Genomic DNA, 72,089 nt, shown 5'->3' with positions numbered 1-72,089 from the left:
TCTCTCCCTCCCTCTCTCCCTCCCTATTTTTCTACCTCCTCCCCATTTCTCTCCCTCCCCTCCCTCCCTATTTTTCTACCTCCTCCCCTCCCTCCCTATTTCTCTCCCTCCTCCCCTCCCTCCCTATTTCTCTCCCTCTCTTCCTCCCTATTTCCCTCCCTCTCTTCCTCTCTATTTCTCTCCCTCCCTATTTCTCTCTCTCTCTCCATCTCTATTTCTCTACCTCCCTATTTTTCTCCCTCTCTCACTATTTCTCTACCTCCCTATTTTTCTCCCTCTCTCCCTTCCTATTTCTCTCCCTCCCTCCCTATTTTTCTCCCTCTCTCCCTCCCTATTTCCCTCCCTCCCTATTTCTCTCCCTCTCCATCCCCCCTATTTCCCTCCCTCCCTCCCTATATCCCTCCCTCCCTATTTCTCTCCCTCCCTATTTCTCTCCCTATTTCCCCCCTCCCTATTTCTCTCCCTATTTCCCTCCCTCCCTATTTCTCTCCCTATTTCCCTCCCTCCCTATTTCTCTCCCTCTCTCCCTATTTTTCTCTCTCCCTCTCTCCCTATTTTTCTCCCTCTCTCCCTCCATATTTCTCTCCCTCCCTCCCTATTTCACTCACTCCCTATTTCACTCTCTCCCTCCCTATTCCGCCCCTCCCTATTTCTCTCCCTCTCCCCCTATTTCTCTCCCTCTCTCCATTTCTCTCCCTCTCCCCCTATTTCTCTCCCTCCTTCCTTCCCTATTTCTCTCCCTCCCTCCTTATTTCTCTACCTCCTTCCCTCCCTCCCTATTTTTCTACCTCCATCCCTCCCTCCCTATTTCTCTCCCTCCCTCCCTATTTCTCTCCCTCCCTCCCTCCCTATTTATCTCCCTCTCCCTCCCCCTCCCTATATTTCGCTCTCCCCCCTCCCTATTTCTCTCCCTCCCTCCTTATTTTTCCCCTCTCTCCCTCCCTCCCTATTTTTCCCCTCTCTCCCTCCCTCCCTATTTCTCTCCCTCCCTCCCTTTTTCTCTCTCCCTCCCTCCCGTTTTCTCTCTCTCTCCCTCCCTTTTCACTCTCTCCCTCCCTTTTTCTCTCCCTCCCTACCTATTTCCCTCCCTATTTCTTTACCTCTTCCTTATTCCCTCCCTTTTTACACAGGAGCGAAGGATACTAGAGGAGACTGTGGCCCCTCTGACCCCCCTCTCCTCCACCCTGCCCTCGCCCATCCGGGGGGACACCCCCGGGCCCATGGACCCCCAGGACACCATCGTCCGGTCGCTGGCCGACTGGGAACGCAAGCAGGAGCTGCTGGAGAGGCAGGGGGTGAGAGGAGAAGTTATATTGGGTTACTGTCATCAGCAATCTGAGTGACTCTGAGGCACCTGTCAATGAGTCTTCTGGAGTTCTTTAGCAGCCAGCTCCTCTAGCCACTAGATGTGCTTTTGGCACTATTCCAGTTAAGGATTCTTTGAGGGTACACACCTACCTTGTTGAGGCATTTCTTTGACTTCCTCAAACACTCAATTTTTACTCCAATTACTGAGCTCGTCTAGCTTCACTTAGTCAAATGACACGTCCTTTGTTTCAAGTGCATTATCATTTTGAATGTCATTCTGTTTTTCTCGATTTTCCATTGGTTCAATTCTGAGATTATCTACAAGTGACCATTCAGCTGACCCTGTTGTACCAGAAAGTGTAGCTGGTTCAGAGTACTGCAAGTTGTACCAGTTCTGGTGTTTTCCTTTGGCTTTTCCTGCTCCTCCAATGAAGGTTTCTGTATGTGGAATACCACTTTCTCTGTCCATGTATTTAAGTTTGTCCAGTTTTCAGACTGGAACAACCATGTTGTCTTAACACATGTGGCTGTTGAATGTTTTCCTAATTTGAACACTCAACAGTATTACCTGTGGCATGGTTGAAGGTGTCTGCTCCATTTCCTGTGTCAGTTTCAGCGTCCATGTCATTGGATATGACATCTGTTAGGTTTGTGTCTGTTATTGTGTCCTTTTTGTCATTTTCATTAGGAGGCTGATTCTCAGCAACAGCCCCTCTATCTTGTTGATCATTTACTTTCCTCAATCTTGAGTGATGCACAATGGTGCCTCACAAATATCACCACACCATCTTGGCCAATGACTACTCCCGGTCCTTTCCACTCTTGACAGTCAACTCGTTTGAAGTACACTTTGTTTCCAGTCTCGTACTTCTCATCGGTGGGTCGAAGCTGTTTACACAGAGCCCTGCAAATTTTCTCTGAGCACTCTGCTTCAGTGAACGCTTTTCTTGCTGCATGTAGTGCTGCACACACTGGTCCCTTCTAGTGCTGGTGGCTTGTCAACCAGTACAGAGGGAAGATTAGGGTTCTGCCCCAACACTAGTTGATATGGGCTGTAACCATGAACATTGTGCATTGAGTTTTTTGCCATCAAAGCCCAATCTAGGGCTGTTTTCCAGTCACATCCGTTGTCTTGCTTCACTTTCAGCATAATCTCTGAGTATTTGATTCTCTCCAGAAGTCCATTGCTCCATGGACTGTATGCAGCAGTTGTCTTTACTTCCATGTTGAATTTCTCTGCCATTTCTCTTATTTCATTATTATTGAATTCTCCTCCATTGTCACTGTACAATTTCTGAGTCGGGCCATGCACACATATCCAGGAATGAATGAAGTGCTTGACGATTTCACTGGGTTTCTTTGTATTCACAGTGCTTCTAGCACTAAAGCGTGTGAAGTGGTTGATTATGTGAAGGTACCACACACTTGGTCCTAACTCATGTGGATCTACAGCCAATGTTTCATTGTACTTGGAAGCCAGTGGCAAACCAACAGCTGGTCTGTGCTTAGGTTTGCTGTATTTCTGACATGTCTCACAACTGTTAACCATCTGCTGTAGAATGGAAATACTCTCATCATTATTCCTAGAACTAATTTCTGAAGTCTGTCAACTGTAGCATGTCCAAACTGTTTGAAGTTTTAACAATACTTTGTTTTTCCTTTTGTGTTCATGTTCTCTGTGACTGTCAGAATCTCCATGTGCTCTGAATCTAATTTTAACATGGACTCTGTGTGATGTCTTTGTCTAAAATGCTTACACAATAGTGTCCTGAGGTAGTAAGTTCAAGGGTCACTGGTTGTTTAAACATCACTGCCTTGTCATTTTTTATGTCTAGTACAGCCCACGCCTTCTTGAGGGAAGCTTTGCTTAATAGTATGGGGATATCCGTAGGGACCACCTCTGTTTCAATGTGACACTTAGTCTGACCAATTTTTGCTGGTATCTTAACTCTCTTGGTAGAATGGATGATTCTCCCATCTCCAAATTTGAAAGCTCTGTTGCTTGGTGTATCAATCATATTTAGTTCACTGACATAGCTGTCAAGCCATTGTGCACCACACACTGTGCGTTTACATGCAGTATATATCACAGCAGATCCTAAGGATTCAACTATAAAGATCTCAGTATCAGAAGCAGATTTGTTTGAAAACGGCTAATATGACCACAGTTAATGTGCCGTAAGGCAATGGGTTTTGTGTTTTGGTGGATTTTAGGGTGATTGTAACTAACCCTTTGAAACTGTCTTCATCTATCTTCATCCACCAGGGGAACACAGAGAGAGTGGTATGGAAAGGACAAGATAACGACAGGAGTAGTGACATCAGCACAGCGTCCAGAGATGATAGTCTGAAAACAGCAGTCAGGTCAGTCTGAGAGCATGTGTGTGTGTGACCTTGAACCCTACAATGGTCATGAGAATAATGACTTTCTATATAATGTCATTAATGAAACTGAAATGAATGATGAATTTAATCAATCATCAACAGCTCAATCAGCCAGAACATCAGTCAGGCAGACAAGCTGACGCCGAGTTTGCAGAATGGTCAGAGAGCACCACCCACCATGGCCCTTCCCCAGCCCCCCAACAAGAAACAAAATACAGAGGTCTTACTAGACTGCACCAAACCCAGCCAGCAGGCGCCCTCTCGGGACAGGAGGTATGTGCAGTGGCAGAACTAGAATTTTATACATGGGGTGGCCAAGGCTACTTCAGGGGGTCCATAGACCATGACAGAAAATGAGTGTGTAACCCTAACCTGGCATCTAAGGAGCATGAATGAATCCTATGATTGCTGATTAGAGGTAGAAGTGATAATTCACTTAACCCAGAGTTCTTCAATGTGGTAGATAGTGTGGTCCAAAATGGTTACTTCACTAGAATTCTTTAATATACTATGAATAGTCAGTGTCTACCTTGGAACTGCAGCTCAATTTCTTTCTCTCTCTCTCTCACTCACTCACTCACTCACTCACTCACTCACTCACTCACTCACTCACTCTCTCACACACACACACTGTACTCACATACTGGAGAAACTTGGGTCACTATGTTTTCATGAATATATAATCTGGGTCTAAGTGTTGCACATCCAAAATATTTTCAGAAAATAAAGCTCAAGCACCAAGGAGATAAGATAGCGTTTGTGTGTTACATAAATTGCATAGTTTATTTACAAAAATGTACACAATGCAATTTGACATACCAGGTATCAAGCAGAAACAGACTTGAAAAATTCAAATATTTTTGCTGCCAATCAATATTACACTCTTACAGTATAGTGTATTTGTGTATATGTGTGTGTGTGTGTGTGTATATATTTAAGTATGTATGTGTGTGTGTGTGTGTATATATTTAAGTATGTATATGTGTGTGTATATATGTGTGTGTTAACTAATATCAAAGAAAAGTTTTGGAATTGGCCTAATCAAGACCAAATTAAATCTGTGTGACATGATACCCTTTGGGTTTATCATTTAGAATGTCAGTGTACTAGCTAGTACACAGTGCAGGTTTTAATCATGACCAGAGGGACCGCCTAAGTGCCCAATTATCCTAGTTAGATTTAAAAACAGCATAATTCTGCGGTTCTGGTGAGAACTGTTTCACAAACTCATCCAGGTTGAGGGAGCATGCCCTCCTTGCCTCAGAATTCTCAGTGTTGAGTCGACTTAACCTGTCATCAACCATTGTTGTCCTAAGGTGGGTTTTAATCAGTTTTACAGCTGAGAAGCTTCTCTCGCAAGAAGCACCGCTGACTGGTGTAACAACAGAAATCTTACAAAGTCGAAATAGCTCATGGAAGACCTCTTTATTATAAGTTTCTAGAAACACAACAAAGTCAAGGAGATTAGACCGTCTGTCCCTTCCACTTTTGTCTCTCCTATCAAGAAGCCGCTTGGTTTGAGGTCCTCTAAATCTGACTCAACGGTCTGAGCAAAGGCAAACAGAGGCTCCTCATTCAAGAATGTTGTAGTCTTTGTGTTGAGAGACTGGACCCCTTGCATTATCTCGCAATTCTTCTCTGCAGCTCAGCTGTGAGTCAGCTGTGAGTCTGTCAAGCACCTGATAAAAGATAGCTCTTTGGAAGCTCTCACCATCACTTTGGTCACTATTTTTCTATCCTACAGTGCTCATCAATGAGTCGGGAAATCTTAAGCTTGTTTTTAGGCTGTCTTTGATACACTGTTTATCCATTTATTTTGCAGTGCTCTGCAAACTCTTCAATCTCTTTCCATAGTTCTCCAAAGTAACCCTCATTTCTGTAGTCCTGTAATGTGTCTGTAAGGGCACCTACTAGATGTCAGAGAGACATTTGGCATCACCGAGCACTTTACAAAAGGTAACCAAAAGCCCTATGAAATGTAAATCTATCTGAGTAAGAAGGCCCCTTGCCTCCACTGATCTATCACCACTATTTTTAAGTGTGATATTCTGTAGCACTCTCAGAACTGCTGGAAGCCTGTCCCTCAGATTGCGGCATGCCATGTATCTGCATGCCCACCTTACATCCGTAAGTCTCTGTAGTTCTCTGGGCTGCTGTGGATACAGCTCTTTCTGAACTGCAAGCCACTTGAGATGAACGTATGAGCCAGATACAAAGTTATAAAGCTTCTGCAGGAGAGAAAAACAGTGAACTGCCTCAGGCACTGATTTTACAGCATCAACAAGAACCAAATTCAAACAATGTGCATTACAGTGCGCATAAAATGCAAATCTTGCACTGTTTTTAATCCGTGCAGACACACCAGAATGCTTTCTGCTCATGACGGATGCACCGTCATAGCCTTGCCACACAAAATTATCTATGTTTTTCAAGGCAATTGTCAGATCATACTTTTTCTGAGACCTGCTGCATCTAAGCTTTCAGTTTACTGAAAGTGTAAAAATCTTTTGTGGATGTCCCCGTTGTAATAGTACCTCACAACTAAAGACATTTGTTATTTTTTCTTTATATCTTTGGTTTCATCTAGAATTACACTAAAAACTTCACTTTATTTTACTTACATTTACATTTACATTTTAGTCATTTAGCAGACGCTCTTATCCAGAGCGACTTACAGTAGAGTGCATACATTTTATTACATTTTTTTTTACATACTGAGACAAGGATATCCCTACCGGCCAAACCCTCCCTACCGGCCAAACCCTCCCTAACCCGGACGACGCTATGCCAATTGTGCGTCGCCCCACGGATCTCCCGGTTGCGGCCGGCTGCGACAGAGCCTGGGCGCGAACCCAGCCCAGCCTGGGCGCGAACCCAGAGACTCTGGTGGCGCAGCTAGCACTGCGATGCAGTGCCCTAGACCACTGCGCCACCCGGGAGACCCCATTTTCACCTATAGGACCTTTACTTCTCTTATTATTTCACTTTTTACCATCTCAGCTCAGCCCTCAAGAACTTCCTTCTGGATTTGGTGGCTTGTGTACTTAGCATTGCCACATGCATTCATCCTTTTCTCTATGAGAGGGTCATGCTTTGCTATTTCTTCTAATATTGTCAAAACATTACCCTTGTTGTGAGAGTCATCAGACTCTCGATGACCTCTGCGCTATATTTTGAGTGGCAGTTAATAGGAGCACATCTGCAATTGTTTTAATTTCAGTACCGTTTTCCTCTACTTTTCCTGTCCTCATTTATGACGTCTAACATTGATGAGTTGCTGCAAATAGCCCTTTTATGATGATTCCAAGCATACATGGCATTGATATGATGCTCTGCCTTCGAATGGAGCTTAAACCCAGAATCTTTAAACAGCGCCTTTTTCCAGTTACAAAAAAACCTGACTGTGATGTGAAGGCAGATTCAGGTGTATTGGGCAGAGAAAACGCCTACAGGCGAAACAAGTCGAATCTTGACTTACAGAATATTCAAACCACGAATTGTCCTTATACCAGGAGCTGTTGAAAGCCCTTTTCCTAGTACCATGCTGAGTTCTGGGAAATGTTTTCAAACAGGTGTACAGGAACCATTCTCTGGATCTTGAAATGTTTGAAATACACGTTAAATAAAGTCTCTAAAAATGTATAATTAAGGGATCCACAAGATTAGATGCTAACAGCTTTTAACTAAAATGTGTAGTTTAAAGTATAGGCCTGGCCTAACATTGGGTCCTTTTGGAACAGAAGTCTCTCTCCCTTTTGTTTTCATGTTTAATTGACCCTATGCAAAAATAAGACAGTCTATGGTTACATCTAAGCATCCAATTTCCCACATTTTAGTCCAATCTCAATCTTAATTACAAATCCCCTTTATCATAACTGTATCTTAAAATCAACTACCAGCCTAAGTTACTAGTTAGATCATGGCTAGGACTACTCTGCGGTAAGTAACTTAGCTATCTATAATTTCTTACACCTTTACGATAGCAAACAGGCTATCTGCAAATTGTGGTAGTCTTTTGAGTAACGTTAACAGATTGATAATTGTTCGTTTTGAGTCCAAGTACGAAAATCTGAGTTAACATTCAGCAATTTGGAATCGGTTAACTTGCTCAACACTGACAGCTGTAGCCTACTAGTTACCCCACATTAGCTAAACATTTGTATACTGTAACTTACTGCACTGTATATGAGTGTATTACTCGCACATATGTAATCATAATGTTAGGCTAAATTGGGAACCGATCTCCCTTATCTGACTAGCTGTCTGTTAACGTTAGACCTTTGGCTCCATTGACTTACACAGCAACTCAACTTTCGTAAAAGTTGATTAGGAAATCTAAACCCGATGCTAAACTTTAAAACTTACTTCAAATATGATGCTTTCGTCAATCGCGAAAAGAGCTTGTGGAGCTGTGGAAATATTCTCTCTTCTGTATGTTCTTCTTCTGTATCTCGCCACCAACGTTAATATTCTCTCAACCTCGATTTGAAAAATGCGCCCCCGAACGTCAACATAAAATGCTTCTTTCAACAAGAGGTGAAATGAGATGTCAATCAGCATCAAACTGCCAGTAGCGAAATAACATTTTGGCGTGGCAAATCAGATGTCAGGGATGTCCAGTGCCACCCGGGACACCCCTTTGGCTCTGCATATGTGTGGGTGAGAAGAGATTAGGGGTGAGGGGAACGGTGTGTTCATGTGTGGGTGTGAGTTTGTTCTATCATTCTCAAGCCAATATTCACTATGTTATGCAGAGGGCCTTCTCTTTTTGTTATTAATGCTTCACCACATCTTCCATCACGGACATGCCTTTTACTCAGATGGCCCGTAGGTGGCCCCATGTTGCCTCACTGTCAAGATGAGGCTTTATAGAGAAATGACAACAGAGGTGTTATATTTAGGAATTTACAAAAAAGTCCCCTGATTTTATAGTTCAACCAATTAAAACAGATTCTTATTTGTGGTTCAAGAGAGTAAGAACACGTATTGGTAAACGTACTGCTTATAGTAGGAATTTGTCAAATGCTGCTGTATTGCACACTGTATGGTCCACGTAATTGGTAACAACGTATTTTCACCTATAGGACCTTAAATATTGTTTGTTCGGCTCATATAGTTTTGATTGGTCCAATTCATACTAAAGGTTTCAATCATGTCCATGTTGCTAGGCAGGGCTTCATGTTGCTTTTCATCTTCAGGTGTGGCTCCATTGAATCCATGGGGCGCAGTCCATCAAACTCACCCACCACATGCCCATCCGACATGCCTCAATCTCCAAACAGGTACAGCCATCAGAGGGCGCCAAACTCAGCTCCTTGAGGCCACTCACTGCTGCTTTTGTCATCTGTTATATTGAGAAGGATATTGAACTTGCTGAAAGTACAAGGTTTGATCTGTGCTTCTCTGTGAAAAGTATCATGTCAGCTCTGTAGAAGACATTGCTGATATCTCTTAACAGGTCTGAGTCCATATCTCACACTACTGTATTAAATGTTTAGATCAATATACTGTACTAGATGTGAATCTGAGGAATCTAAAAGCATCAATCCCTGAGTTCTTCATTCACTATCACTGGACCATATATCCACTGGACCATACTTCATTTGGCACTGCGGTCAGTCAGTTTGTGCTGCTCAGTGGTCAGTCTAGTAACCTGAACTGGGTTCTCCCCTGCAGGTCGGTGAGCGGTAAGAAGCTGTGCTCCAGTTGCGGTCACCCTTTGGGAAAAGGGGCGGCCATGATTATTGAGACCCTCAGCCTTTACTTCCACATCCAGTGCTTTAAGGTCAGTGTCACTCAGGCAGACTGTGTTAGGTCAGAACCATTTCACCACACCACCACAGTTAGTAGCAGGCTGCGATAGGTCAAAATCCTTTCACCACAACACCACAGTTAGTAGCTGGCTGCGTTACGGTCAGAATCCTTTCACCACAACACCACAGTTAGTAGCAGGCTGCATTAGGTCAGAACCCTTTCACCACACCACCACAGTTAGTAGCAGGCTGCATTAGGTCAGAACCCTTTCACCACACCACCACAGTTAGTAGCAGGCTGCGATAGGTCAGAACCCTTTCACCACACCACCACAGTTAGTAGCAGGCTGCGATAGGTCAGAACCCTTTCACCACAACACCACAGTTAGTAGCAGGCTGCGATAGGTCAGAACCCTTTCACCACACCACCACAGTTAGTAGCAGGCTGCGATAGGTCAGAACCCTTTCACCACAGTTAGTAGCAGGCTGCGTTAGGTCAGAACCCTTTCACCACACCACCACAGTTAGTAGCAGGCTGTGTTAGGTCAGAACCCTTTCACCACACCCATCCACAGTTATTAACCACAGGACTGTAACTAATGTAATTGATGGTGAATTCCAATCCAAGCCCTAGACCCAAGCTCCAAGAAACTCCTTGTTGATCTTTAAAGGTTGGTGGCACCTTATTTGGGGAGGACAGGCTTGTGGTAATGACTGGAGCGGAATAAGTGGAATGGTATCAAAAACATGGTTTCCTTGTGTCCATTCCAGCCATTATTATGAGCCGTCCTCCCCTCAGCAGCCTCCACTGGTATAAGGTGTAAGTAACCTAACGTAGCATGGGTTAAAGAAACACCTGAAACTAGATCCCCTACGTACTGGTCTTGACAAGAAGAAAAAACTATAGGGAGGTTGTCTGTTCAACCAATCCAGTAAATGTGGAGGAGGAGTTAAGATGGAGTGTCGCCTTGTTAATTTCCAAAAGCGGAAGTCGCGTCACAGACTCTCTTTCCATTTCCCCTGAAAACCAGAACATCTGGTGGTTGGGGACTCAGAGGCTAAGGTGTAAGCAATATGGCAGATGTCCCACCCGACCAATCAGAAGGCAAGGTGAAGGAATTACCATATTGCTTAAACCTTTCCAATCCTCTCTGATTAGCACACTCACCAATGTCAGATCAGTGATTACTACAAGGAAGGAAGGACAGAATTATGCATTTTCAAAGTATTCAAACAAAGCATATGTCTTACACTATGTGTACAAAAGTATGTGGACACGCCTTCGAATTAGTGGATTCGGCTACTTCAGCCGCAACCGTTGCTGACAGGTATCAATTCGAGCACACAGCCATGCAATCTCGATAGACAAACATTGGCAGTTAAATGGCCTTACTGAAGAGCTCAGTGACTTTCAGTGTGCCCCGTCAGAGGATGGCACCTTTCCAACAAGTCAGTTCGTCAAATTTCTGCCCTGCTAGAGCTCCCCTGGTTAACTGTAAATGCGAAGTGGAAATATTTAGGGGCAAAAACGGCTCAGCCACGAGGTGGTAGGCCACACAAGCTCACAGAACGGGACCGTTGAGTGCTGAAGCGCATAGCGTGTAAAACATCTTCTGTCCTCGGTTGCAACACTCACTACCGAGTTACAAACTGCCTCTGGAACAAAGTCAGCACAAGAACTGTTCGTCGGGAGCTCCATGAAATGGGTTTCCATGGCCGAGCAGCCGCCCACAAGCCTCAATTCATCATGCACCATGCCAATCGTCGGCTGGAGTAAAGCTCGCTGCCATTGGACTGCGGAGCCCTTTCCTGTTTCAGCATGACAATGACCCGTGCACAAAGCGAGGTCCATACATAAACGGTTTGTCGAGATCAGTGTGGAAGAACTTGACTGGCATGCACAGAATCCTGACCTCAACCCCATCGAATACCTTTGGGATGAATTGGAATGGCCATAATTTTGGAATGAGATGTTCTAAGAGCAGGTGTCCACATACTTTTGGTCATGTAGTGTACTTTTCTTCCTCCTTCCTTTCCCTTATCTCTCTCTCTCACTCTTCCCCCTGCAGTGTGGGGTCTGTAAGGGACAGCTGGGTGACACCACCACGGGGACAGACGTGAGGATCCGGAACGGCCTCCTCAACTGCCACCAGTGCTACATCCGCTCCCGTTGTGAGTCACACAAAATCACATCCGCGCATGCACACACACGTATACACATTTGCATTCTCTCTCTCTCACTCACTCTCACACACACCTATACATTTGTCTCCCTCGCTTTCACATGATAAATAGCTACATCACACACTGATTAGTTCATTGCCCTTTTCACAGTTTTAATTTAATGGATATAAGAGTATTGTGTACCCAATTGCCTCAAGAAATACATGTATTTTTCCTTAATCCCATTAAATATGATAATCAACTATTAGAGAATTTACGGTTGTCCTTATTGTATTGTTGCTCTATTTTCAGCAGCCGGCCAGCCAACCACATTGTGACAACGTTGGGTCAATGGAAAGCACACAGAGAAATTGTCTCCCTTCTTCCTGCTTCTCCATATAATCAACATGTGTGGAATGTGTCTTGTCTGTCAATGCCTATGTGGGGATTTTCGCAATGTCTGCAATTCACATCCTATCGGGTTTATTGAAATGGTCCAAATAATGCCTGACATTGGAAAGTTGTGTGTGCATAGAATATTAGTCCGACTGATCATAGTCGGCCTATTGATTCTATTGGCTCTGTATGATCACAGCTCAGAGGTTCTCACTTCCTCGTTTCCATATGCACCCACAAGCCCTCGAGGATGGTGGACATTTTGAATCTGAGCTCTGATACTGTAAATATGGTGTATACAGTATAACAGCCTCCATCACTTCAAAACAGTATAGGAAACTCATGAAAACACTAATGCAATGAAATCCAACCAACAAATTTGACACTTAGACAAAATATTTGTTTGTAAAGTATACCCTTTATTTGAATTGAATTATTCTCTGGTATCCAGGTTGTTAGATAGGCCTTATTAGTCTTTAGTTTGTAACTTAAGCTTCTAATTTGGTTGCTAGAGAAGGTTGTCATGATTTAAAATGAAAGTTTCAAGTAATAGAAGTGTATTCCATTTTGCCGACTTGAGATCTGTAGGAGTTTTTTCTCGATGGTCAACTAAAGGCTTAGAAAAGCCTGCTTTGTTCCTCCCGATTTTCACTTAAACCACAATTAACCCAAACTCTGGTTTAAATTCTGAAAGTTAAATCATTTAGCTGCCTATCTTCTTTCCAGGCAGCTCCAACACTGTCTTATCTTTTATTTCTTCCCTATTGCTTTAGTAGCCTACTGGATAATAAAAAAAAATACTGTGCTGTCACTAGGCTATAGGCCTACATTACAGTAACTTCGCACGTCGGCCTGACAACGTTATCCTTTTCTCTCTTTCTTTGCTCAAAACAGATGTCCGCTCACAAAGTTAGATGTACTTGATTTTAGAGCAATAACGCGAACTGATGCATGTAAACTGATTGTGGAGGTAAACAACCGTCATTATGGATTCATGCTACTGTACTAAACCATTCCGTTAACTCTTAACTGGTTCTCTTTAGGAATTTCACGCTTGGAATGTCATGAAACGTGCCTTAGGTAAACAGGTGATTGCACACTCAAGGGAAGGGAACCCAAAGATGGTGTCCACTTAAAGGAAAGCTCCACCCAAAAACTATCTTTTGGTATTTATTTCAGTAGTCCATTGCTGATATAGTCTCAACTTGATTGTTGACAAGCAAAACATTATCAAGATATCACTTAAAATACAGAAATCAGCCATATTCATCATATAGGGGTGATTTCTGTATTTTGTATGTTACATGTCTTTAAAAACTTATTTGCTAACAAGCAAAACATTTTGAGACTATATCAACAATAGACTAATGAAACAAATGCCAAATTATCGTTTTTGGATGGAGTTTTCCTTTAAGTGTGATTGGGTAGGATGGGAGGTTTTTGTCCAAAATGCAGGAGAAACTGCACGAGAGCTTAAAATCACCCCACCAATTTGTTTTGTTGATATTCCCCTTTATTTTTTACTCATGTCACAGTCTACCAAACCTTGTTTTCTCATGATTTCATGATTTGCAGTGAGTCTTTCCAGTTTCAAAACGGAATCTAAAATGTATCTAGGATATATGGTTGACATATTTAATAGCAGCCTTTCCCAACAAAAAATAGGATGACATTGATTTTTTTTAAATTGTGTATCCGAATGTTTTGACATTATTATAATGACTCTATATAGGCCTCTCTATGCCCTGTTGACAGTGATGACGATTTTGGTAATTGCTCAGCAATAGAAACCCATTTTCAACAACAAAAATATAAATTAAGCATACTTGTTGCGTTGTGAAATTATGGCTAAAATGTTCTTACCAGCAGGTGCACTTGATTAACATTTGGCTGCTAAAGACTAGGGCCAGCAGTTCGAACGTCAATTGTGAAATTATAGGCTACTATGGAGCAATTTCAGTGCCAACAGAAATTGTATTTGAATTTCATAATTTCGAATTTGTATTAGGATTTTGAATTTGATTGTAATACTTTTGAATTTGTAATCGTTGAATTCAGCTTTAGCTAAGTGGGCTAACACAGTCTTGTGACATGTAGGAGACCTTGTTCAAACCCACTCAGTCACAAGAGCAAGATTTAATAGGGAGTGGAAAGGCTATCCTTAGAAGGGCTATGACTGGACTATTCAACTATATTCTTATGGGGGCCAAAATGCGTTTTTTTGTGACACTCTTCTAACTCCGTTTGTTTTCATCATAGAAGGGAACAGAAGGCTCCAGAGAGTCTTAGCTTTCAGGAATGGGGTCATAATAGCTCATAGCCAAGACGGTTAAAATGTTAGAGCTAAATTCATAGGAAGAAAATAAATTCAACATGCCACATTGGCTTCAGAAACTGCATGAATTTTATGTTTACCAGAGTGAGCATTTGATTATCTGTTCTCCTCTACCTTCCTGGTTGGCAAAGTACCAGGATGTTGTCTCAGGTTTTGAATCTGAATTTAGAGTGCTGAAGCTGAATATATGAAACTTTGATTAACTTGAAATGATGGTTTGTAAACTTGATTCACAGACAATGAATGCAATACTTACCATAAATTCAATTTATGAATTCAGTGATTCAATTCATGCATTACAAATAAAATGTCTGTTGGCACTGAAATCGCTCCATTGGTCCAGTGGTGGATATAATGTATGTTCAAATGCTATCTTGAAATAAATCCATAGCCTACTCTCTCAGACATATGATCCATTCTCAACTTGTAGCTTACAACTTTCCCTGTCTCGTCTGGGTTTATTTCTCTGATATAGTCCTACCATATTTTTAGGCTTCAGATCTGATTGTCTTTTTACTTTTACTTAAGAAATTAATACATCTCAGCTGATACTCTGCAGGGGGGCATCTTTGTGTCAGAAATATCGATACCTGTCTTAGCTGGATGAATAGTTTGGGAATGATACTTTACGTCTAAGTTCTGTATTTATTGTAATATTCACCTGAACATTACCCGAAGAAAGATAAATGTGATGTTCAAATGCATTGGCTTTATAGCATACTGTATGTTTATAAATAAAATGTAACAAATAAATGAATGAATGAGCTTGTCCGTGTCTTTCTGTAGTTATAAGATAATGAAATAATGTGGGGCACCTGCATGTAGTCAACTCAGCTCAATTCGGCCCTATGCCTTTTTGCTGCGACGAGGATGAAAGCAAAACGGTCAGTATTTTTCTGGATTTAGCCAGCTAAAGACAGACAGAGAATGGGAAAGGCTAACCACGACTGTTTCGAAGTTGAAGCCTATTTTGTATTACTGCTGAACAGTCAGACCTTTGTGAAAGTATCGCCTATCCCAAAGCCTGCGTTCTGTCGCAAGCCGCTATCCATGGTGCTGAAGTAAATGCCCAGTCCTTGGAATGGGCCACGGCCACCAAAAAGGCGTGTCTCAGTGTAGGTGAATTGTATAATAGAGGTACATAGTAATACATAATAGAATCCATGACAATAGCTTTTAAACAATGTGATACTTTTGTGAGAACCAAATCTGACATGGATTGGGGAATCAGAAAAGAATAGTAATTTGTGCGAATTTGGTTAACCTTTGTACATCTAATGCATGCAGAATAGTAGCCTAGTCTGTTTGTACCTTTTTGTCTAAAGATCAACAAAGAAAAACATGACAAAGCAACTTTGATTATTTTTATCAACAACCATTTCAATGGTACACCTGGAAAACTATGTGCACATGTAGAAATATTTCCTTAAATATAAGCATTCATTACCTACATATAAATAACTTTCAAATCCTGGACAAAACGTGTTACATTATGCTCACAAAATGGGGGGAAATTATTATAAAATCGGACAAAAAGACATGCAAATAATAGTGAAATAACACTGTTTGCATACATTCCCCTTTTTTTACCCAAAATAAATTCGCCAGTGGTAATTTTGTAAAACGTCAAAAAGACTTCGTGATTCTAAAGGGACTGGGGAGTGTGGCTTAAGGTCAACTATAGGATAGATACAATAATACATATTAACACTATACAATTTGAGCCACAAAAACACAGCTGTAGAAAGACTCACAATACAATTACATATTCCTGTCAGCAGTGAACTTTTGTACTTTGTGCCTTTTTTGAGGAAATAAGGGTGTTCATTTGATGTCAACAACTGAAAGAAACGAAATTCTTCACGAGCCCTGAAACAGTGGTGTATAGGCTACTTACACTTAGTAAGTTGCATCAGGAAAAAACAAAATAGTCTGTCTCGTTCGATAATAAACAGAGACATTCCATATATCGAAGATCTTCAGTCAAATCAGAATGTTGGCTACCTAAACAAAACAAGCAGTTGTACAGTGTCTGACATTTTGATGACATCTGGTCTTATGATGGGACACTGCTTTTGACTCATAGCAGTTTGTGGTTACTTGAACCAGACAGCTATAAGTGCAGAATGACCACAATACTGGACGATAACCGGGAAGGACTGAGGCAAAAAAAATCAGAGTAGTCATCTTCATCTTTTTACAACTGCGGTTATGATAGGCCTATCAGTGTCCTTCAGTCTTTCTTGTAACATCCCTCATTTCACGACTCAACACTCCTCAGTCACCTGAGTAAACCATGTTTCTCTTGTTTTGATTTTGTCAGTGGGTCTCCGCTGTATTAGAACATGCTGGTCTTTACTAATGTAGCTTTGGCTCCGTTCTGTCTTTGCAAAGAGGACAGTACGCTGGCGAACGGTCCACCCAATGAGTCCGGGATGGAGGTGATGGTACCCGGGGCGGAAGCCCAGCCTTGACTCGGTGTGTTTCCACACATGCCGGGCGCCACCGACGTCTTCACTTGGTCCACTTGTCCGTTTCCGCTGGAAACGTTGACCTGGCCACCGGTTGGACTGGGCCCGCCGCAGTTAGAGGTTGGGACAGAGTTGGGCCCCGGTCCTCCCGTGCTGTCAGGGTCGGTAGATTTGGCCTCTTTACTGTCTTCTTCCCTAGAGTCCGACTTCTTCCCGGAGCCGTTCTTGGCAGCGGCAGCAGCAGCAGAGGCCGCGCGCTCTTGCTTACGGAATTTGGCGCGTCGGTTTTGGAACCACACCTAGAAAACGAAAAACGGGTCCATTAGATTAAATAGTCCTACTGTATGTGTAAATGACTGAAACCAGTCATGTTGTCAATATTAGATGATGCAATATGATACTGTATCCGCACATTGACCGTCGGAAAACAACTCTCTAATGTGTAATTATTCACACATAATCAAACAACAGTGTAAGCCTATGAGTTCTGTATGGGCCTAATGTTGGTGAAAGTATTTTTAAACCATATCAATGTTTTAAAAACCCACAATAATAGTAGGGTACCTTGTTCTTAATGTGTGGAATGACTCGAGTTTGGAAAGATGGTACACTTTGACGAGGTGATAGCATAGCCTACCTGCACTCTGGCTTCAGTCAAATCGATTTTGAGCGCCAGCTCTTCACGTGTGTAGATATCTGGGTAGTGGGTCTCAGCAAAAACCCTCTCGAGCTCCTTGAGCTGTGCGCTGGTAAAAGTGGTCCGAATGCGCCTCTGCTTTCTTTTCTCGTTCAGTCCGCCATGATCCGTAAAGAGTTTGTAAGGAACTGCGGGAATGAAATGTCAACGTTAAACGTATTTGCAACGGCAATAGCTGTAGAGTAATAGTAACATATGATAACATGTAATTACAAAGTTGTCAGATAAAAATCTATCCGAATTAAGAATGATTCTGTTGAAAATCGAGTTATGTTGTTATTATATTCTATAATCTGTTAGAATACTTGTGGGTTAGTGTTAAATGAGACCAGTGATGTACTGTAATGTGGTTAACTGTAATGATAAACAAATCTTTGCTTTGATATTGGGGTTCAAGTTTGGAAACTTGTCATAATGTTGCCATCCGTACCGGTTGTTGCTACTGTAACTCCAATTCTGTGTCAATAATGAGCTTTAGTCTTTGGTTATCTAATTATTTGAAGCTTTATATCTCATCGCAAAGTAAATAAATTATGCCTATCATTTTGGCAGCTTAAGATAATGTTGTTGGCGGTTTGGGTGTGACTGGGATAGTGTAACCCCGTAACTGAATTACCGCTTGCCTGCAATCGCTTCTAACGTGATAAATTCTTTCATTTGTGTAAGCAAATTTCGTTTGGTAAATACTAAACACATTTCCATTTTCAAATGCAATCAAGGCGTCCTATATACCCGGGTACAGACCGGGGAGTGGTGAATAAAGTTGGCGGTTGCTTACCTGCGGCGTATGGGCTGCTTTGGTGGTCCCGCAGTGTCCCCAGACTGCAAGAACCCGGCGTAAGAGACGGGCAGCCGGAGGTAGCCCCAAACGTGGTCCTGATCGGATTGTACTGAAACCCACTGGCTTGACTGCACGAGCTGAAGTCCGCATAGGCTGATGCCAAGCTCGATGTGTCCATCCCGGCCATACATGACTCGTAGGCAGAGGAATTTAGGTAAGAATACTCCATTTTATACATTTGAAAAGGCTCAGTGGATAAAGAGAGCAGCACTTCCCAGGAAAAAAAATCTAAACTTCAAATTTGATTACAAAAACAATGATAATGACACGAGATGAAATGGGGAGAATTGACTTGCTTGGATTTGACTGTTTTGGAAAGAGGCTAGACCGTGGGTAGATGTGCACTGCTCGGCGCCTGCTCCAAAACTGGCCTCCTTTATAGGAGCTTCGCCCTGTTTTATGAAAAGCCCCCTAAGAGCCGCCTAGCCTCAGGTCTCTAGAGCATATAGTCCTCATAATAAACTTGGCTCTTTCCTCTTGGACAATGGCAAAGCGTTTGGTCTTATTGCTAGCGCTTTTACATGACAATAACTCATCAGTCTATTGGGCTGGCACTGGGGGCCCGCGCTGTCCAACCTCCCTATCATTGATCCCCTGCATCTCTAATTAGAATTTAATACCACACCATTATGCGCCAAGCCCAACCCCCCCTCCCCGCGCGCCATCCACCCTCCTCTCTAACCACGGTCTTGCTCTTTAATTCAATCACACCACTTGGAAATAATGAAAGTTGGGTGACGATTCTCTCTGATCCAATTTTCCCCAAGCTTTTAAGCCTTTTAACCAACAGTATACCTTAGGCAGAATTTCTGATAGTATTCCCTCTCTCTTTCTTGGCTTGAAGTGCGGATCATTACGCATGATGTAACATTATTACAGAAGGGTGGATTGTATTTTTTTTGTTTATTATTATTATTATAGTTACTACTATTATTGGGCTATTGTTGTTATTTTGCCCTGCCACCGTCCAACCCTAATCCTAACCCTGCCATCGTCTAACCCTGCCGACGTTATTGTCTCTTGTTGTCTCAACAAACTAAATGAAAGCAGTCTAAATGAAAACCAGAATGGTAGGCCTGTAATGTTAAATGTCTTAAATGCCCATTATTGGATATAGGCTATTCCTATAGGAGATAATGGATGGGTATAGGCTATTCCTATAGGAGATAATGGATGGGTATAGGCTATTCCTATAGAACAATTATGATATATTATTTCAATTCCGTAAGGTAAAGCCACAGAATACGTTTTATCTGGAGGGAGGGTGTGGGGGTGTAATTCGTTTTATTGCTTTAATTATTTTCTTCATTTAGTCAATAACTTATTTCTAATGAAAGTAACTAAGTCGTGAGCAAGTCATCGGACCTTTTAGGCTGATATTAGGCTAATTTGTCTTTGGTAAGGTGTTTACCCGATCCTGTTGTTCTATCATTGGATCAAGTTCGTGCCTATAGCCTGCATGTCGACGTTTCTGTTTTGTCCACACACTATTTCTCAAAACGCATTCTTGCCTTTCTAAAAAAAAAAAATGCTGTGTAGCAACATTTAATTTGTTGCACAATGTTTATTTTTCTTCCACTGAAATAGTATCTAACGGGAGTGTATCAAAATTGTGTCTGTCTAGGCACAATTATATTTTCCGCATCAATTGAAACGGATGTTCGCCGTGAGGCTATGAAAAATAAATTGACATGTTGCACATATATGTAGGGTTGGTCAACTCAAAAGAGCCCCTATAAGATTGTCAATTTGAGGGTTAGGCTATCATTCAAAGTATTTATCTCCGTTTTTTTTACCATGAAAATGAAATGAAGGCATCGGCCAAAATAGATCTTTCATTCTTTGAAATAAACGGACAAAGGAGTCAGAAAGACTTAGCAACAAAAAGTCAAATAACTACCGTTTGACCCTTTGTTGGTGTCTCTAGAAAAGAAAGTAGGCCCATGCATTTCTTTCTGAAGTTCAAAATAGTAGATGAAAGGTGCATTGAACAACAAAATGGGTATAACATTGAAAATGCTATGCTAATAAAGTCCTATGCAATCGATTATTTTTTTCCACAATTGCTGACGCGTTTCAGTGTCTTTCCCTCTTTTCTTTACGCGTTACCCATTCAATGATGAACGACAATAAAAAGTTAATTCTTTCTTGACACAACCTAGACCCTTTTATGTAAATGGTTTCTCTTTCTTTTTCATTCTACACGAGAGTTGTGACTAAAAGTTGTAGCCTACCAAATGGTTAATTTGATTATTGAAACCAAAGACCAACTGGTTCACCGGCCTCCCTCCACGCGTCTGGCACCGCAAAAGAAGCCATCTCTAGGAATTAATCTAATAACTGACAAAGAACCGAGAAGTCCTTTCTGATATTTTGCCGAGGCAAATAGAATTATAGCTTTTGCCATCCGTTTCTCTCATTCAAACGGCTCTTTATTCGACCGGCCTATAGTCCACCATAGTCCACCAACCACTGAAACGCCCTCCTTTATATTTTCAACGTCTCCCTTTATTCTATCAACTGGTTTCCAAATCTGTTGGGCGGAATTAAATGTCAGAGTTAAAACCTTTGATATTTTGATTAGAGAATGTTAAGCCCGTCCTCACTCACTACATTTGTAAGACACACCCACAGGCACACACGGCCTATAGGCTACACACACGTTTTCAAATAGGCCTTAACTAAATTAAATAAGATTCGAAGTGGCTGGAATAAAATTACGCATTACACTTTCGGCATTATGATGCTAACAAGTCAATATATGATCTCCCACTTGAAATTAAGCACCATCTGGAAAACAAATATCACAAGTGCATGGAATCCGTGATTTACAGTATCTTAATGGCTATTTAATAAAAGTGAACCTGCGGTTAATTTGTGACCAAACGACACATAAATAGCAGCGACCATATGCTATCACTTAAATAAATCAGGACAAATGCGATGCGTGCGAGACCCTACATTTTCATTTGCAAGTGCCACACAATAGCCGGAGACATTTAAAAGGTGGAGAAGGAACTCCTCTCCTTTTAGTGTGCGCTATCGTTGCTCAGCGATATGGGAATGCGGGTCGACAGGAGGACAAAAAAGAGGAACAAAATGCCATTGTCTGTGGATGGATTGGAGGTATCACACTCACAAAAAGGGGAAACACAGAGGGGGATGTAGACATTGGGATGGGAGGAACCTCTGTCACATTAAACATAATGTCTTACTCGGGCTGAGGAAAACGTACCGCTATCAAAACGGTTATTAATAAGGGCGTATGTGTTTGAGGAGGGGTCGAATCACAACCCTAAGGCAATGTTGATGACAAAGCGCAACATAAAATATTCATTTGGCTTGTTCTCCTGACAATTTCGTCTGATATCTCAATTTGATATTGAGATTAGAAAGGCCTATACTCAAGTGCTAAGGGAAAAGAAAACGCACAGCACCAAAGATCAAATAAACGAATATGGGCTCAGAATTGTTTACAATTTTACCACTGTGCAATGCAGTGCCCTTGGAGACTTGTGGTATTTTTCAAGTGCAAAATGTAGCAATCACACTAATCTCGTATAATAAAGGAATTATGGGCGAATTTAATTAATATGTGAATGTTTTTCGATATCGAATCTATAGCAATATGGAAAATAATTTGGCACATAAGAATTCCTTATTAGACCTAGCCTATTTTCCCTTTATTTCCTACATCCATAGACACAACATCTGAACTGACATTATTTCCAATGTCAAAATAATGCTTTTATAGGCCTACAAGTCAAGAGACTGCGACGAAGATGCTGATGATGTAAGAATGTGATTGTAGGATGTTCCTGCGAAAAAGGATCTGTGGCACGTCACTAGGCTCATCACGTTTCCACGTGCACAGATGAAAAGTGACATCTGGGGAAGTAATACATTCAATTAGAAGAGCGCGGGCCCGCTTTTTCGATATATGCTCGAAAGGTTTCACACACACAAAAACGTGTGGTGTACTGTCCTGAAGACAAGAACAGGGTGGGCACTTTGTTGTCGAAGACCTCAGGAAGAGTAGCTGCTGCTTTCGCAACAGCTAATGGGGTTCCTAATAAAATACCAAAATAACCTGGTCTTTTGATAACTATTGTTATTTTGCAATTAGTTGTGGGAGGCCTGATGCATAGTGATGACGATATGGTGAAATTTAGGATATGTTGATGACGATAATAGTGTGTGGTGATGATAATAGTGATGATTATGATTATCTTGAGCATTAATCAGCCATCTTCGTTCGTGAGTTGATCAAAGCAAGTTGATATGATCCAATTGCAAGATATAGCATCTAATATTCTCTATGAGGTTATCCATATCTTCCAGAGTCAAGCTTTGGCTGACTGACGGCCACTTGCCTGGGTCGAAGGCTTGTGGTCTGTCTGCCCTCCCCGGGTTGCTCCTCTGCATATGAGGCCCACGTGACCAAGAGACCAGCGACTCGACTAGCATAAACATATTATTCCACAGGATAAGATTAGCAAATACATTGCCCTCAAACGCGGCCCAGGCACGAGCGAGAGCTAGGATAAGAATCAATTACTAAATTACTCCAACCTCTAAATAGACATTAACGGAGAGGAATGCCATCGTCCGGCTTGAAATAAGATTATGAAAAGATGTGATCATTAAATCTCTTGCCAGTGTTCAAGAATTTGATTAATAAAGTCGTCCAAAATGAGATGGTATTAAATTCTTATCGGAGTCCCTTGTCATCATTTCATCTCGTTCTGTTTAACATTGGTCAATGGCCTTCGTGCGATTTCCATCTGTAAATAAACTTAGTGAATCCTCCCCTCCTCGATACATTGTTTATCGCAGTTTGGCGGATATGACTGCATGCCTACTCCATGAGATAAAATCGGGAAATATAAAATATAGTCCACAGTTTTATGATAAGATGCATTCATGTATTTTGGTCTATTTGTTTGTTTTATTTATTTTATACAAACAAATATAATGTATTTGATAGCCTACCAATTTGTACTTTAGGAAGCCTTATTTCACGCATTTTACGCATATAGCCTATGTGTTTGTTCAACGTTTTTCACATGTAAACCCCAAATGTACTTTTGGGAACTACTTCAACTCAAGCTGTCAAAGCCTAGTTGTCTGTTTATTTCTCCCCTAAGTAGCCGGGTGGGGTCGTCATGTGTCAGGCAGGGGCGGGCAAGGAGAGGGCATATTTTATTTAGCATAGACTATACTGGCATTATTCCCCCCACATTAGCAATTGACAATTATTAGCTCCAGTCTCATAAATCAGCTGCGTGGAGCGTTATTATTGTTGAATTGAATGGCTGTTGGTGAAGTGAGGGTCAGTGTCATTAACTATCCCCCCGAATCCCAGCGCGTTCCTCCCCCGGCCCCCTGAAGGCATTTGGGGCTCAATACAAGGCAAAGACCTGCTGGCTAATATCGCCCTGTGGTCGGGCTAAAAGCTTAATCACACATGCATTAGCAAGAGACAGCGGGCCATTGTGTACACGTAGGTTTACTGGAATTAAGCGATTAATGGCCGTCTAGGGCGACAGGGCACCGCATCGAGAATGATGGAGCGCTTTTTAATGTTAAAAACAAAAATTGGCCTATGAGAGAGCGGATGTCGCGCTGACTGGTGGGGCGTCAAGGGGAGCGGCAATTACAGTGAACCGACTCTTCCAATCCATCATAAAACGTCAAGGTCATTGTGAAATTATATTGATTATTGTATCCCAGTGCATTGTAATGTTTTTTTGCTTAGCTATTATAACTATTCCAAAGATACACACATGTAAACACCTGCCATGCATCACAAAAGCTTACCAATTTGTCTCGCCTCAAGCAGTAGACCTCTTTGTTTTCATTCTTTTCAGGTTTGATGGCTTAACTTGTAACTTCTGCATTACAGTTATGTTTGTATGAGACATCCCTTTAGGCTAATTATTATACTGGCCCTTTATGAATGAATCATCATGAATAATTCAAAATTAGCCCAAAAGAGGAAAGTGTTAATATAATTAATTAGTCAGGCTATAATATCCCGGCAACATAATTCTTGAATAAAAATTATATCTATTCACATTCTGCAACTCGTACAATATGTCATGCACATATGTTTGTCGGATGTTGCTATAGGGCCAAATGTTGAATTTATTACAATAATATATTCAACACATTTGTCTTATATTCCACATTCCACAAATTGCTATAATTTATATTGGTAATTAACTTGCATATTGCTAAATTGTTGAATCTAAGGTTTCAGCCTGCAGAAGGTATCTATTTTCACAAATAGGCTTGACTGGGTAACCTATCCAGTCTATCACCTAAAATACTGTAATCTACTAGTGCGTTTATTTATTTCCACCTCATTTAACCATAACTTCATTCTGGAACTCAAAACCTCAGCTGAGGCATCACTCCCCAAAAAACACAAACTGGGTTTCCAGGATAAGTCCAAAACCTATTTTTTCTTACACTGCAGGTTCAGGTTCATACTCAATAAAACAATATAGTTTGAACCAGAATAAATTCTACTGCATATTAATATACACATTTTCTCACTGTTGTTTTAAAAATGTATCCTTAACCCAATTATGATTGGTTTTGATTGAATAGTGCCTTCAATTCCCACAGCCGCCAGCCAATCGTAGTGCCTGTTGATCAATCAACGCTAATTTGATTGGATGTAATCCTTAAAGAATAGCCAGATGGACCAATCGGATGCAGTCTGCCTGGCTGAGCCGCTGATTCACTTCCTGTTCCCAGAAGGCCCCTCTCAGTAAGCAGAAAACGCTCCTGTACTTCCCTCTCCCAGCCTCCCATGAGATAGTGTGACGTGTGTGACAAATTGCTGGATGTGCAGTTTTCTGAAGCGAAACCAACATGCCTCTCATCATCATAGGGCGCAAATTTGATCAGAACACACCCAGAATCCCCAAGCTATCTGATGATGAATTGGTGTATCAGAGATTATGTTTATGCATCAGGCACAACTCTCACTGGTAAGTGAGAGTAAATTGCCTCTCAGCCAACCATCTGGCTTGGGATTCCACAGGGGTGAGTACTGGGTCCACTCATCTTGTTAATTGCAGAACATTTCCAAAGAACATACTTAAAGAATATACCCATCCAAAGATATACCCATCCAACTTTTGCTCACAGAAAGTCCACTTCAGAGAAGAAATAGACAAGGTATTGACTTAAAATCATTATGGAACCAAATCCAGAATACACAGGCACTTTCCAGAACCGGCTTCTACTGTTTGGTATTCACATTGTCTTATACAACAAGACAATTTTTTGAGTAAGCACAATAGTGCAGCCAAAATAGATTTCTTATCCAACTGGTTTTGCAATTACAGAAGAGTTTTGATCTATTATAGCTCAAACTATAGAATACATAGGATCTTTTATACAATACATGGCCGAAGGTATGTGGACACCCACTTCAAATGAGTGGATTTGGCTATTTCAGCCACACCCATTGTTGCAATCCCAATAGACAAACATTGGCAGTAGAATGGCCCGTACTGAAGAGCTCAGTAACTTTCAACGTGGCACCGTCATAGGATGCCACCTTTCCAACAAGTCAGTTTGTCAAATCTCTGCCCTGCTAGAGCTGTCCAGGTCAACTGTACGTGCTGTTATTGTGAAGTGGAAACATCTAGGAGCAACAACAACTCAGCCGCGAAGTGGTAGGCCACATAAGCTTACAGAATGGGACCACCGAGTGCTGAAGCACGTAGCATGTAAAAAATCTTCTGTCCTCGGTTGCAACACTCACTAGCGAGTTCCAAACTGCCTCTGGAAGCAACGCCAGCACAATAACTGTTAGTCGGGAGCTTTATGAAATGGATTTCCATGGCTGAGCAGCCGCACACAAGCCTAAGATCACCATACGCAATGCCAAGCGTCGGCTGGAGCAGTGGAAACGCGTTCTCTGGAGTGATTAATCATGCTCTATCATCTGGCAGGCCGACAGATGGATCTGGGTTTGGCGGATGCCAGGAGAACGCTACCTCCCTGAATGCATAGTGCCAACTGTAAATATTTTGGTGGAAGGAAATAATGGTCTGGGGCTGTATTTCATGGTTCGGGCTAGGCCCCTTAGTTCCAGTGAAGGAAAATCTTAGCACTGCAGCATACAATGACATTCTAGACGATTCTGTGCTTCCAACTTTGTGGCAACAGTTTAGGGGAAGGTTTTTTCCTGTTTCGCATGACGGTGCACCCATGCACAAAGTGAGGTCCATACATACATTGTTTGTAGAGATCGGTGTGGAAGAACTTGACTGGCCACAGAGCGCTGACCTCAACCCCATCAAACACCTTTGGGATGAAATGGAACGCCGACTGGGAGCCAGGCCTAATCGCCCAACATCAGTGCCCGACCTCACTAATGCTTTTGTAGCTAAATGGAAGCAAGTCCCCGCAGCAATGTTTCAACATCTAGTGGAAAGCCTTCCCAGAAGAGTGGAGGCTGTTATAGCAGCAATGGGGGGGACCAACTCCATATTAATGCCCATGATTTTGGATTGAGATGTTCAACGAGCAGGTGTCCACATACTTTTGGCCATGTACCGTAGCTACATCACCTAATCATGTTTAAAAAAATATATATTTAACCTTTATTTAACTAGGCAAGTCTGTTAAGAACTAATTCTTATTTACAATGACGGCCTACCCCGGCCAAACTCTAACCCAGACGATGCTGGGCCAATTGTGCTCCGCCCTATGGGACTCCCAATCATGGCCATTTGTGATACAGCCTGGAATCGAACCAGGGTCTGTAGTGACGCATCTAATACGGAGATGCAGTGTCTTACACCGCTGCGCCACTCGGGAGCCTGGTGTGTTGTTGTGTTCAAAAACTTTCTCTCATGCATTTTTCCATTAACGCAATGACCTCCCACGTTATGACCTGTGTAGGAGCTCATATGAACAGCTTTTATATGACTTCAGCTACTGTATGTTGGCTTGGCTAGCGCTTGGTCTAAGATTTAACCAACCCACAGAATGAAAACCAATATCCCTGGGGTGATATAAAGTATCACTCGGAAGACAGAGCAAAGCCTAAGAGTTTCAATAAAGCTAATGCAATAAAATAAAAAGATTTTCTGAATAAAAGTGGGATGGAAGCGATAGCCTGAAATCTCTATTTACAGACCCTGGGAAGAGGTGGCAGTATGATGAAACAAAATCCTGCAGCAAGATCATATTAGATTTTCTGAGGGCGGATGCTAAAAACCTCCCAAAACCACCACTATATATGCTAGGGGAAATTGATAGGCTGTTTATTCATTGCTGATACCGTGCTCAGGAAATCATGTTGGTTTTGATTCAAGTTTCAGCCTGCCCTGCAAAAAACTTCAAAATATACAGTTGAAGTCGGAAGTTTACATACACTTAGGTTGGAGTCATTAAAACTCGTTTTTCAACCACTCCACAAATTTCTTGTTAACAAACTATAGTTTTGGCAAGTCGGTTAGGACATCTACTTTGTGCATGACACAAGTAACTTTTTCAACAATTGTTTACAGACAGATGATTTCACTTATAATTCACTGGAATCACAATTCCAGTGGGTCAGAAGTTTACATACTGTGCCTTTAAACAGCTTGGAAAATTCCAGAACATTACGTCTTGGCTTTAGAAGCTTCTGATAGGCTAATTGACTAATTGACATCATTTGAGTCAATTGGAGGTGTACCGGTGGATGTATTTCAAGGCCTACCTTCAAACTCAGTGCCTCTTTGCTTGACATCATGGGAAAATCAAAAGAAATAAGCCAAGACCTCAGAAAAAATTTGTAGACCTCCACAAGTCTGGTTCATCCTTGGGAGCAATTTCCAAACGCCTGAAGGTACCACGTTCATCTGTATAAACAATAGTACACAAGTATTAACACCATGGGACCACGTAGCTGTCATACCGCTCAGGAAGGAGATGCGTTTTGTTTCCTAGAGATGAACGTACTTTGGTGCGAAAAGTGCAAATCAATCCCAGAACAACAGCAAAGGACCTTGTGAAGATGCTGGAGGAAACAGGTACAAACGTATCTATATCCACAGTAAAACAAGTCCTATATCGACATAACCTGAAAGGCCGCTCAGTAAGGAAGAAGCCACTGCTCCAAAACCGCCATAAAGCCAGATAACGGTTTGCAACTGCACATGGGGACAAAGATCGTACTTTTTGGAGAAATGTCCTCTGGTCTGAGGAAACAAAAATAGAGCTGTTTGGCCATAATGTCCATCGTTATATTTGGAGGAAAAAGGGGTAAGCGTGCAAGCTGAAGAACACCATCCCAACCATGAAGCACGGGGGGTGGCAGCATCATGTTGTGGGGGTGCAGGAGGGACTAGTGCACTTCACAAAATAGATGGCATCATGAAGGAGGAAAATGATGTGGATATATTGAAGCAACATCTCAAGATATCAGTCAGGAAGTTAAAGCTTGGTCACAAATGGGTCTATCAAATGGACAATGACTCCAAGCATACTTCCAAAGTTGTGGCAAAATGGCTTAAGGACAACAAAGTCAAGGTATTGGAGTGGCCATCACAAAGCCCTGACCTCAATCCCATAGAAAATTTGTGGGCAGAACTGAAAAAGCGTGTGCAAGTGAGGAGGTCTACAAACCTGACTCAGTTACACCAGCTCTGTCAGGAGGAATGGGCCAAAATTCACCCAACCTATTGTGGGAAGCTTGTGGAAGGCTACCTGAAATGTTTGACCCAAGTTAAACAATTTAAAGGCAATGCTACCAAATACTAATTGAGTGTATGTAAACTTCTGACCCACTGTGAATGTGATGAAAGAATTAAAGCTGAAATAAATCATTCTCTCTACTATTATTCTGACATTTCACATTCTTAAAATAAAGTGGTGATCCTAACTGACCTAAGACAGGGAATTTTTACTAGGATTAAATGTCAGGAATTGTGAAAAACTGAGTTTAAATGTATTTGGCTAAGGTGTATGTACACTTCTGAATTCAACTGTATATCATACAAATATTTTCACACCTAATTGAAAGTCAAAGTGCTTGGAAAAGTATAGAGAATTTTTGTAAAAATGAAACTCTTGCACACTGGCGGGACAACCCTGTATATGGTCAGTGCCAAAAAGTTGTTTTAAAGGGGCAATCTGCAGTTGCTACATCAATTTTCAGATTTATAAATTAATGATATATACCCATTGTTTCTTAAAGAGTATAACTTATGCCTAATGAACTTAGTTCAACTGTCGTACCCAATCAGAACCCAAAATATAAGTTTGTTTAGTTAACAAAGTAAATGTTAACAAACACTGTGCAGATTACTTTAAAGGGGAAATCTATTAAAAACATGGAGCAAATCTGCAGGAGTTTAAAGTGAGCAGAATATATACAATTATGAGATTGAGGTGTAGTCATACTCTATGGATCAGTAACGAGACTTCAATATACCTGCCCACCATTAGGCCTATAAACACTATTTCTCCTCGCATATTTGTCTTTCCTCTCCTTCCTCCTATGTCCATGTTTGTGCGACCGACGTGCTTCCATCCCTTGAATCTGAATCATGTGGGACGGAGCACTAGTTGGCCACGTGGAGGCAGATTGATGTCATTGTCTCGGCACACTGACCTTTGCTGTAATACCCACGGCAGACATCACAAACTCTCACATCAATTTAGCCCAATTGGATGTGGCATGTCTTGGCTAACTCGATTTGTCGAAAATGCACCTGTCTCTGCCTTCTCTCCCTATAGATTTCGCTGAAGTGGGGGTGGGAAGAGGATGGTGGGGGTGGGGGGAGGAGTAGAGGAGGGGAGGGAGGGTTGGAGTGGAGCTCCTGCCTGGATGTAGCTCTTCACCCCCTCCACCGCTCCCTCCATCTCTCTGCAGTAGCACACCCGCGTGTGTCTTCCCTTTCCAAGGTCTGGCCAGAGCGTCTCCGAGCAGCAGAAGGAAACCCATTAGATAATCTGATTAGGGAAACGTTAAAGGAGATGTGGATTTAAACAGGGAGGAGAAGAAGAAGGGAGAAAAAGTTTGAGGTGTTATTAAGGTTGTTCATATCTTATATGGTGTGCGTGTGTGTGTGCGTGTGTGTGTGCGTGCGTGCGTGCGTGTGTGCATGCGTGCATGCATGCGTAATAGAGAGAGATATCAAAGGAGAAAGGGTATTGATGGTGTGTGTTTGACTATTGATAGGCTATATGTGCATGCATGCCTGTGTGTCGGTGTCTGTGTGTATCTGCATACCTGTGTGTGTGTGTGTGTGTGTGTGTGTGTGTGTGTGTGTGTGTGTGTGTGTGTGTGTGTGTGTGTGTGTGTGTGTGTATGCGTGTGTATGTGCATGCGAATGTGTGAGTGCATGTGGGTGTGTGTGTGTGTGTTATGCAAAACAGTGTGAGCTTTCAGAGATGAATAATCTGCAATGGGTTATGAGCATTAGGTAATGATGTTCATGCTGTGAGGTGAGTGATGAGCACTAACACAGTACGCAGAGGCCCTCCGTATGTGTACACATAGGCATACATACACCCCGATAAACATCTCTAACACACACATGCACATATACACACACACAACAGATGTTGAGATAACAGTCATATCTGTTGGCCTTATGGATTTGCACTGCAGGGATATTGACAACCAGGCAGTGGTCATGTGTGTAGAGACAAACCTCAATTTTTTACTTTAACATTCACTTCCAGTTTTCTCAATCCTGTACAAGCATTTAGAATTTCGTGCAGTAGTATTTACTGATTATCGGAAACAGGGAACACAATGATTGGATGTTCTGTAAATGCATTTGAATATTTGATCACTGCTGTTCTTCTATTGATACGTTTCAACACAGACCAAAAATTGCTTGTACGTGAGAAAAACTCTAACACTGATTTCTGAAATCACCTTCTGGGCAGCACACACTGAAAGACCATTGCATACCAACATGTCAGTATTGCTCATATCAATCAACTGATGTACCACTGTAGTCTTCACCTTACTAATATTAAATTGTGACTCAAGCTTCATATTGGTATGAGAATAACCAATCAATCAATTAGCCAATCAATCAATACATTTTTACTGTCCCTAGAGGGAAATTTGGTTTGCAAGCAGGGTAACAGGATAAACCACACACAATCCATCCACAATACAAATGTTAAAACCAGCCCACAAAGTACACACCACATTATACATCACAACATCATCATACAGCATTTACTGATGTTGGTTCAGTCGTTCATTGATTTGTCACCCATTTTGACAAATTTAGACTAAACACTGTCTGTTCTCAACCTTCCTGCAGTTACAATGGATGTTACTGTGGAGAGAGTAAAGTAAAGCTGTGTCCTCAGTCGTCCCCTCGAAGTTCAACTGAGTGTGTGAGAGAGGTTAAGTTATAGCTCCAGTGGCACCACCATGCCTTCAGCGTTGCCCCCTGTCTATTGCAGCCATAGCCAGACATTGGGGGTCAATGTCCCCATCATCCCTGTGATTGCCCTGAGGCACAAGACAACGTCATCATTATAACAGAATGGTCTATCATCCATTCCTCAACTGACCCCCCCCCCCCCCCTCACACTATGTAGTCCCCATCGTGGGTCCACACAGCCACACAGTGAGTAACCTGTTCCAACAACTCCCCCCCTAGAACCCCAGACTGACAGTGGCCCCCACCTCTCACCCCCACCATCCCCTCTTCCCTTACCCCCAACACAAATGCTGAGGCATCACAGTTCCTGAGCACACAGTCCTGTCCTATAGCCCCCCCTGACCCCCTGGTGTCCCCCATTATAGGCCAGTCAGAAAGCTTTTAGGGGTCCGGTAATGCTGAAAGATTGATGGCGTAAAATGGGGTGGAGGAAGAAGAGCAGGTGGTTAAGAAGAAAATGTCCTGCTTAATGGGTTACGAAGAATGTAATTCAATAATTATGAAAAGTAACTCAGGAAGGCAGGGATGGATGGTTTGTGGATTCGGGAGTGTTCAGAACGTTAGGGGTGTTGTACGCATGCCAGGTCCCTTCACTTCCTTCTCCCTAATGGTTATGTCAGACTAACTTCCTGATTCCTGCTATGACAGCTTGGATGTATAGCAGCCAATAAACGTATGGCAAACTGATGGTTATTTGATAAATGGAGGATTGATAATGCTCTTTTAGCATCCATAAAGTTGCTGTAAAATGTATTAGGAAAAATAGCTGCTATATTTAGTCCAATAGGACCAGAGAGCAGTTGGTGAAACTGAGTGTTTCAAGATAATAATATTTTAATTCGTGCTTAGGTTTTTCCAACTGTGCCAAAGTCCAGTATTGGAATGAACCCCCCACAAAAACATAACAAAACCTAGAACCACAAAGTGAAAGAATGTCTCTTACAATATCAACTGTTTTGACATGTGCGTTAGTGGGGTTTTTTATGTTTACATTTTGAGTCGAATTCTCCTTCCTTGTAGTTAAAACGTCATCAATGTACAGACAATAACCTGAACAATGATGGCAGTGATTGTGCAGAAATTCTTGATTTACACTTGTTATCTAGCTAGACTATGAAACATAGATATGAAAACACAGGTTTTGTGATGTTTGCTACCTAGTCTATGAAACATAGATATGAAAACACAGGTTTTGTGATGTTTGCTAACTAGTCTATGAAACATAGATATGAAAACACAGGTTTTGTGATGTTTGCAAACTAGACTATTTTGATAACTTCTTCAGCCAAACAGAATGATCAACCGTGTCGAACACCTTTGACAGGTCAATGAACAAGGCAGCACAGCTCATTTTAGCATCCAAGGCATTGACAAGATTGTTAACAACTAGTGTGTTTGCTGTGGTAGTACTATGCCCAGGCCTAAACCCTGATTGGTTTATATTAAACATACAATTATCAGATAAAAAGAACGAAGTTGTACATTAACCAACGATTCAAGAATCTTAGCTATAGAAGGTAGTCTTGAAATGGGGTGATACTTAACAAGATCATTTGTATCCCCACCCTTATGGAGTGGCAGCACATGTACGGTTTTCTATGCTTTTGGATGTTTTGTCTAATGTTAGCAAAGCACCCAGGACTTATTTATCAGTGAATTTCCAAAAATACAATTATTGACCGGCATTTACAATATCATTCAATAGATTTTCACCATCAACATCCAAACTACTCTTTCAAGAGCTGGTTTTGAAAAATATTCAAATATATAGCCCGCAGAGATAAAATGGGGATTAAATGCATTAATTATATCAATTTTGTCAGTAATAGGGCCAGAATCTAAATTTATTTATTGGGGGAGAGAAGAGGAGACACAATCCTTCAGTGACATAACAGCTTCCCAAAATGTAGCTGGGTTCCCTGTATATTCAGATAGTGAATTAACATAATAATCCGATTTTGCTTTTGTAACTAGTTTTACGCACAGATTTCACAATCACCTGATAGACTGCCAATCTGGGACAGAGTCTGTGAATCTAACTACCCTAGCTCCAGGAAAACAAAGTGTATGGGTATTTCGGACTTCCACCAATCTAACCATGGAGCTTCCCATAATAATGGTTGACGGCTGTTGTCCATTTCGAGCCGGAGCCCTCAGCCCATGTGATGTTTGCTAACTAGACTAGGAAACATAGATATGAAAACATACAGGTTGTGTGATGTTCTATGTTAATAAATATCTTCAACATACTGTAATGTCTAAAAAAGCTTTCTCTTCTATCCATCCACTCGTTTTATCTTCCAGCTTTTTATCTAACTCTCCCTTCCAATACCCAGGGTCTATTCTGTTCTATGCCTGTCTTCTTACTTTCCCTCTGCAAGATGTATTGATCATTTCCAGCAAAAATACAATTTCAGTTTATTCTACAGAGCAAAAAATCCAATAGTGCAGTCTTCAATTCAATTGTGTTTTACCAGAGTGGAGAACAATAAACAGTAAAAGGACCCAGCTCCAGACATTCAACATGAGATTATTGTTCAAAAGAGACCTGATACAATTACAGGAAGCAATAGATGATAATTACATCACAACATGATCTCTCCTATATTCATCTGTTATGCATTGCAGTAAAGTTGAGATGTGGCAAGTACAGCATGACAGGGCAGAAACCTAGCCTTTTGTGAAGGTTGGCAGGTGTTGAAGCAAGGTTATGGAACTCCAATACATACATTTAAAATTAAGCTACCTATTTTGGGACAAACTGGTGTCTGAGAACTATTACAGTTGAAGTCGGAAATTTACATACACCTTAGCCAAATACATTTAAACTCAGTTTTTCACAATGCCTGACATTTAATCCTAGTAAAAATTCCCTGTCTTAGGTCAGTTAGGATCACCACTTTATTTTAAGAATGTGAAATGTCAGAATAATAGTAGAGAGAATAATTTATTTCAGCTTTTATTTCTTTCATCACATTCCCAGTGGGTCAGAAGTGTACATACACTCAATTAGTATTTGGTAGCACTGGCATTAAATTGTTTAACTTGGGTCAAACGTTTTGGGTAGCCTTCCACAAGCTTCCCACAATAAGTTGGGTGAATTTTGGCCCATTCCTCCTGACAGAGCTGGTGTAACTGAGTCAGGTTGGTATGCCTCCTTGCTCGCACACGCTTTTTCTGTTCTGCCCACAAATTTTCTATGGGATTGAGGTCAGGGCTTTGTGATGACCACTCCAATACCTTGACTTTGTTGTCCTTAAGCCATTTTGCCACAACTTTGGAAGTATGCTTGGGGTCATTGTCCATTTGGAAGACCCATTTGCGACCAAGCTTTAACTTCCTGACTGATGTCTTGAGATGTTGCTTCAATATATCCACATAATTTTCCCCCCTCATGATGCCATCTATTTTGTGAAGTGCATCAGTCCCTCTTGCAGCAAAGCACCCCCACAACATAATGCTGCCACCCCCGTGCTTCACGGTTGGGATGGTGTTCCTCGGCTTGCAGGTCTCCCCCTTTTCCCTCCAAACATAACGATGGTCATTATGGTCAAACAGTTCTATGTCTGTTTAATCAGACCAGGACATTTCTCCAAAAAGTACGATCTTTGTCCCCATGTGCAGTTGCAAACCGTAGTCTGGCTTTTTTTATAACGGTTTTGTAGCAGTGGCTTCTTCCTTGCTGAGCGGCCTTTTAGGTTATGTCGATATCGGACTTGTTTTACAGTGGATATAGTTACTTTGTACCTGTTTCCTCCAGCATCTTCACAAGGTCCTTTGCTGTTGTTCCCGGGATTGTTTTGGACTATTTTGCACCAAAGTACGTTCATCTCTAGGAGACAGAACGCGTCTCCTTCCTGAGCGGTATGACGGCCACGTGGTCCCATGGTGTTTGTACTTGCGTACTATTGTTTGTACAGATGAACGTGGTACCTTCAGACATTTGGAAATTGCTCCCAAGGATGAACCAGACTTGTGGAGGTCTACAATTTTTTTTCTGAGGTCTTGGCTGATTTCTTTTGATTTTCCCATGATGTCAAGCAAAGAGGCACTGAGTTTGAAGGTAGGCCTTGAAATACATCCACAGGTACACCTCCAATTGACTCAAATGATGTCAATTATTCAATTAGCCTATCAGAAGCTTCTAAAGCCAAGATATAATGTTCTGGATTCTTCCAAGCTGTTTAAAGGCACAGTCAACTTAGTGTATATAAACTTCTGACCCACTGGAATTGTGATACAGTGAATTATAAGTGAAATAATCTGTTTGTAAACCATTTTTGGAAAAATTACTTGTGTCATGCACAAAGTAGATGTCCTAACCGACTTGCCAAAACGGTAGTTTGTTAACAAGAAATTTGTGGAGTGGTTGAAAAACGAGTTTTTATGATTCCAACCTAAGTGTATGTAAACGTCCGACTTCAACTGTGTATTTTGCGATACTTGTCTATATAATGTTAAACATGTCAAAATAACTGTGGTTCCATCAAAAACCCATCCTTAGAGTTCTGCATTGAAGGTTTGCAGATTACATCACTAAGAAATAGACAGATACTGTAGGACATATTATTTTTCATAACAATTGTATGAAGCTGTGTAGAGTATAGATGTTACAAAAATTGTATAGAGAAACTGAACATTTAGCTTCGTTTTATCTTGCTTGTCAGTGTGCATATTTTTGGGTTAATCGTTATTACATTGTACTGGATCATTCATTTAACTCAACTGTAGACACATGATCAATATTGATCCCTAATAACAACATTATATCACTAAATATTACTTGAAATCATATGTACGTACACTACTGTTCAAAAGTTTGGGGTCACTTAGAAATGTCCTTGTTTTTGAAAGAAAAGCAATTTCTTTTGTCCATTAAAATAACATCAAATTGATCAGAAATACTAATCAAATCAAATGTATTTATATAGCCCTTCTTACATCAGCTGATATCTCAAAGTGCTGTACAGAAACCCAGCCTAAAACCCCAAACAGCAAGCAATGCAGGTGTAGAAGCACGGTGGCTTGGAAAAACTCCCTAGAAAGGCCAAAACCTAGGAAGAAACCTAGAGAGAAACCAGGCTATGAGGGGTGGCCAGTCCTCTTCTGGCTGTGCCGGGTGGAGATTATAACAGAACATGACCAAGATGTTCAAATGTTCATAAATGACCAGCATGGTCAAATAATAATAATCACAGTAGTTGTTGAGGGTGCAGCAAGTCAGCACCTCAGGAGTAAATGTCAGTTGGCTTTTCATAGCCGATCATTGAGAATATCTCTACAACTCCTGCTGTCTCTAGAGAGTTGAAAACAGCAGGTCTGGGACAGGTAGCACGTCCGGTGAACAGGTCAGGGTTCCATAGCCGCAGGCAGAACAGTTGAATACAGTGTAGACATTGTTAATGTTGTAAATTACTATTGTAGCTGGAAATTGCAGATTTGTTATGAAATATCTCCATAGGTGTACAGAGGCACATTATCAGCTACCATCACTCCTGTGTTCCAATGGCACATTGTGTTAGCCAATCCAAGTTTATAATTTTAAAAGGCAAATTGATCATGAGAAAACCCTTTTTGCAATTATGTTAGCACAGCTGAAAACTGTTTTGCTGATTAAAGAAGCAATAAAACTGGCCTGCTTTAGACTAGTTGAGTATCTGCAGCATCAGCATGTGTGGGTTCGATTACAGGCTCAAAATGGCTCGAAACAAATAACTTTCTTCTGAAACTCGCCAGTCTATTCTTGTTCTGCGAAATGAAGGCTATTCCATGCGAGAAATTGCCAAGAAACTAAAGATTTTGTACAACACTGTGTACTACTCCCTTCACAGAACAGCGGAAACTGGCTCTAACCAGAATAGAAAGAGGAGTGGGAGGTCCAGGTGCACAACTGAGCAAGAGGACAAGTACATTAGAGTGTCTAGTTTGAGAAACAGATGCCACAGAAGTCCTCAACTGGCAGCTTCATTAAATAGTACCCGCAAAACACCAGTCTCAACATCAACAGTGAAAAGGCTTCTCCAGAATGCTGGCCTTCTAGGCAGAGTTACTCTGTCCAGTGTCTGTGTTCTTTTGCCCATCCTAATCTTTTCTTTTTATTGGCCAGTCTGAGATATGGGTTTTCTTTACAACTCTGCCTAGAAGGCCAGCATCCCGGAGTCGCCTTTTCACTGTCTTGCTCACATCGGCTACGGAGAGCGTGATCACACAGTCATCCGGAACAGCTGGTGCTCTCATGTATGCTTCAGTGTTGCTTGCCTCGAAGCAAGAATAAAAGGAATTTAGCTCGTCTCGGCCCATTCCTCCATGCAGATCTCCTCTAGAGCAGTGATGTTTTGGGGCTGTTGCTGGGCAACACGGACTTTCAACTCCCTCCAAAGATTTTCTATGGGCATGAGATCTGGAGACTGGCTAGGCCACTCCAGGACCTTGAAATGCTTCTTACGAAGCCACTCCTTCATTGCCCGGGCGGTGTGTTTGGGATCATTGTCATGCTGAAAGACCCAGCCACGTTTCATCTCCAATGCCCTTGCTGATGGAAGGAGGTTTTCACTCAAAATCTCACAATACATGGCCCCATTCATTCTTTCCTTTACACGGATCAGTCGTCCTGGTCCCTTTCAGAAAAACAGCCCCAAAGCATGATGTTTTCACCCCCATGCTTCACAGTAGGTATGGTGTTCTTTGGATGCAACTCAGCATTCTTTGTCCTCCAAACACGACGAGTTGAGTTTTTACCAAAAAGTTCTATTTTGGTTTCATCTGACCATATGACATTCTCCCAATCTTCTTCTGGATCATCCAAATGCTCTCTAGCAAACTTCAGACGGGCCTGGACATGTACTGGCTTAAGCAGGGTGACACGTCTGGCACTGCAGGATTTGAGTCCCTGGTGGCGTAGTGTGTTACTGATGGTAGGCTTTGTTACTTTGGTCCCAGCTCTCTGCAGGTCATTCACTAGGTCCCCCCCGTGTGGTTCTGGGATTTTTGCTCACCGTTCTTGTGATCATTTTGACCCCACGGGGTGAGATCTTGCATGGAGCCCCAGATCGAGGGAGATTATCAGTGGTCTTGTATGTCTTCCATTTCCTAATAATTGCTCCCACAGTTGATTTCTTCAAACCAAGCTGCTTACCTATTGCAGTTACAGTCTTCCCAGCCTGGTGCAGGTCTACAATTTTGTTTCTGGTGTCCTTTGACAGCTCTTTGGTCTTGGCCATAGTGAAGTTTGGAGTGTGACTGTTTGAGGTTGTGGAAAGGTGTCTTTTATACTGATAACAAGTTCAAACAGGTGCCATTAATACAGGTAACGAGTGGAGGACAGAGGAGCCTCTTAAAGAAGAAGTAACAGGTCTGTGAGAGCCAGAAATCTTGCTTGTTTGTAGGTGACCAAATACTTATTTTCCACCATCATTTGCAAATAAATTCATTAAAAATCCTACAATGTGATTTTCTGGATTTTTTTTCTCATTTTGTCTGTCATAGTTGAAGTGTACCTATGATGCAAATTACAGGCCTCTCTCATCTTTTTAAGTGGGAGAACTTGCACAATTGGTGGCTGACTAAATACTTTTTTGCCCCACTGTATATATATATATTTTTTGATTCCAGTGTGCTGGGAGTAGCAGGAGGGAGGGAAACGAACTGTAGGGACCATGCGGTGAATGATGGACGCTTTTACAAGGGAAGACAATACAAAAGAAAAATAACAACACTGCCAAACTTTGATGGCCCCTGCATATATTGGGCACTCTGCCTATGATTGTGTGTGTGTGTGTGTGTGTGTGTGTGTGTGTGTGTGTGTGTGTGTGTGTGTGTGTGTGTGTGTGTGTGTGTGTGTGTGTGTGTGTGTGTGTGTGTGTGTGTGTGTGTGTGTGTGTGTGTGTGTGTGTGTGTGTGTGTGTGTGTCAGCAGCAGGTGGGGGGCAGAAGGGTTAAGTAGGATAGAAGGCACCCATACTTCAGATTGGCAGCAAGCTGCCGCAAGGATAATCTAATCAGGGGATGCAATTCAATTAGCTGGGGTCTCTGGGGCGACTGAGCCAGGCAGCCGGTGGCAGAGCAGAGCCGCTATGCTACCGAGGGGGGCCTCTTCTCCTCCACCGGCAGCCTGACCAACGCTCCCCTCGGCCGCAACGCATGAATGCAGATGAAATTTGAAATATGAAAATATCCAATAATTTATGGAAGTTGTCAGGAATGCCTGGGGCCAGGGCAGTCACTGGTGTCTCGGTTGGGAGGATGGTGGTGGGAGGAGGTGGGGAGAGGAGGAGCGGGGAGGTGGTGGAGAGAGGAGGAGGGGGGAGGAGGGTGGAGGTTGAGGGTAGAAGAGGAGGTGGGAGGTGGGAAGAGGAGGAGGGGGAGGTGGGGAGAGGAGGAGCGGGGAGGTGGTGGAGAGAGGAGGAGGGGGGAGGAGGGTGGAGGTAGAGGGTAGAAGAGGAGGAGGGAGGTGGGAGGTGGGAAGAGGAGGAGGGGGAGGTGGTGGGGAGAGGAGGAGGAGGGAGGGGGCTTTATTCCACCCATAGAGACAAGTGGAAGTATCTGACTGGTGGTTCTTGGATCTCATAGTGACTAGTGGTGCATGGCCTTTATGTGACTTGCTATATCGTTAACAGATGAAAGTTTATACCTTTACATGATACAAAGGATCATAGCTGAATTAGCATAATAGCAATGACTTCCAAAGCTCTCTCATAAGCGCGCACATCTCAACTTTGCTATGTATCCGTATCTCTTCATCTTCCCTTCTCTCTCAAGTAACAACACAGCCACACACTTATGAAACACACACACACACCCCACCCCTCCTCCTCAAGAAAAGAGAGAAGGACCTGATGAGAGCAAGAGATGGAGAGAACGAGAGAGCTAGAGGAATAATGGGTATTCTCTGAGGTGAACCTGAGCCTTGAGTGGAACGAGGGAGGCAAGAGAGGGGCATAGAAAAAGAAAGAGAGAGGCTCTTAGATAAATTACACCTCATTAGAGGCAGCCTAGCACCGTGCCATTATGTCAGGGGGAGTCCTTTTTCATTCCTACAAATTTGTCTGGAATTCTTCAGATTTAGCCCGGCCAGCCTCCATTATCAATTCTGGGAATCCGATTAGCTCTTTATTATTCTCCGCCTCTCGTGCCAATGTTTCCTCATGTGGCTGGAATCTTCATGGCCTTTTAGTCACCCCCACCCACCAGCCACTGGTCGCCAACACACACAAACCAAAACACATAGACCTACATACGCTATTATGATATAAGTAATGCTTTGACCAATGTCCACCACTGTGATCTAATACCTGTTTGTTATGTTATATGCTATACTGTGGAATGATGTGATATTCAACATTTTTGTTTTGTTTGTTTGAAAATAGTATTGTCAAACATTTGTGTATAGTTGTGTGTATAGTTAGTTCCTCTACGTTATAAGGATATGAATGGAGGAGATGGCTGGCGTTTTACGGGCTCTTAAGTGGTGCTATTGAGTGTGTTTTCCCATGTTATTTGTAACTTATTTTGTACATAATGTTTCTGCCACCGTCTCTTATGACCGAAAAGAGCTTCTGGATATCAGGACAGCGATTACTCACCTTGTACAGGATGAAGATTTTTTATTTAAAAAGTCGGACGCAAAGGATTTACTTCAGACACCCAAACAAGGCCAACATCCCTGTCATTCGCAGGAGAAAGATACGGAGATATTGGGGACATAGGTTGGGGTGCCTTGTAAGGATCCAATGGCAAGTGGGTAATCAGCCTCTACCATCAGTCCTATTAGCCAACGTAAAATCATTGGATAACAAAATAGACAAGCTACGATCACGAATATCCTACCAACGGGACATTAAAAGCGTAATATCTTATGTTTCACAGAGTCGTGGCTGAACAACGATAAAATACAGCTAGAGGGTTTTACGTTGCATCGGCAAGATAGAACAGCTGCCTCCTGTAAGAGGTCTGTGTATACTGTGTATATTGTAAGAGGTCTGTGTATATTTGTAAACAACAGCTGGTGCACTAAATCTAATATTAAGGTGGTCTTAAGGTTTTGCTCGCCTGAGTTAGAATATTTCATGATAAGCTATAGACCACACTATTTACCAAGAGAGTTTTCATCCATTTTCATAGATGTCTATTTACCACCACAAACCGAAGATGGCACTAAGTCCGCGCTCAATGAGCTGTATAAGGCTGTAAGCAAACAGGTAAACTCTCATCCAGAGGCGGCGCTCCTAATGGCTGGGGACTTTAATGCAGGGAAACTTAAATCCGTTTTACCTCATTTCTATCAGCATGTTAAATGTGCAACCAGAGGAAAAAAACTCTAGACCACCAATACTCCACAAACAGAGATGCATCCAAAGCTTTCCCTCGCCCTCCATTTGGCAAATATGACCATAATTCTATCTTCCTGATTCCTGCTTACAAGCAAAAACCAGTGACTCGGTCAATAAAGAAGTGGTCAGATGATGCAGATGCTAAGCAACAGGACTGTTTTGCTAGCACAGACTGGAATATGTTCCGGGATTCTTTCGATGGTACACCACATCAGTCACTGGCTTCATCAATAAGTGCATCGATGAGGTCGTTCCCACAGTGACCGTACGTACATACCCCAACCAGAAGCCATGGATTACAGGCAACATCCGTACTGAGCTAAAGGCTAGAGCTGCCGCTTTCAAGGAGTGGGACTCTAACCTGGAAGCTTATAAGAAATCCCGCTATGTCCTCCCACGACCCTTCAACCAGGCAAAGCGTCAATACAGGACTAAGATTGAATCGTACTACACCTGCTCCAACACTCGTCGGATGTGGCAGGGCCTTCAAACTATTACAAACTACAAAAGGGATGAAAAGCAGCGAGCTGCCCAGTGACACGAGCCTACCAGACAAGCTAAATTACTTATATGCTCTCTGAGGCAAATAACACTGAAGCTTGCATGTGAGCATCAGCTGTTCCGGATGACTGTGTGATCACGCTCTCCGTAGCCGATTGTGAGTAAGACCTTTAAACAGGTCAACATTCACAAGGCCGCAGGACCAGACGGATTACCAGGAGGTGTACTCCGAGCATGCACTGACCAACTGGCAAGTGTCTTCACTGAAATTTTCAACATGTCCCTGACTGAGTCTGTAATACCAACATGCTTCAAACAGACCACCATAGTTACTGTGCCCAAAAACACTAAGGTAACCTGCCTAAATGACTACCGACCCGTAGCACTCAGGCATGTAGCCATGAAGTGCTTTGAAAGGCTGGTCATGGATCACATCAACACCCTTATCCCAGAAACCCTAGACCCACTCCAATTTGCATACCACCCCAACCGATCCACAGATGATGCAGTCTCTATTGCACTCCACACTGCCCTCTCCCAACTGGACAAAAGGAACACATACGTGAGAATGCTATTCATTGACTACAGCTCAGCGTTCAACACCATAGTGCCCTCAAAGATCATCACTAAGCTAAAGACCATGGGACTAAACACCTCCTTCTGCAACTGGATCCTATACTTCCTGAAGGGCTGACCCCATGTGGTAAGGGTAGGTAACAACACACCTGCCACACTGATCCTCAACACTGGGGCCCCTCAGGGGTGCATGCTGAGTCCCCTCCTGTACTCCCTGTTCACCCATGACTGCATGGCCAGGCACGACTCCAACACCATCATTAAGTTTGCCGACAACACAACAGTGTTAGGCCTGAACACCAACAACGATGAGACAGCCTATAGGGAGGAGGTCAGCGACCTGGCAGTGTGGTGCCAGGATAACAACCTCTCCCTCAACGGGATCAAGACAAAGGAGATGATTGTGGACTACCATTCTCATCGACGGGGTTGTAGTGGAGCAGGTTGAGAGATTCTAGTTCCTTGGTGTCCACATCACCAACAAACTAGAATGGTCCAAACACACCAAGACAGTTGTTAAGAGGGCACAACAAAGCCTATTCCCCTTCAGGAGACTGAAAAGATTTGGCATGGGTCCTCAGATCCTCAAAAAGTTCTACAGCTGCACCATCGAGAGCATCCTGACGGGTTGCATCACTGCCTGGTATGGCAACTGCTTGGCCTCCGACTGCAAGGCACTACAGAGGGTAATGCGTACAGGCCAGTACATCACTGGGGCCAAGATTCCTGCCATCCAGGACCTTTATACCAGACGGTGTCAGAGGAAGGCACTAAAAATTGTCAAAGACTCCAGCCACCCTAGTCATAGACTGTGCTCTCTGTTACCGCACGGCAAGTGGTACCGGAGCGCCAAGTCTAGGTACAAAAGGCTTCTTAACAGCTTCTTCCCCCAGGTCATAAGACTCCTGAACAGCTAATTAAAATGCTACCCAGACTATTTGCATTGTCGTCGTCCCCCACCCCCTCTTTTACGCTGCTGCTACTCTCTGGTTATTATCTATGCATAGTCACTTTAACTCTACCTACATGTACATATTACCTCAATTACCTTGACTAAGCTGTGCCCCCGCCCATTGACTCTGTACCGGTACCCCCTGTAGATAGCCTCGCTGCTGTTATTTTACTGCTGCTCTTTAACTATTTGTTATTTTTAACTTATCTATTTTTTACTTAAGACTTATTTTTCTTTATACTGCATTGTTGGTTAAGGGCTTGTAAGTCAGCATTTCACTGTATGGTCTACAACTGTTGTATTTGGCGCATGTGACAAATATAATTGGATTTGATGTTTTAATACTAAGACACAGGAGTATATATATATATTCAGCTTACCACCACACTCAATTTACTGATTTTACTGCCATAATACTCCTATTCAACCATGATAAATACCTACTCTATCATTATACTCTTACTCATCCGGGATAAATATGATTATTGATAATTTAATTTGATCATCGAGAACCAAATCCAAATTTAAATCCATAATCTTATCAATTGATTGGCAATTTGAACAAGAGGCTGACAGATTCACCCTTCTGATAGAACAGGTGGAATTGTTTCCCATTGCTAAATAATCACTCCAATTAAACAATTACAACCCGAGGTGGAATTGAGTTACAGGGACCCCGTGAATCCACTCCTTCTTTACTAATCACAAATGAACAGAGACAACCTTGACTTTTATGGTTTCATCAACCTGTTGAAATGTTAACATGAATCTTGAATGACTGCTTTAACATGGTTTGGTGTGCCATTTTTTGTTAGCTAGGGTGCTGATGATGACAAAATAACTACACAGTTTATATGAAAATTATTTTTATTAGGCTACATATACTTGTAGTTATTACAGACACAACAAATTCGTTTTTAGAACATTTTTTGAGAAAACATATCTTCAAAACTGTCATCCTCTCTAAAATATAAACAAATTAAAACATTTAAAACATACCAGAGATATCCTTCTACATCAAACATGAATTAGGATAAATCTGTAGACATCAACCCCAAATGACTGGAAACATCATCATCTTATAAACTTGGATTTTGGGTTGAATTGACCCTTTTTATGAAATTGCATGAGTCGGAGAGTGGCTGAGGTAGAGGGATCAGTGGAGAGCTCAGCTGAGACATAGAAATAGAATGTCCAGATAGTCCCGCTATCATGGGACATTGCTTTGATTGGGAATGTCCATTCTACTAACATCTGAGGCCTGCTGGGAGTGAGTGTCATAGGGCAGACTGGGGCCACAGGGCACAGCCCCATCACTCTCCCTCCTCCCTCCCTCCTTCTCTTCCCTCAATCTCCAACCAGGCCGTGCTGCAGGGTACCGTGTAGCTGCACTGGGCCTGGGGTCAGTGAAAAGCTGGCTTGGTAGGAGATGATTGCAGCCTAATTGTGCCATTGAGGAATGTGGTACGCTGGAGTTACTATGGCCTGCATGAGGTCTGGCTGGCCACTGTGGTGGACACACTGGACAAATGCATTTTTAGGATGACAGGGATTCCCCAAGCTTCAGTGGGGTAGGGGTCTGTGGAGCAGGGGTCAATGGCTGACCAATTGGACTCCTGTTGCTTGGTGCAAGTGTAATACTTTTAAAAAGGCCTTTTGATTAGCTGGTGCCTGTTTGGAATTCTTGCTTATAGATGTGCATGAAGGGAAATAACTCTTGAACTATTGTCCAAGATGTTCTCTTGTTTTGCCTCTTTTCTCCATTATATTGCCTGAGGAGTATATGCCTTTTTGGTTAGATTAGAACTGAATTTAGTCATAACATGTTAAGATAAATAATATGTGTTACGTACTCAAGCAATTACAAACACCTGTACTGTCCGGTATGCAATCAATGAAATAAATGCACACTAACCAACCATTATTCCCTCACCCACCAACCCATGATGGCTGGCTCTTCCCTTCCCTTCTACCCTGGAGGAAGCTGGGTAATCATCAGCCTCTTTCTCCATCTCCCTCTCCCTCTATCCTTCAATCAGTTGTGTGTGAACTGTATGCGTCCCACTATATCTCCCCCCGCGGGTCCTCTCCAGCCCTCCACTCCCTGCTATTTTCACCCCCGCACACATCCGTCGCTGCACTTATCCAGCCTCAGACGGCTGGTGGCTCAATGGCTAAACGGATTAGGGAACAACAGAGCACCTTCCCCTCTCCGCTTGCTTGCCTGAATCCTCGTAGGCGGTGGCTATTGAGCAGGCCCAGGCCCTCCACTAGCCAGGCTTTATTGATGCGTCTATGGGGCTTTATGCTGCCAGCGCTCGGCCTTGCCCTCGCCTTCATCAATCATCTGGGCTCCAGGGCTGCTACCAGAGCGGAGACAGGCCTCCAATGCACTGCAGCACCCTTCCAGGAAACTCTATAGGGGAGAGAGAGAGAGCGAGATAGAGAGACAGAGAGAGACTAACTATTTGCACATCATTACAACACTGTATATATACATAATATGACATTTGAAATGTCTTTATTCTTTTGGAACTTTTGGAAGTGTAATGTTTACTGTTCATTTTTTATTGTTAATTTCACTTTTGTTTATTATCTATTCCACTTGCTTTGGCAATGTAAACATATGTTTCCCATGCCAATAAAGCCCTTAAATTGAAATTGAAATTGAGGGGGGTGGGGGGGGGGGCATCAGTCTGTTGGTGTGATTCTCAGGCTGCCACTCGTTTCTGATGGGTTTGATGGTTTGACAGACGTACCATAGAGTGCATGACAATGCTGTGATTAACAAGGGTTGAGCTATTGCATTTAGTTTAATCATGATGTTGTGAATATATCTGTCATATACTGTAGGCCCCTATATATGTATTCCTGATAATAGTGATAGTAGTTATATGAATAATGATTACTTCTGTTAGAAAATAATGATTTTGGGGGTTTTAATAGATAGCATACAGTATATGGCCTCTATCTGTCAATCGTCTAAGAGTTATAGGATATTGTGCAAAGCTACATCAAGAAAGTTTATTTATGGAGAATATGTCTCATATAGGCTAAGGTCTGTCAGTGGTATCATGTTCCCCCTTTTTCATCAAGCCTCAACACTATGTCGAATTGTACTCTGCACTTAACTTTTTTAATAACGATTTTTTTCCCCTTCCCTTCAGCCGTAAACTCTCACTCTCTCCTCCCTGGTGGAATAGCACAATTCGATTATAGTTATATTTTACAGCAGACGCCAGGGCGCAATAAAAGGAGGGGAGCACGGAAACGGGACTTCAGCCATCAATTAGATCTCTATTAGCAGCCAGCGAAGACCTCACCGCAGGAAATACAGAGGACGCCCTGCCTCAGCCAAGCTCTGAAATTAAACAATTCTTCAAGCCCCTCGACACGCTTGAGTCAAGACTCCAATGTTTTTGGGCAATTTGTTTTGCCAGAACGATACTATGTCGTATCCACTTATGGGAAAGCGTTGACCTTGTGACCCGAGGTGGAGCTAACATATCAATATGATATACTTAGCGACAACTATAAAGGAAATAATTTGGGGATACCTTTGAAAGACGTGTCTGAGATTAATTCGTAATTGCAAAAAGAGATGTTTCTGTTTCCTTTAGCAGCACAGTAGTGATGGGAATGTCAAATCAAATGTTATTTGTCAAATACACATGGTTAGCAGATGTTAATGCGAGTGTAGCGAAATGCTTGTGCTTCTACAGTTTACATACACCTTAGCCAAATACATTTAAACTCAGTTTTTCACAATTCCTGACATTTAATCCAAGTAAAAATTCCCTGTCTTAGGTCAGTTAGGATCACCACTTTATTTTAAGAATGTGAAATGTCAGAATAATAGTAGAGAGAATGATTTATTTCAGCTTTTATTTCTTTCATCACATTCCCAGTGGGTCAGAAGTGTATATACACTCAATTAGTATTTGGTAGCACTGGCATTAAATTGTTTAACTTGGGTCAAACGTTTTGGGTAGCCTTCCACAAGCTTCCCACAATAAGTTGGGTGAATTTTGGCCCATTCCTCCTGACAGAGCTGGTGTAACTGAGTCAGGTTGGTAAGCCTCCTTGCTCGCACACGCTTTTTCAGTTCTACCCACACATTTTCTATGGGATTGAGGTCAGGGTTTTGTGATGGCCACTCCAATACCTTGACTTTGTTGTCCTGAAGCCATTTTGCCACAACTTTGGAAGTATGCTTGGGGTCATTGTCCATTTGGAAGACCCAATGCGATCAAGCTTTAACTTCCTGACTGATGTCTTGAGATGTTGCTTCAATATATCCACATACTTTTCCTACCTCATGATGCCATCTATTTTGTGAAGTCCACCAGTCCCTCCTGCAGCAAAGCAACCCCACAACATGATGCTGCCACCCCCGTGCTTCACGTTTGGGATGGTGTTCTTCAGCTTGCAAGCCTCCCCCTTTTTCCTCCAAACATAACGATGGTCATTATGGCCAAACAGTTCTATTTTTGTTTCATCAGACCAGAGGACATTTCTCCAAAAGTACGATCTTTCTCCCCATGTGCAGTTGCAAACCGTAGTCTGGCTTTTTAATGGCGGTTTTGGAGCAGTGGCTTCTTCCTTGCTGAGCGGCCTTTTAGGTTATGTTGATATAGGACTCGTTTTACTGTGGATATCGATACTTTTGTACCTGTTTCCTCCAGCATCTTCACATGGTCCTTTGCTGTTGTTCTGGGATTGATTTGCACTTTTCGCACCAAAGTACGTTCATCTCTAGGAGACAGAATGCGTCTCCTTCCTGAGAGGTATGACAGCTACGTGGTCCCATGGTGTTTGTATTTGCGCACTATTGTTTGGACAGATGAACGTGGTACCTTCAGGAATTTGGAAATTGCTCCCAAGGATGAACCAGACTTGTGGAGGTCTACAATTTTCTTTCTGAGGACTTGGGTGATTTCTTTTGATTTTCCCATGATGTCAAGCAAAGAGGCACTGAGTTTGAAGGTAGGCCTTGAAATACATCCACAGGTACACCTCCAATTGACTCAAATGATGTCAATTAGCCTATCAGAAGCTTCTAAAGCCAAGACATCATTTTCTGGATTTTTCCAAGCTGTTTAAAGGCAGTCAACTTAATGTGTGATAACTTCTGACCAACTGGATTTGTGATACATTTAATTATAAGTGAAATAATATCTACCATGTAATCTAACAATTTCACAACAGCTACCTTATACACACAAATGTAAAGGGATGGAATAAGAATATGTACATATAAATATATGGATGAGCGATGGCCGTTGTGGGGTTGCATAGGCAAGATGCAATAGATGGTATTAAATACAGTATAAGCTTATGAGATGAGTAATGTAGGATATGTAAACATTATTAAAGTGGCATTATTTAAAGTGACGAGTGATACCTTTATTAAATACATTTGTTAAAGTGGCCAGTGATTTGTGTCTGTATGTTGGCAGCAGCCTCTCTATGTTAGTGATGGCTGTTTAACAGTCTGATGGCCTTGCGATAGAAGCTGTTTTTCAGTCTCTCGGTCCCAGCTTTGATGCACCTGTACTGACCTCGCCTTCTGGATGATAGTGGGGTGAACAGGCAGTGGCTCGGGTGGTTGTTGTCCTTGATGATCTTTTTGGCCTTCCTGTGACATCAGGTGCTGTAGGTGTCCTGGAGGGCAGGTAGTTTGCCCCCGGTGATGTGTTGTGCAGACCGCACTACCCTCTGGAAGGCCTTGCGGTTAGGGGTGGTGCAGTTGCTGTACCAGGCGGTGATACAGCCCGACAGGATGCTCTTGATTGTTCATCTGTAAAGGTTTATGAGGGTTTTAGGTGACAAGCCAAATTTCTTCAGCCTCCTGAGGTTGAAGAGGCGCTTTTGCGCCTTCTTCACCATGCTGTCTGTGTGGGTGGACCACTTCAGTTTGTCCGTGATGTGTATGCAGAGGAACTTAAAACTTTCCAGCTTCTCCACTACTGTCCCGTCGATGTGGATTGGGGGGTGGGTGCTCGCTCTGCTGTTTCCTGAAGTCCATGATCATCTCCTTTGTTTTGTTGACGTTGAGTGAGAGGTTGTTTTCCTGACACCACACTCCAGGTGCCCTCACTTCCTCCCTGTAGGCTGTCTCGTTGTTGTTGGTAATCAGGCCCACTACTGTTGTGTAGTCTGCAAACTTGATGATTGAGTTGGAGGTGTGCATGGCCACGCAGTCTTCGGTGAACAGGGAGTACAGGAGGGGGCTGAGCACGCACCCTTGTGGGGCCCCAGGGTTGGGGATCAGCGAAGTGGAGATGTTTCTACCTTCACAACTTGGGGGCGGCCCGTCAGAAAGTCCAGGACCCAATTGCACAGGGCAGGGTTGAGACCCAGGGCCTTAAGATTAATGATGAGCTTGGAGGGTACTATGGTGTTGAATGCTGAGCTCTAGTCAATGAACAACATTCTTACATAGGTATTCCTCTTGTCCAGATGAGATAGGTTAGTGTGCAGTGTGATGGAGATTGCATCGTCTGTGGACCTGTTGGGGTGGTATGCAAAATTAAGTCGGTCTAGGGTGGAGGTGATATGATCCTTTACTAGTCTCTCAAAGCACTTCATGATGACAGAAGTGAGTACTATGGGGCGATAGTCATTTCGTTCAGTTGTCTTTGCCTTCTTTGGTACAGGAACAATGTTGGCCATCTTGAAGCATGCGGGGATAGCAGACTGGGGTAGGGAGCGATTGAATATGTCCGTAAACACACCAGCCAGCTGGTCTGCGTATACTCTGAGGACGCGGCTCTGGATGTCGTCTGGGCCAGCAGCCTTGCGAGGGTTAACACGTTTAAATGTCTTACTCACATCAGCCAATGGAGAAGGATAGGGGGGCCCACAGTCCTTGGTAGCGGGCTGTGTTGGTAGTGCTGTTTTGTCCTCAAAGTGGGCGAAGAAGGTGTTTAGCTTGTCTGGAAGCATGACGTGGCTGGTTTTCTTTTTGTAGTCCGTAATTTCCTGTGGACCCTGCCACATACGTCTCGTGTCTGGGCCGTTGAATTGCAACTCCATTTTGTTCCTAGACCAACATTTTGCTTGTTTCATTGCCTTGTGGAGGGAATAACTACACTGTTTATATTTGGCCACATTCCCCGACCTCTTTCCATGGTTGAATGCGGTGGTTCGCGCTTTCAGTTTTGTTCAAATACCGCCGTCTATCCACGGTTTCTGGTTGGGGTAGGTTTTAATAGTCACAGATGGTACAACATCTCCAATGCACTTTCTAATAAACTCACTCACCAAGTCAGCGTATAGATCGATGTTATTGTCTGTGGCTTCCCGGAACATTTTCCAGTCCAAGTGATCAAAACAATCTTGAAGCATGGATTCCGATAGGTCAGACCAGCGTTGATTGGTTCTAGTCACGGGTCCATCCTGTTTGAGTTTCTGCCTATAGAACAGTACGAGCAAGATGGAGTCATGGTCGGATTTGCCGAAGGGAGGGCGGGGGAGGGCCTTGTATGCATCGCGGAAGTTAGAGTAGCAGTGGTCCAGTGTTTTGCTCGAGCGGGTACTACAGTCAATGTGCTGGTAGAATTTAGGTAGACTTGTTCTCAAATTAGCTTTGTTAAAATCCCCAGCTACAATAAATGCAGCCTCGGGATATATGGTTTCCAGTTTACATAGAGTCCAATGAAGTTCTTTCAGGGCCGTCGAGGTATCTGCTTGGGGGTAGGGGGATATGCATTGCTGTGACTATAATCGAAGAGAATTCTCTTGAGAGATAATGCGGTCGGCATTTTATTGTAAGGAATTCTAGGTCAGGTGAACAAAAGAACTTGAGTTCCTGTATGTTGTTACTGTTACACCATGAGTCGTTAATCATGAGGCATACACCCCCGCCCTTCTTCTTACCAGAGATATGTTTGTTTCTGTCGGCAAGACGTATGAAGAAACCCGGTGGCTGTACCGACTCTGACAACATATCCTGAGTGAGCGGGATTAGATCCAATGTCCAGGGTGGAGGTCTGAACAAAGGATCTGCTTAGGGAAAGTTGTATTCCTGGTCGTAATGTTGGTAAGTTGACATCGCTCTTATATCCAATAGTTCTTCCCGGCTGTATGTAATAACACTTCTGGGCCAACAATGTCAGAAATAATACATAAAAAAACAAAATACTGCATAGTTTCCTAAGAAGGCGGCCATCTCTGTCGGTGCCATCTTGTCAAGTTAGTGAGTGATCTTTAAAACTTTAATACTGAAGATGTGGGAATTGATTGTTGAGGGAGAATGTTTTCTAAAAAGGAAATAAATAGGATTTGACCCACTTGATTAACCATCCCTAGCCTCCCATTAGGATCATGTAGCTTTTTTGTGTGTGGACACTTTATTCAGAACCCTCTTATGCAGGGGCGGACTGGCCATCTGGCATCTGCTCGAAATGCCAGATGAGCCGATCCATTTTTATCCCAGTGGGCCTGTCTAGCAAGGACAAAAATGGTCTGGTGTGGGTGCCTCAAGGAAAAGAATGGGCCATAATGTTAGAAATGCTAGGGCTGATTTCTGGTCCCAGTCTGCCCCTGCTCTCATGTGTTTATAGTGCATTTGTGTCAAGTGTGAATTTACTGTTCTGTGTTTATTATCTCACCACAACCAAAGTTACCTCTGAAAAAGGTTATTCTATTCTTTCTGATATTTTCTGTTATTAGACTTAGCTAAAACTCAATGTCTGATTTCACTTTGTGGGGGGCTCCATAAAAATGTGTTTGTTGTTATACCCAACAAGTCATAGGAAAGACTGCTATGGCATGTGAGTAGTCCGATTCCATTGATAAAGAGCATGAAAAGAACATGCAGCTTGGTCCAGTTGGAATATTCCTGGAATTTGGGGAAAGTTACCGGAATTTTGCAACCCTTTCCCTGTAGTTAGCAGTGGCAATCATTCACAATTTCCTGCATAGATCAAAAAACAAAAATATCAAAATTGATGCAGCATTAGAAAGTCAATCCAAAGAGATATCAATGACGTCAAGAGATCATTGTAAGAGTATGATAAGCATTGGAATAGTTCCATAGTTGAGAGAGGAGCTGTAGCACTGTATTGTGCAGCACTACTATTACCATGCCAGAAATACATCGCCATGATGTAGGCTATGGTGTTTGTGTTCTGCATGTAGATCCATTCATAAACCCCCATGACACGACTCTCCAGTCTAGTGATACGCTTGTGACAGTCTACAACAGAGACTAAATCATTATTGCAAGAGCAAGCATATAGGCATAGCCTATCTGTGCATTGTTATAAGGTGTAACATATAGTTGTCATCATCTACAGTATGTAGGCCTACCTGTAGCCTTATTTTACATATACCCACCATTTGGGCAATACAGCTATACTGGCAATAATATGCCACTCACTTTCCACTCAGGTTGATGGTGGTTATCCTTGAACATGTTCACTGTTAGACTTGTGAAATATAGAGAATTGTAAAGGAATCAATAGCCAATTCGATTTTAAACATATTCAGATTGATTTCATTCACTATTTGACCACATATAACTAAGAATAGATGCATTTTAGATTAAAATACACATACATAACATAAAACTAAATTGTCTATTTGCTTCAGTAGGCTTATAAACTTAAAGTTCAACAAAACGAATGTCCCCAATATTTAGATTTTTCTTAGTAGGCATAAAGACTTCTCTATTTGTTCAACCAAAGGATGGACATTTATCATCAAGAGGGACAGCTTCGTATTTTCTACCTAGTTCTCTCAAGCCCAGGCCCAAATTCTGCATTTTTATGGAAAACTGCAGTCATTTTGATTGATGAAATCTAAAGATATCTAAAACAATCCGAGAGATCCCCAACTGTGACGCGTCGAAGGGGTGCTCCACTGTTGTCATTGTTCCTCAGAAATAAAGGGGACCGTTGGGAGAATACACGAGAAAAAAAATCGCGATTTCTGTTCAAAAGGAAAAGAAAAGCAGCATTTCTTTACAGGCAGTGGGAAAGTTACAGAAACCCTTTTCCACTTCACTCGAAAACAATGCTAGCTTTGGTTTTCTCTTGACTCATTCAAACATATAGGCTTGCATATATATAGGAATAGGGTATAAAGAATAGATGATTTGACTGAATATGGAAGTCGTTTGTTTGCATGAATCAATGCCCTTATGTCTCCAATTGATCCAAAAATAAAAATGTTAGGTTGCATGAGCCCTAAAACCATTATTATTTTACTATCATGTGCTGCAGATTTGTGACACATGGATTTATTTCCTTGGCATATAATACAAAATTAACAAAATAAAGTACCACAGAAATTCGTTTTTGATTTAGGCCTACTTGCTTGCTTGCTTTCCGTTCTGCCTGTCTTGTTTAGTGGGATACATAATGTCACTAGAAATGACACCTGCCTAATTTCCGTGTTCTATTATTAATACCAGGAGCGCGTGGCATCCTTATCCACCGCGGAAATATCTTACTTAATGCCGCGACACCCAAAGGGAGTTTCAATAAATCTCACTTTAACTGCGTTTTCCCTCAAAACTCCTTCAGGCGAAAGGAGGCCGTGTCAAGATTGCGTTTTTGTGCCAGTGCTTAGGACCAGCTGCTCCTAAAGACAGACAAGCTCTTGTCAATTAGCCGGTGACAAGCAGGTTCTCTGGTTGCCTGAGGCGCTCCACCAGCCAGCAGTGTACAGTCCCTGCAATTAGTATCAATTTCTGTCGGGACCTCCTTGGAGCACACAGACACAGTCCGGTCAAATGGCCAAACATTGCAGAAACAACTGGAAAGGCCACAAATTACAATGCGTAATGGGCCATGTTTGCCGCACTAGTGGGAAATGCTGGAATAGCAAGAAAAAGGCGGCGTTTTTTGAGGCTCAAATTCAAAAATGAAACTGTGTTTGTTTGGTTCCATTAGAGACAATTAAATGAATTTCAGGCCAGCACTGTCACCATACTGACATCCCATAGAACGATTGCTCACCGCGCGCCTTTGTGGCCGTTGTCACCGCAAGCAGCTGGTGGTGGCATTCCGAGCCTCTGAAGGTGCCCTTTGGCCCGTGGGGGGATGGACTTCGGACAGGGCGGTCCAGCCGTTTCAACAGCGCCGTGATAGGTGGGGTCAGAGGGGCCAAGTTTCCAACAGGACGTGCAAAGTCCTCGGCAGCGGCAGCTGAGTTCGAACAAAACCGCAAAAGCTCGCCAGGCCTGGAGAATCATTAGTACGAGCGTTTGTTTAACTAATTAGCAAGCTGGGCAGTCAGAGGGAGGCTTGTAGCCGACAGGGCATTAATTTTGAGGAAGATACAGAGTTCAAAGTACAGGATGGGGACAGGGCAGCGTCGCCTGGTGTGGCACATTGAAGTTCATGAACAGTGCAAACAGCACATTCCAAAAATGGGGGCACACACATCATTTAACGGTTGAGACAAATAAGTTCAAATGACGCCAAAATAGAGTGCGAGGGAGAAAATATCCCATGTTAAATTTGGGAAAGTTTAGGGAACGGGTCGGCGGGTCACGAAAAGTCAACAAAAGAGCAGTCTTGATGACAAAAGGAATTTAATATAAAAAAAATACATAAATCTTCAAATGAGGGCAGGCGCACAATGGGCACAAAGGGGGCGAGTGTTTGAGTCAACATAGATTTGTTGTTGGCGATAAAAATGGATTAGGCCAAGTTGTTAACATTTAACACAAAAAGTTGTCACTAAAGAGAATTAGTGACAACAAATAGAATTTGGGTGAAATATATAGTGGCCAGGGCGGTTGTGTTGTCGAGAAAGACAGCTTTACATTTTTACCTCGAGGCCAATTGGAGACAACCAACTGATCTGAGTGTGGCCATTTTTGAAGCGCATTTTAGTTGTTCATGCCCAAAAGTGCACTGGCTGATGGCATGCAATTCAATAAGATATATGCAAAACTTACTCACACAATTTAATTGTTTCGTCTGTTTGAGTTAATGAGCAATGATTTGTCAGGTCTTTATGAAGAATAGTGCGGTGCACTGAAATGCATAATCAACTTAGTCAATACATTATGAGAAATACAATGGTCACTTAATTTATTTAGGTAGAGATATACTTTTTTTCTGACTAGAGGATAAGTAATCTATTAAACTATGCCTCCCAAGGAGCATATTTGGGAAAAACGGTCCATAACAACTGTAAACATTATGGGGTGAATGATAAAAATCTGATTACGTTTACATGTTGCAGACAAAACGATGTCCCAATCGAGTCGCAGGCTATAACAAGTGGCGCCACTTCGGCCTCCTCTCTCCAGCCACGATGCCACACACTTAACACAGTGACGGTTACTGCTGAGAACTTCGTCTGACCTTGCGCGTTTCTCAGTGGTTGGCCACTCTCAACCTTCCTAACCCATGCAGTCGCCAACAGCCCTGAATTCCATAATTCTTAGACGAAAAGGCATTATTAGAGAAATCCTTCCTTTTTGACAATTTAATAGTGCAAACTAATCATCTGCGTGACACGGGCCATTAATCTCGTCAAAGAGAGACAAAGACGAGGCCTCTTTGCATGTTGAGTCTGGATCCTGCAGCTAAGACATGGCTCTATTTTGGGATCAAGTGCACAATAAAAGCATTGTCACTGCTTAATGGTTATGTTTGTGAAACCAAACCCAGTGTATTAAGTAGATCTTTGCTACGAATTAGAAATGTTGCCTAACCCACAGAATTCACGACTTCTAAGTTCATTTTCAATTCACAAAAATAGCTATATTGAAGTGCGTAAAAGCAAAGAAAACATGATGGAGAAAGCAGGGGGGAGATATGGAGGGAGGGTGCCAAAAAAATACTATACTTATAGCCACAAGTTATGAATTATTTTCTGAATCAATTTTGCGGTTCCAAATCATTTTCCAAACATTCTCTTGCGGGAGTAGTAACAAGACAGAGAAATTGATCCGCTGAGACCTCACCTTTTAGTGTGCCTCAATAAAATAGATATCAGTCTCGAGCGACGATTATATAATTTTTAATATATATGCAATAAATGTTCGATTTTTTTTTCCTGAAATGACGGGAAATAATAACGTCAAATTTTAAAGTCATCCATTATACACCAACGATGTGCTTGCTCTATCGCGTTGCGCTTGATTAATTCATTTTCTGATTGTGTTTGATAAAGCAATAACGATAGCGCTTTGATCTTGACATTGTGCTCTCCACTGGGTAGTTAGACCGATTCCATTTTAGGGAGAAAATACTATGCAGGCCTAGGCAGTTGTTTAAATATTATAAATTATTAATGTATTAATTCGATGTTATTACGCCATTTCTGGTAGCCTCAAATGTCACCACCAAAATAGGTTTACCGATAGGGCCCCGTTTTCTAGGCCATACCATTTGATTGGCGGGTAATCCGATCCAAATGAAGGATGAGCGTTTTAAAAGAACGTCACACTCTAGGCCACTCTACTGTTAATTTCAGTGAAAACCATCAAAACGTATTTTCGTGAACTATGGGGATTACGATACCGGCTCCCATCACGAACACAAGTGGCCCAGCAGTAGGCCTTGGTCACTGTAAAGCGAATAAATCAAATAAGCATTAAGTTGGATAATCTGCCTCCAACCATTTAATTTATACTATCGTATTCAACTAAAAGAAAGCCTATAAAATAGGGGGACGTGACTACCGACATAATAGGCTATGTCAAGCAACCCTGTGCAATACGCCCAGACAATTTGTGGTGACAGTCCTGATCCGATCAATTCTATTATGCCCACTCAGCTAAGAAACAATCACACCTCCCCAAAAGAAAAAGGCTTTATTTTATAAATAAGACATTTATTCAATGGACATTGTTTGGCTATCAAGTCATGCGTAAAGTACAAGAGATTATAATACCCAGAATTTATAGCCTGTTCAGCCGGTTTGCACCCACATCCACCTTATGTTTTCTACATGTTATTATTACGTGTTTTTGACCTTTGGTCTGCTTGACCATGCAAACACATCACATTGGCTGCCGCTACCAGAGCAGTCAATTCTTTACAAGCTGCAATCAGAAATTGTCTACAGAAAATAATGCATTTATTGAATTATTGTATATCTGTTATGTATTTTCCTATCATGCAATTTTGAAAGTCTGCTATTCTAAATAAATAACATGAATTGAATAGGCTGTTTGTTCCGTCATTAACAAATAAATAATTTAAGGTCTTTAAAATACTGTTGATAACCAGGTTACACAGTGTTTCTTTGAACTGTTTTAGTGTGAGAGAGTTCTGAAGGGACTAGATTCAACCGTGTCCCTCTTTTCCTCCTTCCGCCAAACCAATCCCTTTGACACGTCTTCTTCGCCTGCCCCAATTTTCGTTGGTTTCAGTCCATTCCACACCCTGTTTGTTTTTGTCCGATACAGCTGTGGAAAGAATACAGCCTTCCTTTTCCGATTACAACCGCATTCCTTTTGAAGGTAACCTTTGATTTCTTCCCCTTTAGCAGTCTTTTTAAAAATATTTTTTTTACTATAGCCTACCCTGTCAATCGCGCATGTTTTGTTCTATTTCTCGATGCAGCTTCAACAGAAAACGTATGTCCCTCATTGATGGATTGGTTTTGAAATGGGAAAAGGTTAAGGGTGGGGAAGTGAAAGTGCGGGTTGAAAGGTTTTCCTAGCAAAGGCTTTGTTTTTGCGAAAATGCTGTTATTTTTGGTCATCGATGGTAGCGATTCGACATCAGAAAAAGTGGGTTGCTGAACAAATTGTTGCATATAGGATAGTTGTTATTGAAAATAGTCTATTGTAGTCTAAATACATAAAATAGAAATAGGAGATACTTTTAATGTTCAATATCCTAAAATGTGTTTTCTTGGGATAGGAGTACCACACAAATATTAAGCCTAACATTTCCTCCGTCCAGATTTTAGACGCGTGCGCTTTCATATTGGAACTTGATGGTGCAGACAGGTGTGTCAAAACGCTCGCGCTTTTATGGAGATTATGTATAATTTCTTCTCCTGCACATTTGCATTGGACTGAATCGAAAATAGTTTTTTTTCTTCATCTAAATTATGATCACACATTTAACGCGTCATGCAATATGCTATCTTGTTTAAATAATCAGTAAACTGCACATTAAACGCAGGAATGATGCGTTTGTTCACAGAATACAAAGCCGGTTTCTAAGGTGCTAAATACTCCATAACTCCAAAATTGCAACGCATGAAAACGCTTCAGTTATATCCTATAATGACAGTGGTTTGATAATATGGTCCTTGAGGACCTGACGCAGGAGCAGTGCTCACATTGATGTTGCCATATATTGCGAGTTCGCCGAGAAGAATATATATTTTAAAATCTAGTCTTGTAAGGAAAACGATTAGGCTACATCAATTTCATAGTTCTACGTGTAGCCCATAGGTAGGCTAATGCCGTGATTCGAGCAATAAAACACACTCTCTTAGCCTCAACTGTAAAAAAAAAAATATCTAAAAATAAAGACGACTCGTGTAATTCAGGTTTAAATAACAGAAATAGCCTACAAACATGGGTTATAGGAACAACATGGTAAAAATGCACACGCTATAGCCAACTTACTGTGACGATGTCCTCCTGCATTCTCATCTCAGATCTTGTCAAAAGTGGTGTGTTTTGTCTCGACTATTTCTATGAGATTCACTTAAACAAGTGGAAACTTAGTGTCCTTTCAGCACCATTTTATACATGATGAGCCGTCAGTAATGGGATTATTAAACAAAAACGGTTTCAGGCGCTGGGGTTAACCTTTTTAATGCCTAATTAGGTTTTGCAAAGAAATAATTAGATTCAGCGTTGCTTACACTGCCTATATTTTCAAATGATATCTAAAACAATCTCATCATTAAATAACCCTCTTGTCAATAATCTTCAAACATTTATTTAGTGTCAGAGTACAGTAGATTATTTTAAAACATGTTGGGATCAAATACAGCATTATACATAGCTAAACTAATTAGCATACACACAGTGAAAGTCAACGCCACACAGTAGAGGGGCAATGGAAGGGCTGAGTGCGCCATCTAGTGAAACTACAATAAAACACAATTTCTGTTATAATTTTGTTTTCTGTATATATATGCCTAACATGGCTTCATTTACTGTAATCCAGTAACAAAGGTCATACCCCCCTTTGCCTCCAGAAAAACCTGAATTAATCGGGACATGGATTCTAAAAGTCGGAAACGCTGGTCCATGCTGACGCAATGGCATCACGCAGTTGCACTACCGCCACCAGGCAGGATGGGTCCATGGACTCGTGCTGCTTATGCCAAATCCTGACTCTGCAACAGCAACCGGGATTCGTTGGGTCAGGCAATGTTTTTTCACTCCTTATTTGTCCAGTGTTGGTGATTGCATTCCCACTGGAGCCGCTTCTTCTGGTTTTTAGCTGATAGGAGTGGAACCCGGTGTGGTCGCTGCAATAGCCCATCCATGACAAGGATAGGGGAGTTGTGCGTTCCGAGATGCCGTCTGCACACCATTGTTGTACCATGATTATTGCCATTCTCCTTCGACCTCTCATCATTGAGCCATTTTCGCCCACAGGACTGCCAAGCACCATTCTCGGGAAACCCCTAGACACTGTCATGCATGAAAAGCCTAGGAGGACGGCCGTTTCTGAGATACTGGATGCGGCGTGCCTGGCACCGACGATCCCACCACTCTCAGTCACTTAGGTCACTTTTTCCCCCCATTCTAACGTTCAATCAAACAGTAACTGAATGCCTCGATGCCTGTCTGCCTGCTTTATATAGCGAGCTACGGCCACGTGACTCATTGTCTGTAGGAGCAATCCATTTTCGTAAACGGGCCGGTGAGTGTACAACAAGCTGATCCAAAGCATGCAGCAAAGGGTGCAGTGCTGTCCATGGTGCTGAAACCAATCTCCAGCTATTGACTGGGCCACAGTTGCTTGATGATTGTTTTCAACATGGACTCTGATGCTTTCCAAGTGCTTCTTGCGTCTAAAACCCATTCAGATTCTCATTATTACAAATATCCACTTATAGTACATATTCAATATCTGTCTTTTCATCCAGCTTACTCTCTCTTGATGTCACAGACCTCAAATCCAATCAAATTTTATTTGTCACACGCGCCGAATACAACAGGTGTAGTAGACCTTATGTGAAATGCTCACTTACAAGCCCGTAACCAACAATGCAGTTAAGAAAAATATTTACTAAATAAACTAAAGTAAAAAGTAAAAGAGCAACAAAAAAATAACAATAACGAGGCTATATACAGTGTTCCGGTACCGAGTCAATGTACGGGTTAGTCGAGGTAATTTAGGTAATATGTACATGTAGGTAGGGGTAAAGTCACTATGCATCTCTTTCCAGCTCTTGTTTGCTTTCACAACAGATTTCAAACTCCATTCCCCACATAGGCTTAACCCAGCTGTCTACATATTTCAATTTCAATTTCAAATTGCTTCATTGGTATGACGTAAGATGTAGGCGCACATATTGCCAACTTGCACTTTGGAATTGGAAAATATTAACATCATAAAAAATTCTGATTGTCAACAGAACAATCAGTAATAACAATAATCAAGGGTGGGGGGAATGGGGTTGTAGTAGAAATTACAAAATCAGTAAATAAAATACTGTCTCTCTTTCCCTGTTTCCCTCTCTCTCTCTCTTTCCATCTCTGTCAATTAAATTCAATGGCATGGGAAACATATGATTACATTGCCAAAGCAAGTGAAATAGATAAACAAAAGTGAAATAAACAATAAAAAGTGAACAGTAAATATTACTCAAAAGTATCCAAATAAATTATTATGTCTATATACCATGTTGTAACTATGTGCAAATAGTTAAAGTACTAAAGGGAAAATAAATAAACATAAATATGGGTTGTATTTACAATGGTGTTGTCACACCCTGATCTGTTTCACCCGTCTTGTGATTGTCTCCACCCCCTCCAGGTGTCGCTTATTATCCCTGTGTTTCCTGTCTCTCTGTGCCAGTTCGTCTTGTATGTTTTTCAAGTCAACCAGCATTTTTCCCATACTCCTGTTTCTATTCTCTTTCGCTAGTCCTCCCGGTTTTGACCCTTGCCTGTTTTCCGGACTCCGTACCCGCCTGACCATTCTGCCTGCCCTGACCTCGAGCCTGCCTGCCACTCTGTACCTCCTGGACTCTGAACTGGTTTTGACCTTTTGCCTGTCCACGGCCATTCTCTTGCCCACCCCCTTTGGATTGTTTAATAAATATCAAGACTCAAACCATCTGCCTCCCTTGTCTGCATCTGGGTCTCACCTTGTGCCCTTACAGGTGTTTGTTCATCACTGGTTGCCCTTTTCTTATGGCAACAGGTTACAAATATTGCTGCTGTGTTTGTACACTGTAGTATTTCACCCAATAGATATGGGAGTTTATCAAAATTGGATTTGTTTTCAAATTCTTTGTGGGTCTGTGTAATCTGAGGGAAATTATGAGTCTCTAATATGGTCATACATTTGGCAGGAGGTTAGGAAGTGCAGCTCAGTTTCCACCTCATTTTGTGGGCACACTGCCTACAGCGACCTTTCTCAATAGCAAGGCTATGCTCAATGAGTCTGTACATAGTCAAAACTTTCCTTAATTTTGGGTCAGTCACAGTGGTCAGGTATTCTGCCACTCTGTACTCTGTTTAGGGCCAAATAGCATTCTAGTTTGCTCAGTTTTTTTGTTAATTCTTTCCAATGTGTCAAATAATTATATTTTCTCATGATTTGGTTAGTGTGTTAATTGTGTTGCTGTATGTGGTTCTGTGGGGTCTGTTTGTGTACAGAGCCCCAGGACCAGCTTGCTTAGGGGACTCTTCTCCAGGTTCATCTCTCTGTAGGTGATGGCTTTGTTATGGAAGGTTTGGGAATCGCTTCCTTTTAGGTGGTTGTAGAATTTAACGTATTTTCTGGATTTTGATAATTAGCAGGTATCGGCCTAATTCTGCTCTGCATGGATTATTTGGTATTTTATGTTGTACAATGAGTATATTTTTGCAGAATTCTGTATGCAGTCTCAATTTGGTGTTTGTCCCATTTTGTGAATTATTGGTTGGTAAGCGGACCCCGGACCTCACAACCATAAAGGGCAATAGGTGCTATAACTGATTTAAGTATTTTTTGCCAGATCCTAATCGGTATGTCAAATTTGATGTACCTTTTGATGGCATAGAAGAGCTTTCTTGCCCTGACTCTCAGATCGTTCACAGCTTTGTGGAAGTTATCTGTCTGTCTGTCTCTCTCTCTGTGTGTGTGCGTTCATCTGTAGCACATGGGGATGCGTGAAACTTACTCCTCAGCCAGAAATGTTGCCAAATTGTAAACTTTTCGGTGGCGCCGACTGGATGGACGCTTCGGGAGGGCGGTCATGTGCTATCAAGACAGAGGGCCGAGATTGAGCCTCGGTACAGGCCGACTCAGGAGGAAGTGATACTCCCAAAGCAAGCACGGTGACGTCCTTTACACTTAATAATATGGCAACTATTGTCTAAAAATAATAACAATTAAATAATAATAATATGGCAACTACTGTCTAATAATAATAACAATGAAATAATAATAATATGGCAACTACTGTCTAAAAATAATAAAACATTAAATAATAATATGGCAACTACTGTCTAATAATAATAACAATGAAATAATAATAAGCCACCTATTGTCTAAAAATAATAGCAATGAAATATTATTATATGGCAACTACTGTCTAATAATAATATTAATAACAATGAAATAATAATAATTACAATTCCATTAACAGCATAAAGAAGTGGTGGTACTACTAATAGGCCTACAAACTAATAAAAACTACTGCTACAACTACTAATACAACTAAGTACATATAATATATACATACATATTCACAGATATCTTCACATGGTGATGTTTTTTATTAGTTTAAAACAGACAGTTCGTTCTTAACATTTGAAAAAGGGCTTTATTAAATTCACTGTGTGATTTTAATGCCCCGATTTCTACAGGTAAATTATTCCAGTCAGTTGGGGATTTGTATGTGAAAGATCTTACTCCAACCTCATGATGTACCCTTGGAATTTGTAATTGCTGCTGTTGTCGAAAGGAGTAGTGTGAGTCTTGTAAAGTTAGGTGTTCCTTAATATATACAGGGAAATGTAAGTTGATACATTTGAAAATACATTGGTACCAATGCTGTTGTCTTCTGTTTGGGAGTGACGGCCAATTTAGTGATTCAAATATTGTGCAATGATGTGTCTTATAATGGCATCCAAGAATACATCTGCAAAGATTGTTATAAATTACATCTAATTCGAGCTGCCCAGTGACACGAGCCAACCAGACAAGATAAATCACTTCTATGCTTGCGTCGAGGCAAGCAACACTGAGGCATGCATGAGAGCATCAGCTGTTCCGGACGACTGTGATCCCACTCTCCGTGGCCGACGTGAGTAAGACCTTTAAACAGGTCAACATACACAAGGCTGCGGGGCCAGACAGATTACCAGGACGTGTGCTCCGGGCATGTGTTGACCAACTGGCAGGTGTCTTCACTGACATTTTCAACATGTCCCTGATTGAGTCTGTAATACCAACAAGTTTCAAGCAGACCACCATAGTCCCTGTGCCAAAGAACACAAAGGCAACCTGCCTAAATGACTACCGACCCGTAGCACTCACGTCCATAGCCATGAAGTGCTTTGAAAGGTTGGTAATGGCTCACATCAACACCATTATAACAGAAACTCTAGACCCACTCCAATTTGCATACCGTCCAAACAGATCCACAGATGATGCAATCTCTATTGCACTCCACACTGCCCTTCCCCACCGAGACAAAAGGAACACCTATGTGAGAATGCTATTCATTGACTACAGCTCAGCGTTCAACACCATAGTACCCTCAAAGCTCATCACTAAGCAAAGGATCCTGGGACTAAACACCTCCCTCTGCAACTGGATCCTGGACTTCCTGACAGGCCGCCCCCAGGTGGTGAGGGTAGGTAGCAACACATCTGCCACGCTGATCCTCAACACTGGAGCTCCCCAGGGGTGCGTGCTCAGTCCCCTCCTGTACTCCCTGTTCACCCACGACTGCATGGCCAGGCACGACTCCAACACCATCATTAAGTTTGCAGACGACACAACAGTCTGACAACGACGAGACAGCCTATAGGGAGGAGGTCAGAGACCTGACCGGGTGGTGCCAGAATAACATACTATCCCTCAACGTAACCAAGACTAAGGAGATGATTGTGGACTACAGGAAAAGGAGGACCGAGCACGCCCCCATTCTCATCGACGGGGCTGTAGTGGAGCAGGTTGAGAGCTTCAAGTTCCTTGCTGTCCACATCAACAACAAACTAGAATGGTCCAAACACACCAAGACAGTCGTGAAGAGGGCACGACAAAGCCTATTCCCCCTCAGGAAACTAAAAAGATTTGGCATGGGTCCTCAGATCCTCAAAAGGTTCTACAGCTGCAACATCCTGACTGGTTGCATCACTGCCTGGTACGGCAATTGCTCGGCCTCTGACCGCAAGGCACTACAGAGGGTAGTAAGTACGGCCCAGTACATCACTGGGGCTAAGCTGCCTGCCATCCAGGACCTCTACACCAGGTGGTGTCAGAGGAAGGCCCTAACAATTGTCAAAGACCCCAGCCACCCCAGTCATAGACTGTTCTCTCTACTACTGCATGGCAAGCGGTACCGGAGTGCCAAGTCTAGGACAGAAAGGCTTCTCAACAGTTTTTACCCCCAAGCCATATGTCTCCTGAACAGATAATCAAATGGCTACCCGGACTATTTGCATTGGGTGACACCCCAACCCCTCTTTTTACGCTGCTGCTACTCTCTGTTTATCATATATGCATAGTCACTTTAACTATACATTCATGTACATACTACCTTAATTGGGCCGACCAACCAGTGCTCCCGCACATTGGCTAACCGGACTATCTGCATTGTGTCTCACCCACCACCCGCCAACCCCTCTTTTACGCTACTGCTACTCTCTGTTCATCATATATGCATAATCACTTTAACCATATCTACATGTACATACTACCTCAATCAGCCTGACTAACCGGTGTCTGTATGTAACCTCGCTACTTTTATGGCCTCGCTACTGTATATAGCCTGTCTTAACACTGGGTCCGGGCAGCCCCAAGGGAAAATAACGATTGATAGGCCAAACAATGGGCATCACCCCATCTGAGCCCTCCCAAATTGACACCATGCCGCTGCCAGTCCGAGACCCCTGTACAACTGCCATCTCAATACACTTTCCCCAGTCCCAACCCCAGCTACCTAACAGAAACCGTTTTATTATAAGTCCAGACCAAAATGCAAGGAGCTGGATTGGAATTTCCAGGGAAACAACCAACACGGGTGTTGGGAGGCTCCAATTTAAACTCCCCCCATTCCACAACCCAAACATACATTCCACATACATCCCATTCCACAACCCAAACATACATTCCACATACATCCCATTCCACAACCCAAACATACATTCCACATACATCCCATTCCACAACCCAAACATACATTCCACATACATCCCATTCCACAACCCAAACATACATTCCACATACATCCCATTCCACAACCCAAACATACAAGTTGACAGCTACCCCGGTGCAATTTTTTACAATTTCACCAAGGTCCTGGAGAAAGCACAAGCACGGTGGTTCTCTCAGTGGGCATACAAAACTTCAATCAAGCAGATTGCATCCATGCACAACGAAGCCAGAGCCACTTCCCCATTATTAACCACTCACACCTCCTTTCCCCAAACCAGAAACAAAACCTTTAAGTAATTAATGGTTACATCGCCACACATGGCCCATTCCTCCTGGAGATCCCCCTTGACACATTTCACACAACAGACCTCACACATTGGACAACAACCACAGCAGGCTTCATTAAAAAAATATGTTTACCCCAATTTCGATCTTGTCTCATCGCTGCAACTCTCCAACGGGATCAAGAGGCAAAGTTTGAGTCGTGCATCCTTTGAAACACGACCCACCAAACCGTGCTTCTCAACATTAGCCTGCTTAACCCGGAAGCCAGCCGCACCAATGTGTCGGAGGAAACATTGTTCACCGAACGACCGAGGTCAGCCTGCAGGCGCCCAGACCGCCACAAGGAGTTGCTAGTGCCCGATGAGCCAAGTAAAGCCCCCCGGGGCAAACCCTACCCTCACCCAAACAACGCTGGGACAATTGTGCATCACCCTATGGGACTCCCGATCATGGCCGTTTGTGATACAGCCCGGGATCGAACCTGGGTCTGTAGTGATGCCTCTAGCGCTGCGATGCAGTGCCTTAGACTGCTGCGCCACTCAGAAGGCATGCAGACCTCCTTTTTAAGAATTGGTGTGGTCAGCTAAATTTACAATAGGTTATACCCACATTTTGGACCACCCTAGCCACCACACTGACTTCTCCCCAACCCCCTTCCCTCTCCCTTCCTCCCCCAGTTTCTTCCTTAGATCCTCCAACTGATGGGGCAGTTCTCCCTTCCTTATCCAACATCAAACTTGTCAGTCTTTTCAACTTATAGTAGCACAGGCCCAACACCTGGAGAGAGGGATTTCCTTAATTCCCCGTCCCATCAAATTCGACTGGTATGAACACCCACAATACCATAGACTACTTAAACTTTTCAACTATTTTGACTATGAGACAAATGACAACTAGTTACCATTCACCCTTCCCTGTACCTGGGAACCTAAACTGTCCCAGGTAGACGGGAGGGTCCAAAATCTAATCAGAACCACACCCAGGCAGATAGACAGAACAACCTCACTCACATAGAAAGACAAGCCATACAATAACTTATAAACAACCCTCACATAATATTGAAACCAGCAGACAAGGGCTCCAAAACAGTGATCCTAGACAAGCATCAATACACACGAGGCAAACAGGCAGTTAACCAACACCAAGTACAATGTACCAGTTTTATAGCTTCTTTAATCAGAACAACAGTTTTCAGCTGTGCTAACATAATTGCAAAATGGTTTTCTAATGATCAATTAGCCTTTTAAAATTCTAAACTTGGATTAGCTAACACAACGTGCCATTGGAACACAGGAGTGATGGTTGCTGATAATGGGCCTCTGTACGCCTATGTAGATATTCCATTTTTAAAAATCTCCTGTTTCCAGCTACAATAGTCATTTACAACATTAACAACGTCTACACTGTATTTCTGATCAATTTGATGTTATTTTAATGGCCAAAAAATGTGCTTTTCTTTAAAAAACAAGGCCATTTGTAAGTGACTCCAAACTTTTGAACGGTAGTGTATGTAAAGTTTGAAAAAAATATTCTGAGTTGGTCCCTTTATGGATAATTTGGATTTTCGCAATGTAAATCTGTCTGTCTGTTGCTTGATAGCACAATGGACCTTTGTATTATTCTATACATCTATTGTTTGTCATGAACATTCAGGAGGGTGTTCTTTGCTATAAAATGCTGTGGCTCAAATCTGCTTGGTCAGCTCTCTGCATCACACTTTAGAGTGTGGGATAGACCAGCTTCATTATTTCAATAATTAAATTGATATTAAAGAATGATTGTTTGAATAAATAAAAAAGTGTCTTCTTTGAAACAGAAATATTCCATGACCAAGATTCAGACGTCAGTTTAGGAAGGAAGAGGTGGTGTTTACTCGATTGAACTCATCATTACATCTGGTTGGCAAGCATGTAAAATGTGTCTGGAGTGTATGGTAGATTAAATGGTGGAGCATGTGTTATATTGCTGTAAGTATGTTGAAGAGAGGGAAAGATTGAAGTGTAGGGTCATTGAGGTTGGACGGGTTTGGAAGGGATTTGGGGGATGGGGAAGTTAGTAGGGCTCTTTATTTTCTCAGAAGTACTGAGTTAGGTAGGAGGATTTAGAAATGTTGTAAACCGGGATTGAACACACTTAAGCACACAGTGGGTAGGACATTGGACACAGGTTTAGATAATATTATTTGATCTGTTTTTTAACTATTGAGTAATAAAAGCTATGTTTAATGAAGATGTGGAGGGTTTTTGAATAACTGGGAGAAAAACACCCCAACTGGAGAATCTGCAATCCAACTGCAACTAGGGCTGTTGCGGTGACCATATTACCACCACACCGGCGGTCACCAGTCATGAAGGCAGTCAAATTCCACGTGACCGTTTAGTCACGATAATTAGGCTTCTCCAAGCTCTGATGCTGCTGATGGTCATTAGTAGTCTACCAAGCTTGCTAACTGCCCGGTACTCAGCACTCTATTGTCCCTCTAATCATTCTGACATCAATGCAAATGTGTTTGAAAATCTAATCAAACACTTCATGAGAGCCTATGAGCTCATATTGCACAACATTTCTATAGGCTATGCAACTGCGAGAGAAAACAGAGCGATGGCCTCTACTAAAAAAAGCAGGAACCCATCAGCTTTCTATAGGCTAGGCCTACTATATTTATTTCTCAACTTTCCTAATATTAAGCACATTGTTTATCTTTACAACAGGAGTATATAGCCTACCTGACTGGCATGAAAATGAACCACGGCAAAAGCGTCCTCCGTTCGCTATTTAAGTGCGTAGATAACATGTATTTTCCCCTGACCCTGTTTCAAGACAGGTGCATGATAATGGTCCATTCTAAATCAACACAAATTTCACACATATATTATTTAGTATATGTAAAGACAAGATTAAATCAAGAACAGTCTGATGGGTGACAATATTAGCCTATCACTTGTGAATTATAACATCACTTGTGAATGATGCCCAGCATAAGAAACTGCTTTTTTTTACTTTCTCAATTCATAATTGCACACCTCATGTCGCCTAGCCCATAGGCTTATATGTTTTGATGTTTGTATCGCAACTAAAGTGGCCAAATAACTACTTACAATTAAGCACATTAATCTGCTTTGCAAGGGGTTAAGAGCATAACTGGCATACCTATGCAGCACGTGAGTTTGAAGTTTGGCGAAGATGATTTTCACCATAAAAATGCACCTTTATAATAAAAGCATTACATGCATAATCACATTTTTAGTCACTTTTGATAATGGTGTTTTCCTGCTAATGGAACATTGGGGCTTATAGCCTACGGCCATGTGCACATTGCAGCCTTACATACAGCCTTACAATGTATTAAAAATCAAAACATATAGCCCAACATTTGTAGAACAACTAAAGTTACATTAATAACTCTAAATTAAGCATATAGGAGTACCTATTTCTGTCACGCCTGCTCCCGCTCTCTCCCCCCCCCCCCCCCCCGGCGCTCGAGGGCACCAGGCTGCCCTGCATTACGCACTCCTGCCACGATCATTACGCACACCTGCCTTCCCTCGTCACGCGCATCAGCAATTATTGGACTCATCTGGACTCAATCACCTGTTTATCACCTCCCCTATATTTGTCAGTTCCCCAGCTCTGTTCCCCGCTGCTGCATTGATTGTCGTCTGTCTTTGTGTTACCCAGTTCTGACGCTGTTCCTGTCCTGTTGCATGTCTGTTCCAAATTAAATGTCAACTCCCCGTACCTGCTTCTCTTCTCCAGCATAGTTCCTTACAATCTCTTTGTTATCCGCTCAACACAGAATAGCCGCATGTGCGCGCACTCCCTGAAATAAATTATTCCAATTTTATTCAGCTTTGTTCAATTGTATTCTTCATACTATAAAATAATACAAAATAATGCCATGGAATTCCAAGCAAATCTTGTCTGCCTAATGAACTAGTGTAGCCCACAGCCATTTGCCATAGCCAGATCAGGACCTAACATAAGGACTCTGTATGCTATTCTGTTCTTCTGAAATAGACTACATTTTCTCCATATCATGCTTCTTTAGACCTGTCTAAAATAAATAATGGATTTATTGTGAAGGTGTAGGCTGTATTACATGGATTTATTAGACTTTTTAAAATGTAGGTGTTCCAAAGGTCTGCATCAGTGGCTTGTAGGCAATGTGTGGAAGCCAGGAGATGCTAAATGTGTTTGTGTTCATTAATGGTCATTTACAATGGGACCGACAGTTATTTGCCGTTTGATTAAATTTCATGACCGCTACAGCCCTAACTGCAACCCAGAACTTTTTAACATGCGGAACTGAGCCCACAGCATTTGAGAACATCTACCCCAGGAGCTACAAAAAGACGCCCAGGAACTGGCTACAACATCTACAGCCTCAACCCCCAGACTCAACCTCCATCTCTAACCCCAAGCTCAAAAACAAGGCGTTGAGAACCCACCCTGAGCAGTACATCATCTCGTGCTGCTCGGACATTCACATCTTGTAATTAAAACATACACCCACCTGGTTGTTACACGCTGTCCTGTCCCCAGTAGTGAAAGACACCCACCCCAACAGGTATAGGCAGCCATGCAGTCCCTTATGAGCAAAGTAACACAGCAATAGAGCCCAACAACCCCTCACCAACTTAGTCCCACAGCCCCCTACCAATAGAGTCCCACAGCCCCTACCAATAGAGTCCCACAGCCCCTACCAATAGAGTCCCACAGCCCCTACCAATAGAGTCCCACAGCCCCTACCAATAGAGTCCCACAGCCCCTACCAATAGAGTCCCACAGCCCCCTACCAATAGAGTCCCACAGCCCCTACCAATAGAGTCCCACAGCCCCCTACCAATAGAGTCCCACAGCCCCTACCAATAGAGTCCCACAGCCCCCTACCAATAGAGTCCCACAGCCCCTACCAATAGAGTCCCACAGCCCCCTAACAATAGAGTCCCACAGCCCCTACCAATAGAGTCCCACAGCCCCCTACCAATAGAGTCCCACAACCCCCTACCAATAAATAGTGTAAATAGTAAATAGTAAATAGTGTAAATAGTAAATAGTAAATAGTCTTCGTATTTTTCGTATACATTTCGTATATATTTTAATTTCACTTTCCATCTAGGAACTGAATATACATTCCTACATTCCGCCTCACCCAATGTGGTACGGACCTGCTATT

General features: G+C 42.3%; 2 protein-coding genes and 1 long non-coding RNA gene across 11 annotated transcripts in view; 1 reads left to right on the top strand and 2 right to left on the bottom strand.

The window, feature by feature from the left end:
* Positions 1-15,101, top strand: part of LOC139574480 (LIM and calponin homology domains-containing protein 1-like) — a 143,031-nt gene extending 127,930 nt beyond the window's left edge. For 7 of the 9 annotated variants that reach the window (XM_071399113.1, XM_071399105.1, XM_071399110.1 and 4 more), the window contains 7 exons: positions 1,131-1,295; positions 3,575-3,672; positions 3,796-3,966; positions 8,892-8,975; positions 9,370-9,478; positions 11,516-11,618; positions 11,922-15,101. In XM_071399113.1, the coding sequence (XP_071255214.1) occupies positions 1,131-1,295; positions 3,575-3,672; positions 3,796-3,966; positions 8,892-8,975; positions 9,370-9,478; positions 11,516-11,618; positions 11,922-11,947 (756 nt within the window). In that variant the 3' untranslated portion in view covers positions 11,948-15,101. The remainder of the gene's footprint in view (positions 1-1,130; positions 1,296-3,574; positions 3,673-3,795; positions 3,967-8,891; positions 8,976-9,369; positions 9,479-11,515; positions 11,619-11,921) is intronic. The other 2 variants (XM_071399106.1, XM_071399109.1) reach the window with 2 other exon arrangements.
* Positions 15,102-15,690: 589 nt separating this feature from the next.
* Positions 15,691-18,659, bottom strand: LOC139574479 (paired mesoderm homeobox protein 2B-like). Its single transcript, XM_071399103.1, has 3 exons — positions 18,287-18,659; positions 17,449-17,636; positions 15,691-17,110 (listed from the first exon to the last, which is right to left on the bottom strand). The coding sequence occupies exons 1-3, from the start codon at positions 18,525-18,527 to the stop codon at positions 16,679-16,681; spliced, it is 861 nt and encodes a 286-aa protein (XP_071255204.1). The 5' UTR covers positions 18,528-18,659; the 3' UTR covers positions 15,691-16,678.
* Positions 18,660-44,984: 26,325 nt separating this feature from the next.
* LOC139574478 (uncharacterized) lies at positions 44,985-59,776 on the bottom strand. Its single transcript, XR_011674781.1, has 2 exons — positions 59,695-59,776; positions 44,985-46,551 (listed from the first exon to the last, which is right to left on the bottom strand). It is a non-coding gene; the product is annotated as an uncharacterized lncRNA (long non-coding RNA).
* Between the last annotated feature and the right edge of the window lie 12,313 nt (positions 59,777-72,089).

The sequence above is a fragment of the Salvelinus alpinus genome, chromosome 4, assembly GCF_045679555.1.
Source record: "Salvelinus alpinus chromosome 4, SLU_Salpinus.1, whole genome shotgun sequence".
In the NCBI taxonomy this organism is placed as follows: Eukaryota; Metazoa; Chordata; class Actinopteri; order Salmoniformes; family Salmonidae; genus Salvelinus; species Salvelinus alpinus.
This window is presented reverse-complemented; position numbering and strand designations above follow the sequence as displayed.

Excerpts from the sequence above, each read along its gene's own strand:
- LOC139574479 (XM_071399103.1), bottom strand. The coding sequence starts at position 18,527 with ATGTATAAAATGGAGTATTCTTACCTAAATTCCTCTGCCTACGAGTCA. Across the intron at positions 17,637-18,286 it reads AAGCAGCCCATACGCCGCAG|TTCCTTACAAACTCTTTACG; the intron begins GTAAGCAACCGC and ends TCATTCCCGCAG. Across the intron at positions 17,111-17,448 it reads TGACTGAAGCCAGAGTGCAG|GTGTGGTTCCAAAACCGACG; the intron begins GTAGGCTATGCT and ends TTCGTTTTCTAG.